At 41.5% G+C, this 67,500-nt stretch overlaps 1 protein-coding gene across 1 annotated transcript; it reads right to left on the minus strand.

The window, feature by feature from the left end:
• Positions 1–30,959: 30,959 nt before the first annotated feature.
• LOC123753244 (uncharacterized) lies at positions 30,960–48,641 on the minus strand. The gene is made up of 8 exons (XM_045735233.2): positions 48,503–48,641; positions 46,220–46,301; positions 44,757–44,854; positions 41,628–41,763; positions 40,244–40,442; positions 36,747–36,886; positions 33,604–33,701; positions 30,960–31,397 (listed from the first exon to the last, which is right to left on the minus strand). The coding sequence occupies exons 3-8, from the start codon at positions 44,848–44,850 to the stop codon at positions 31,078–31,080; spliced, it is 987 nt and encodes a 328-aa protein (XP_045591189.2). The 5' UTR covers positions 44,851–44,854; positions 46,220–46,301; positions 48,503–48,641; the 3' UTR covers positions 30,960–31,077.
• Positions 48,642–67,500: the final 18,859 nt, after the last annotated feature.

The following is a 67,500-nucleotide window of genomic DNA, read 5'->3' on the forward strand; positions in this document are numbered from 1 at the left end:
CAATCAACTTGGTCACCTGTACTCAACTCATTAATCAGCTTGGTCACCTGTACTCAACTCATCAATCAGCTTGGTCACCTGTACTCAACTCATTAATCAGCTTGGTCACCTGTACTCAACTCATCAATCAGCTTGGTCACCTGTACTCAACACAACAATCAGCTTGGTCACCTGTACTCAACTCATTAATCAGCTTGGTCACCTGTACTCAACTCATTAATCAGCTTGGTCACCTATACTCAACTCATCAATCAGCTTGGTCACCTGTACTCAACTCATCAATCAGCTTGGTCACCTGTACTCAACTCATTAATCAGCTTGGTCACCTGTACTCAACTCATCAATCAGCTTGGTCACCTGTACTCAACTCATTAATCAGCTTGGTCACCTGTACTCAACTCATCAATCAGCTTGGTCACCTGTACTCAACTCATTAATCAGCTTGGTCACCTGTACTCAACTCATCAATCAGCTTGGTCACCTGTACTCAACTCATTAATCAGCTTGTTCACCTGTACTCAACTCATCAATCAGCATGGTCACCTGTACTCAACTCATCAATCAGCTTGGTCACCTGTACTCAACTCATCAATCAGCTTGGTCACCTGTACTCAACTCATTAATCAGCTTGTTCACCTGTACTCAACTCATCAACTTGGTCACCTGTACTCAACTCATCAATCAGCTTGGTCACCTGTACTCAACTCATCAATCAGCTTGGTCACCTGTACTCAACTCATCAATCAGCTTGTTCACCTGTACTCAACTCATCAATCAGCTTGGTCACCTGTACTCAACTCATCAATCAGCTTGTTCACCTGTACTCAACTCAACAATCAACTTATTCACCTGTACTCAACTCATCAATCAGCTTGTTCACCTGTACTCAACTCATCAACTTATTCACCTGTACTCAACTCAACAATCAGCTTGTTCACCTGTACTCAACCATCAACTTGTTCACCTGTACTCAACCATCAACTTGTTCACCTGTACTCAACCATCAACTTGTTCACCTGTACTCAACCGTCAACTTGTTCACCTGTACTCAACACAACAATCAACTTGGTCACAATTGCAATTGAGTTTCTTTGTTAAGGGTCACGATAACTATCATTGATCTACAGTCAGTAATGTCGCCGTTCCCAAGGCTCGTTACGCTGGCTATTAATTAACGTCGGCACGAATGGCTGGTTAACTACTCGCCAAGGCAATTTAACCTCCAGCGGCACTGAGCAAAATAGTCACAAACTGACAATTAAAATTTGCTGTCCACGCCATCTGTTGTCCTTTGATGAATAGTTATGCAAAATAGTTCATATGATTAATCAGACTATGAAATCGAATTATTAACTAAAAAAAAAATGAGTTCGTTGAAATGTTTCGTTTTCAACAGTTCTTCATATGATTATAACGTCCCAATTTACAACGTAAACGCAACGTTATTTAACTACGTTGTTGCAACGTTGCATCAATTAACAATTACAAAATTGTGATGTTGTTATGTTGTGAGTTTGATGTATAGTTTGTTCTGAGAGAGAGGGAGAGAGACAGAGAGAGAGAGAGAGAGAGAGAGAGAGAGAGAGAGAGAGAGAGAGAGAGAGAGAGAGAGAGAGAGAGAGAGAGAGAGAGAGAGAGAGAGAGAGAGAGAGAGAGAGAGAGAGAATGTTTGTTGAAAGGGTGAAGAAAGGTGGGAAGGGTGGAAATAGGGGAAAGGGGTGAACGAGACCCGAGCACTGCCGGGTACCTCAGATCTAGTGTTATATAATTTATGCTTGCACCACTGCTAATATTAATATTTTCAGCAATGTATTTTATAGTACCATTAAAAGTGCTGTTATTTCTACAATTACTACTAATAATAATATTACAATAACACTGAATAATACTGAATATGATATTAAAAATATATTTTCCTCAGAGATCTTTTCTTCAATATTCCAAAGAAGTGAAAATAGTTCCTCCATATTCACTTCTCACCCTTCATGTCTCCTTCCTCTTCTTCTCCTCTACTTGGTGTTGTCTTCCATCACCTCTGTGGTCTGTTTCTCCTCTCCTTCTCCCTCACGCTACTCCCTCTATTCTCCCCCCCCCCCCCCTCTCACTATCATCTTCCCTCTGGCATAGTCAACCCATCTTGGGCTCCGATATCACAGATCATAACACGAACTGTTGACAATCCCAACTCTGGCCTCATATCTGAGCGTTTCAGTAACTCCATGAACACACACACACAGATATGATAGAGCCCAATAGGCTCAGGAACCTGTACACCTGTTGATTGACGGTTGAGAGGCGGGACCAAAGAGCCAGAGCTCAACCCCCACAAGCACAACTAGGTGAGTACAACTAGGTGAGTACACACACACACACACACACACACACACACACACACACACACACACACACACACACACACACACACACACACACACACACACACATACACACACACACACACACACACACACACACACACACACACAGGCGAGGAGTAGGATTCCCATCACATACGTCAGACATGTACGGGACAATGGTATCAGGACACAAATGGAAACTAAACACTCACACGAGCCAGACAGGTACTGGACGAGATTCCTTCACTTGTGTGCAAGTTTAAAGTATCAAGAGAGGAGGTAAAGGAAGCTCACAACAATTCATCAATATAAATGACAAATCCCACAAGTTTACGAAGTTGTCACTCCACCCGAGTGATGGTCAGGAGGCGTGGCCAAGGAGCTGCAGCTTGCTTTCCACTAACACAACTAGGTAAGTACACGCAAACATGCATATAAATACATATATAGACACACACACACACACACACACACATACACACACACACACACACACACACACACACACACACACATACACACTACCACACACACACACACACACACACACACACACACACACACACAGAATAGGAGATGAAGTACTTAATGAAACAGACAGAGAGAAAGATCTAGGAGTTGATATCACACCAAACCTGTCTCCTGAAGCCCACATAAAGAGAATAACGTCTGCGGCATATGCGAGGCTGGCTAACATCAGAACGGCGTTCAGGAACCTGTGTAAGGAATCATTCAGAATCTTGTACACCACATATGTAAGACCAATCCTGGAGTATGCGGCCCCAGCATGGAGCCCGTACCTTGTCAAGCACAAGACGAAGCTGGAAAAAGTCCAAAGGTATGCTACTAGACTAGTCCCAGAACTAAGAGGCATGAGTTATGAGGAAAGGCTGCGGGAAATGCACCTCACGACACTGGAAGACAGAAGAGTAAGGGGGGACATGATCACAACCTACAAAATCCTCAGGGGAATCGACCGGGTAAACAAGGACGAACTTTTCAACACTGGTGGGACGCGAACAAGGGGACACAGGTGGAAGCTGAGTACCCAAATGAGCCACAGAGACGTTAGAAAGAACTTTTTCAGTGTCAGAGTAGTTAGCAAATGGAATGCATTAGGAAGTGATGTGGTGGAGGCTGACTCCATTCACAGTTTCAAATGTAGATATGATAGAGCCCAGTAGGCTCAGGAATCTGTACACCAGTTGATTGACGGTTGAGAGGCGGGACCAAAGAGCCAGAGCTCAACCCCCGCAAGCACAATTAGGTAAGTACAATTAGGTAAGTACACACACACACACACACACACACACACACACACACACACACACACACACACACACACACACACACACACACACACACACACACACACACACACACACACACACACACACACACACACACACACACACACACACACACACACACACACACACACACATACACACTACCACACACACACACACACACACACATACACACACACACACACACACACACACACACACACACACACACACACACACACACACATACACACTACCACACACACACACACACACACACACACACACACACACACACACACACACACACACACACACACACACACACACACACACACACACACACACAAAGCAGCAGTGAATGAAGTACTAAAGGCACTAGACATGGAAGGGGCCGAGCATAGCATTGAGAAGGTTTTCAGGCTAGGCCGGTACAACAAAGACCGAGACCGAATGATAAAGATAGTGTTTGCAAACGAGAACACAAAGGAGAGAATCCTATCAAGGAAGAGCTCCCTGAAAAACGTGGGAAAATTAAAAAATGTATTCCTCCAGCGAGACATGACAAGGGAGGAGAGAGCCGTGGCGGCAGAAGCAAGGAAGAGGCGCAGGGCGAGAGGGGAAAACCAGGAAGTCACAGCTCCCAACACAACACCCCCAGAGGCGAGGGGGGAACCCACAACCAGCTACCCAGTAACACCAGAAGGGAGGACAACCCCGCCTCCCTCCTCTGCATAGAAAACCCCCCTACCCCAAACCCTCCCTGCCCCCACTCAAAAGTTCAGCCAAATCTCCCTCCCCCCACACCCAATCCCCACCCTTCTACCCCTCCCCTCCTCCCGAGTCCTCCCTCCCCCCCTTTCCTTCCCGTCCTCCCTCCCCTTTCACCCCATACCCTCCCTGTCCCTCCCCCTTCACTGGATCCCCCGCCCCTCATTCCAGTATCCTCTGAGATCCTGTTACCCACCTCACAGGTCCTCACACCCATGGAACAGCCTCCCCCACCAGCAGAACACTCACCAAGGAGGCGATTTGAGAAGGGACAGAAGAAAGTGAGCCTCAAAGCGATGTACACTAACATAGATGGAATTACAAATAAAGCAAATGAGCTTGGAGAACTGGTACTAGAGGAAAACCCAGACATAATAGCCCTCACAGAAACAAAGATCACGAAAACAATAACAAATGCAGTGTTTCCACAGGACTATTATGTTATGCGGAAAGAGAGGGAAGGAAGAGGTGGGGGTGGTGTAGCTCTGCTGGTAAGAAAAGGCTGGGATTTTGAGGAGATGGATATTCAGGGCTGTGAAGGTTTCAGTGACTACATAGCAGGTACTGTAACAAATGGAGGGAAAAAAATTATATTCGCAGTCATATATAATCCACCACCAAATGACAGAAGACCTAGACAGGAATATGATAGAAACAACATGGCCACCATTAACATAATAGAAAGAGCAGCTTCTGTTGCTAGCAGGAATGGATCTGGACTACTAATTATGGGAGACTTCAACCATGGGAAGATAGATTGGAAGAACAGAGACCCGCATGGAGGACCAGAAACATGGAGAGCTAAGCTGCTGGACGTGGCAACAAGAAACTTTCTAAGCCAGCATACCAAAGAGCCAACAAGAATGAGAGGAGAAGATGAACCAGCAATGCTTTATTTTAATATTTACCCTAAATGAATGGGATATAAGGGAAGTTAAGATGGAAGCGCCCTTGGGAATGAGTGACCACAGTGTATTGAACTTTGAGTACCTGGTAGAGCTAGGACTTATCTCCCCCCAAAAAGAACTAGGAATCAAAAGGCTGGCATACCGAAAGGGGAATTATGAACAGATGAGAAGTTTCCTAAGTGAAATACCTTGGGACACAGACCTCAGAGACAAGTCTGTACAGGGTATGATGGACTATGTTACCCAAAAGTGTCAGGAGGCAGTAAACAGGTTCATCCCGGCCCAAAGGGAAAAATCCGAGAAGCAACAGAAGAATCCATGGTATAATAGGGCATGTATGGAAGCGAAGAAACTGAACAAAAAGGCGTGGAGGAACTTCCGGAATAACAGAACACCAGAAAGCAGGGAGAGATACCAGAGAACCAGGAATGAGTACGTCAGGGTGAGAAGAGAAGCAGAGAAAAATTTTGAAAATGATATAGCAAACAAAGCCAAGACCGAACCAAAGCTACTCCACAGTCACATCAGAAGGAAAACAACAGTGAAAGAACAGGTATTGAAACTCAGAACAGGCGAGGACAGGTATACAGAGAATGACAGAGAGGTGTGTGAGGAACTCAACAAGAGGTTCCAGGAGGTCTTCACAATAGAACAGGGTGAGGTCACTGTGCTAGGAGAAAGGGAGGTAAACCAGGCGGCCTTGGAGGAGTTCGCAATTACGAGAGAGGAGGTCAAGAGACACCTGCTGGATCTGGATGTTAGAAAGGCGGTTGGTCCAGATGGGATCTCACCATGGGTACTGAAAGAGTGTGCAGAGGCACTTTGCTTGCCACTCTCCATAGTGTATAGTAAATCACTAGAGACGGGAGACCTACCAGAAATATGGAAGACGGCGAATGTGGTCCCAATATACAAAAAGGGCGACAGACAAGAGGCACTGAACTACAGGCCAGTGTCCTTGACTTGTATACCATGCAAGGTGATGGAGAAGATCGTGAGAAAAAACCTGGTAACACATCTGGAGAGAAGGGACTTCGTGACAAATCGCCAACATGGATTCAGGGAGGGTAAATCTTGCCTTACAGGCTTGATAGAATTCTACGATCAGGTGACACAGATTAAGCAAGAAAGAGAGGGCTGGGCGGACTGCATTTTCTTGGATTGTCGGAAAGCCTTTGACACAGTACCGCATAAGAGGCTGGTACATTAGCTGGAGAGACAGGCAGGTGTAGATGGTAAGGTGCTCCAGTGGATAAGGGAGTATCTAAGCAATAGGAAGCAGAGAGTTACGGTGAGGGGTGAGACCTCCGATTGGCGTGAAGTCACCAGTGGAGTCCCACAGGGCTCTGTACTCGGTCCTATCTTGTTTCTGATATATGTAAATGATCTCCCGGAGGGTATCGATTCATTTCTCTCAATGTTTGCGGACGATGCTAAAATTATGAGAAGGATTAAAACAGAAGAGGACTGTTTGAGGCTTCAAGAAGACCTAGACAAGCTGAAGGAATGGTCGAACAAATGGTTGTTAGAGTTTAACCCAACCAAATGTAATGTAATGAAGATAGGTGTAGGGAGCAGGAGGCCAGATACAAGGTATCATCTGGGAGAGGAAATTCTTCAGGAGTCAGAGAAGGAAAAAGACTTGGGGGTTGATATCACGCCAGACCTGTCTCCTGCAGCACATATCAAGCGGATAACATCAGCGGCATATGCCAGGCTGGCCAACATACGAACGGCATTCAGAAACTTGTGTAAAGAATCATTCAGAACTTTGTATACCACATATGTCAGGCCAATCCTGGAGTATGCAGCCCCAGCATGGAGTCCATATCTAGTCAAGGATAAGACTAAACTGGAAAAGGTTCAAAGGTTTGCCACCAGACTAGTACCCGAGCTGAGAGGTATGAGCTACGAGGAGAGACTACGGGAATTAAACCTCACTTCGCTGGAAGACAGAAGAGTTAGGGGGGACATGATCACCACATTCAAGATTCTGAAGGGGATTGATAGGGTAGATAAAGACAGTCTATTTAACACAAGGGGAACACGCACAAGGGGACACAGGTGGAAACTGAGTGCCCAAATGAGCCACAGAGATATTAGAAAGAACTTTTTTAGTGTCAGAGTGGTTGACAAATGGAATGCATTAGAGGGTGATGTGGTGGAGGCTCACTCCATACACAGTTTCAAGTGTAGATATGACAGAGCCCGATAGGCTCAGGAATCTGTACACCTGTTGATTGATGGTTGAGAGGCGGGACCAAAGAGCCAGAGCTCAACCCCCGCAAACACAACTAGGTGAGTACAACTAGGTGAGTACACACACACACACACACACACACACACACACACACACACATACTCACACACACACACACACACACACACACACACACACACACACACACACACACACACACACACACACACACACACACACACACACACACACATACACACTACCACACACACACACACACACACACACACACACACACACACACACACACACACACACACACACACACACACACACACACACACACACACACACACACACACACACACACATACGCCCAAATGAGCCACAGAGATAATAGAAAGAACTTTTTTAGTGTCAGAGTGGTTGACAAATGGAATGCATTAGGGGGTGATGTGGTGGAGGCTCACTCCATACACAGTTTCAAGTGTAGATATGACAGAGCCCGATAGGCTCAGGAATCTGTACATCTGTTGATTGACGGTTAAGAGGCGGGACCAAAGAGCCAGAGCTCAACCCCCGCAAACACAACTAGGTGAGTACAACTAGGTGAGTACATACACACTACCACACACACACACACACACACACACACACACACACACACACACACACACACACACACACACACACACACACACACACACACACACACACACACATACACACATACACACTACCACACACACACACACACACACACACACACACACACACACACACACACACACACACACACACACACACACACACACACACACACACACATACACACTACCACACACACACACACACACACACACACACACACACACACACACACACACACACACACACACACACACACACACACACACACACACACACACACACACACACACACACACACACACACACACACACACACACACACACACATACACACTACCACACACACACACACACACACACACACACACACACACACACACACACACACACACACACACATACACACACACACACACACACACACACGCACACACACACACATACACACACACACACACACACACACACACACACACACACACACACACACATACACACACACACACACACACACACACACACACACACACACACACACACACACACACACACACACACACACACACACACATACACACACACACACACACACACACACACACACACATACACACACACACACACACACACACACACACACACACAACCACACGTCAAACAGGAAAGAGAGATGAGTGGCTTGCCTGTGTATTACCAGCCTGCCACAAGGCCTTTGATAGTGACCCAAACTCTAGGGATGAGCTGGAGTACCTGGAAGAATATTTAAATAGGTAATGGAGCACAAAAGGGGAAGGAGGCGATATGAAAGGGGAGAGAGATGATGGGAAGGGATCCATCAGAAAGGAAGAGAGGGACCAGTGGAGTACCGCAATGTTCAGTACTAGGACCCATCCTGTTCCTTGTTTATGTCAAGGAACAGGAATATGCATCACCGGTATGGAAACTGTACCTAGTGAGGCATAAACCCAAAACTGAAACAAGTACAAAGGTTTGCAACAAGATTCGTGAGAGAATTAAGCTACAAACATAGGCTAATGGCACTAAATCTTACAACCCAAGGGGATAGAAGGAACAGAGGGAATATGACCACAGCATACAAGATTACGAGGAGAATAGATAAGGTGGACAAGGATAGCATCTTCAGCCAGAGAGAAAGCAGGATAAGAGGACACAGGTGGAAGCTGGAAACTCAAATGAGCCGAAGGGACATAAGGAGTTTTTTTTATCCTACCACAGACGTGGCCAGACATTTACAATGCTAACCAGCATATATACATTTTCTTCTGTCCTCCGTGGGCTGGGTTAGAGATCTGTTAAACATATATTCACTGATTTATTGAACAATCAACCACAAAAGGTGATTGTAGTGCTTTAAAATGCTAACCTAACTTACATATATAAATACACCGATTTACGTCTGTCCCACATAAACAGTGCTCAAGGTACGTGTTACACATAAGGTACTGTAATTAATAAAACGAAAGGAAGTACTCGTAGCCTTTACAGGCAGTTAACAAGTAGAATGCTTTACAAGAGGAACTTGAACAAGCCATCTCCAACCACAAATTTAAGGCCCGATTCGACAAAGAATTTCAAAATAAGAATAGTCAAGTTGAAACGCAGCAGCTATAACAAGGCCAGTAGACGAACTAGTAGGTACAACAAGGCCAGTAGACGAACTAGTAGGTACAACAAGGCCAGTAGACGAACTAGTAGGTACAACAAGGCCAGTAGACGAACTAGTAGGTACAACAAGGCCAGTAGACGAACTAGTAGGTATAACAAGTCCAGTAGACGAACTAGTAGGGACAACAAGTCCAGTAGACGAACTAGTAGGTACAACAAGGCCAGTAGACGAACTAGTAGGTATAACAAGTCCAGTAGACGAACTAGTAGGGACAACAAGTCCAGTAGACGAACTAGTAGGTATAACAAGTCCAGTAGACGAACTAGTAGGGACAACAAGTCCAGTAGACGAACTAGTAGGTACAACAAGTCCAGCAGACGAACTAGTAGGTACAACAAGGCCAGTAGACGAACTAGTAGGTACAACAAGGCCAGTAGACGAACTAGTAGGTACAACAAGGCCAGTAGACGAACTAGTAGGTACAACAAGGCCAGCAGACGAACTAGTAGGTACAACAAGTCCAGCAGACGAACTAGTAGGTACAACAAGGCCAGTAGACGAACTAGTAGGTACAACAAGGCCAGTAGACGAACTAGTAGGTACAACAAGGCCAGCAGACGAACTAGTAGGTACAACAAGTCCAGCAGACGAACTAGTAGGTACAACAAGGCCAGTAGACGAACTAGTAGGTACAACAAGGCCAGTAGACGAACTAGTAGGTACAACAAGGCCAGTAGACGAACTAGTAGGTACAACAATAAAGAGCTGTACCTCACTCCCTAGTAGACACTCAATAGGTAAGGTACACTGCCTATCTTCCTCTGGTGCCATATCGCGTGTCTCTTCATTTTCCGACCCGATGATAACTGGAGAACGAAGTCATTTACCCCCTGTGTCTGACATGACAAGCTGGCACCCCCTCCCCCTTCCCCCCACAACAGTCTCTCGTGTACGCCTCTGTAAACACAAGAGCCGTACCTCAGTCCTGTACAAGTACAACTAAGTACGAGATTTCTATTACATCTGCGTTTTTTTTTCTTATGGTATCAATTTTTATTTCACATTTTTTTGTTTATAAGATCCATAATTTTTTTTTTACAAGTTCTACATAGCATTTTGAATATTTTTAATTTTGGATTTTGTTGTGTTTTAGGGTGATAATTTAAACAATGTAACCGGTGTTCATCGCTTGATCAGTTATGTCATGGAATGATTGATGTGGCCACACGCTGGATAGGTGGCCGAAGATAGGTCAGCCAGGGTAGACGGTCAGCCAGGGTAGACAGTCAGCCAAGGTAGATAGGTCAACCAGGGTAGATGGTCAGCCAGGGTAGACGGTCAGCCTGGGTAGACGGTCAGCCAGGGTAGATGGTCAGCCAAGGTAGACGGTCAGCCTGGGTAGATGGTCAGCCAAGGTAGACGGTCAGCCCCAAGGTAGACGGTCAGCCAGGGTAGATGGTCAGCCAAGGTAGACGGTCAGCCCCAAGGTAGACGGTCAGCCCGGGTAGACGGTCAGCCCGGGTAGATGGTCAGCCAAGGTAGACGGTCAGCCCCAAGGTAGACGGTCAGCCCGGGTAGACGGTCAGCCAGGGTAGATGGTCAGCCAAGGTAGACGGTCAGCCTGGGTAGACGGTCAGCCAGGGTAGATGGTCAGCCAAGGTAGACGGTCAGCCCCAAGGTAGACGGTCAGCCAGGGTAGATGGTCAGCCAAGGTAGACGGTCAGCCCCAAGGTAGACGGTCAGCCCGGGTAGACGGTCAGCCAGGGTAGATGGTCAGCCAAGGTAGACGGTCAGCCCCAAGGTAGACGGTCAGCCCCAAGGTAGACGGTCAGCCAGGGTAGACCACAGGGTCATATCATATACGTATATGATACAGGCGTCAGTAGCTATAGCTAGTCTCTGCCACCTATACATACATACATACCATTGTTTGAGCTTCAATTCACAATTCTGTTACTAACAGTTTAGTATGGCAATAGGCTCTCCAATTGCTGCTATACCATTTTTGACCCAAATTCAGGGATTTTCTTGAAGCAGGATTGCTCCCCCAAAATCATTTGTTAAATGGCTTTGTTATGTTGAAGATGTCTTTAATTTACCTGAGGGCTACCATCTCTAGTGGCCTCGACATGGTCAAAAATACTCCATTTATTCTTGAGGATTTTTCCAGTTTCATTTTGATCTGTAATGTTTTAGTGGTTGCATCTTCGGTATAACCACTAAACCACTAAATGGTTACAAGTCAATGGTTTAACCACTAAATGGTTATAAGTCAATGGTTACAAGTCAATGGTTCTAAGTTTTTATTACCTTCTTATGTGAGTTAGAAGTGAGGGTTTTAAAGAAATTGTCGGGATTAACGTCTATCAATTTGTTAAGTGTTTTAAAGATCTCGGTGAGATCAGCCCTGTCGTGTCTGGTTTGTGGCGTTGTTAGTGGTATGTCCTTCAACAGTTCCTGGTATGAGAGATGACTCTGGGATGCCTTTTGCTGCTGAGCTGAATCTTTTCCAAAGTAGTTATGTCATTTTTAGAGTTAAGTCTCACGCTTGGATACAATAATTCAGACGAAGGCGCATCAGGAAGTTGTACCGCTGTCTACCCATATTCTTTTCCTTTAAGTCAAAAGTTCATTTGATTCTTCCTAAAGTTCGCTTTTTTCACAGTAACAACTTGCCGCGTCAATAACCGGTGGATCATATAAAAATCCTCTATTTTTGCAACCTGCTGCAGGTCAACGGTGTTTAATATACAACATTCTTCATTACGAATTGTTACATGTAACGAGGTGTCTCCTGACCATCACCAGATACACTGACAAGGAGAGACGATAACTCAAGTTTAACGTCTTCAGGATATCAACCTGTGAAAATAGCCTCGTCTCATGTTGCTATCGCCACAAGAATGAAGTGAAAATGGCACAATAATTGGATTATTTCCCAGATCCTTGAGGATGTGCAGTTTCTTGAAAAAAGTGTCGTACATCACCTACTTCCTAAAGCTGAAATACTTGCCATATTTCATCTGGAAAAACAGGAAACGAACAAGGTGGAAGTTTGGAAATATCACAAAGATGGGAGGAGAACAAGGGCACCGTGTCCACACAGGACAAACACAAACATCTCCGACATTGCAACAGAGATAATAATGGAGTTGTGTATAAAACACCAACCACTTGGGCTGGACGGTAGAGCGACTTGATGAGAAATCAAGGCGTTCAATCCCCGACCGTCCACAAGTGGTTGGGCACCATTCCTTACCCCCCGTCCCATCCCACATCCTTATCCTGACCCATTCCCAGATGCTATATAGTCGCAATGGCTTGGCGTTTCCTCTGCTATTATTTTTTGTGTATAAAACACACACAATAGTCACTCGGCATATTCTTCACAGGCAGAAATAACAGCAGTGAGATTATAGCGGAGGATTATACAATGCCTTGCAGCAGTTGTGGCCAAGTATACATAACAGAAATAACAGTTTACAATGGAAGAATTACAAAGTATACATAAAACGAATATCCAGAAACTTAGAGAAACGAGTGTAACGATAATGTCTCTCCAGCCTCCAAGACTCCAGACGCTATCGTCGGTAGACATCAGTCATCCTCCCCGCTGGCCGAGGTTCAAGCCCTTGTGAGACGATTGAGTAACCCGTTGTACAAATGTAGATTGACTACCATCCAAGCGTAACACATAACCAGTCCTCACAGCGAGCATCGACAGCTGAGGTGAACTGACATTCTTTCCCACTCTTGTGGGAAAGAATGCGAGGTGCGATGAGGTGCAAGATGCGAAGTGCATCAATGTAAGCCTCCACCTTCTCAAACCTCCGTGCCGCCATACTCAAGATGTAACACAATGCAAGCCTTAAAAAGGTAATACACGAAACGCTATGCGTGCTAGTGGCTTTACAAGAATGTAAAAACTCATGTATATATTCTGAATTTCATCTTTAAAAAAAAAAATATTGATGACCATGAAAGATGGCTAGTGGAATCCATAGACTTTAATTATATTATATTTAATTATTAGGGAAGGGGTACCACCTCTGGTGCAAGTGTAGGGACCCATAGCCTCGGAGAAGAAAATAAAGGGTACTCAGAGAAGACCTTGTGGATCCTCACTGAACACTTTGATATTTTCTTCTCCTACCACCCCTATTCTTTTGGTATGTGTGTATATTTATCTAATTATAATTAATTATAACTATTTATGCTTTCATTATATAATTTACTACATAATTCGTTATATAATTCATTATATATTTCATTATATAATTCATTATATAATTCATTGCATAATTCATTATATATTTCATTGTTTAATTCGTTATATATTTCATTGTATAATTCGTCATAATAAATTATAATTATATTTCCTGCCCGAAACGCTGCGCGTACTAGTGGCTTTACAAGATTGTAATTACCATATTATGTAGCCTCACAATCTCAATGTACCTTCTTGTATATGCATAAATAAATAAAATAAATAAATAAATAAATAAATAAATAATTCATTACAGTTTCACCCTCATCTTAACCATATTGGTTTACAGAACTATTTTTAAAATATGAATTTGCTCATTGAATATACACGTTTGATCGATTAACTCTGCATCATCTGAGTCAATATATTCCTCATCAAGTCATGTTTGCTAAGTGTAAATAATTCCTGGTTCGTCCTCCGCCTTCTTGGTCTTCAGGAGTTTTGTTTGGCATATGAATTTTTCCTTTTATTTAATTAATTAGGAGTCACAGGGAGCGCCTTAATCCAAGCCTCATTATTATTGTAACTAAATTATTATTTACTAATTCAGTGTCATAGGCTACTCTAGTATTTGGGTTGTTTTGATTTGGTTTAGTTGTATGATGGCGTTTTAAGTTATTTTCACAATAACATAAAAATGTTATTTTAACATTATAAAAGAAAAATAATAATGATGATAATAATAAGAATGAAAATAAGAAAGCGTGTAGAACCACGGCTGGTAACAGTGATGTAGCAAACCATAATTGGGGAAAAGGATCACAATATTGATTGAAAGAAATGGGAAATAATCTATAGAAGTAATAATGTTAAAACTAGAAGGGTAGTGGAAGCGGGTTCTAATACTCTCAATACTTTCGCTGGTAACAAGAACTTTACTTCGGATTGCTAAATTGGTAAAATCTTTACTAAAGGATTGCTTTACTAGGAAAATGATTTCCAGTGAATTAAAATTAGATCTCAATAAATGGATGAAAGTAGTGCCATTAGCCGCGTTCCTTGTGGTGTATGGAGAGGATTACGAGTGATAACATCCAGTTGTTATTATTGTAGATTTAGCTACTGAGAACGAAGTGTCCATGTAGCACGGGCTATGGTGATCCCGTAGGGTAACATCCAGATGAACACCTCTATTAATAACAACTCCAGTTCCCAGGACAGCAGCGTTACGAGAGGTCACGTGACCATATTACCGTAGAAGACATTACCGCGGGGACATTGCCACCCCCATACAGCCCCGCTCCTGGGCCAGAGAAGTCCACTACGGGCTCACCATAGCCCGTGCTACTTCGAACTTTTTGTTCCTAGTAGCGAATCTTAAACAACATATACATTGCCAGGCCGGAATAGTGGTGACCTGGTCAGGAGGTCACAGAGGACTGGACCCCAGGATAACAGCCTTACGGGCTCACCATAGCCCGTGCTACATGAACATTTCGTTCTGAGTAGCTAAATGTAAAACAAAGGATAACAGCCTCATTGTTACGTTGAGATATGAGTTTCGTCCTCATCACACACTCAGACCTTGACAAAGCACTCAGGAGAGTGCGAAAGTCTTGGTGCAAATTCTTGGTTCAAGACTTTATTAATTGGTCAGTAAGCTCCTACTGTGGCCTTAATAACCTTCCCAACGTTCAAAGACCCTGAGGCCACTACCAAACCAAGCTGTTATCTAAAGATATCAATACATTCAAAGCCGAACTATCTGCACTAACAACCCCCCCCCCCCCCCTACTTCAGCTTGTTAGAAGAGGTGGATACATTGTTATTTATAATAAGGGAAGTTGTACGAGGGTTGTAAGAGACAGGACGAATAAGGGTGTTTTCCCTGCAAGGTTTGCAACTCATGTCATTATATCCGTATTAGGGAGAGGATTACGGCCACTCCTGGGTCTCTCTCACCCTGTCTACTCCCTCTCTCATCTATTTCCCTATCCTCCCTCTTCTCCCTTTTCCATCTATTTTACCCAAAGATCCCCCTTCTCTCCCCCATCTCTCAATGTCCCTCTCCAACTTTCTCCCCCTCACTCTCCCCATAGACTTCTCTCTCTCTCATTCTCACACCTCTCCTTCCTTCTGTCAATCTCTCTCTCTCTTTCTATGTCTCAGAAAATACTGGATGTTTATCGTTCTCCAGTTAACAATTCTTGGGACTTAACCGGCCACTTTTCGCCAATTACGTGGGAAAGGGAAGGGGAAGGGGGTCTCAAACTGACCCGACCCCCTACCGGCCTGTGTCCGTCCTATTCCCCAGACCATTCACGCTGCAAAGTTGGGTGAAGGTGGGTCCCAAGCGGCTGGCCTTGGACAGAGAGACACACAGACAAACTCATATATACTATTGTTTCATCTTTCTTATAAGTTTGAGTAAATTAACTCTCATTGATATTACTGAGGAAACCAATGGGAGCAATCCATGAGACTCGAACCTTCGTACTGGGTGCCACAACAAAGACACCACAAAATCAATTTATACCATGTCGTGGTCCAGAGGTAAGGTGCACGGCTTCGGAGTACTCAGGTCCAGGGTTCAAATCCCAGCATTGCTCAATTTAATTTTATCATTGATATATCACGTTAGGGCGATATCCCTGTGTACTGTAATTGTTATTAAAAAAATTCTACATTGGAGTTGAGAGTGAATTATATTAGGTACGAAAGCCTACAGCTACAGTGTTGCCGCCACTTATCTTGTGTGTGTCACAACATTCACTCTTACTGCTCCTACATTTTTTTTTTTTTAAATATATACAAAAATTCTTACATTCTTGTACAGCCTCTAGTACGCGTAGCGTTTCGGGCAAGTTAAACTTACTTTTAAAAGAAGCATCACGGGCCCTCAGCATACTTCTCACATTAAACTTGATCGAATAAATTGCAAAGGGAGATTTGCAAATGTATTATCAATTTACAAGAAAAGATATATAGAAAAAATCACTTAATTACGGACCATGTCACTGACAAACCCTGCCAAGTACTCGAAAGAATATTAATAATAAGCCTAGTTAACCACCTAGAGAAAATTAGATATGTAAACAAACATTAACATGGCTTTAAGGAAGGAAAATCATGCATAACAATCCCACTGATTTTCTACGACAAAGTAACAAAAATAAGACAGGACAATGAAGGTTAGGTTGATTGTGTGTTTCTGGACCGCCAAAAAAATGGTATTTGACACAATACCTCACAAGAGATTACTACATAAGCTTGAGAGACAGATGGGAGTAACTGGAAATTGAAATTGAAATAAGTTTATTGAGGTAAAATACACACAAAGGGATGAGGTAGCTCAAGCTATAGCACCAACACGCGTATGGAAATACTTAAAAGACGGGAGTCAGAGAGTCACAGTGAGAGATGCGAAATCAGGGTGACGGAGGGAAATAAAGTACCTCGAGGATTGGTTCTGAGATCCATGCTATTTCTCATGTATGTTAATAGCCAATCGGTTTATTGGAGTGGAGTCCGATAATAGCCTATCGGAGTAGTCTGATATGTCGATGTTTACAGTCGATGCAGAAAATTAGAATTAATGAGAAAAGTTGAGATTATCTTGAGTTGATTTCGGGGCTTTAGTGTCCCCGCGGCCCGGTCCTCGACCAGGCCTCCACCCCCAGGAAGCAGCCCGTGACAGCTGACTAACACCCAGGTACCTATTTACTGCTAGGTAACAGGGGCATTCAGGGTGAAAGAAACTTTGCCCATTTGTTTCTGCCTCGTGCGGGAATCGAACCCGCGCCACAGAATTACGAGTACTGCGCGCTATCCACCAGGCTACGTGGCCCCGTGGAGATATATGAGGATTGTAAGAGAGACAAGCTGTAGAGTTTATCCAAGAAACAGACTCTGGATTTTAACATCAACAAAAGTACAATAATGAAAATAGGAATAAATGAGCTGTTGTAAAGGCAAAATTCCATGCATAATTTAAAAAATATACATGACAGGGAAATAGATTAGGAATCTTAGAAACCAGCAGCTAGAAAAAGTAGGTTCAAGAGCTCATGCTCGATCCTGCAGGCACAAATAGGTGAGAATACACAGTCTTGTCGTATCTGTACGTGAGACAAGGAAGACAAGAGACAAGCCTAGTGATAACAACTTTGAGGTGACAGCCTAGCGTCGCAGGCGTCGTGGCCGCCGAAGGTATCGTCTGCAGGGAAAATACTGAAGCATGAATACAGCTTTATTTATTTTCTGCTTCATTAGTTATTTTCTGCTTCATTTGTTCTTTTTTGTTTCATTGGTTATTTTTTGCTTCATTAGTTAATTTCTGTATTATTTATGTTCTCTGCTTCGTTATTATCCATTTTGTATTTATTGAGTGTATTACTGATTTTATTCATATTTATTCTAATTATATATATGTATATTATATATATATATATATATATATATATATATATATATATATATATATATATATATATATATATATATATATATATATATATATGTCGTACCTAGTAGCCAGAACGCACTTTTCAGCCTACTATGCAATGCCCGATTTGCCTAATAAGCCAAGTTTTCATGAATTAATATATTTTCTCAAATTTTTTTCTTATGAAATGATAAAGCTACCCATTTCATTATGTATGACGTCAATTTTTTTTTATTGGAGTTAAAATTAACGTAGATATATGACTGAACCTAACCAACCCTACCTAACCTAACCTAACCTATCTCTATAGGTTAGGTTAGGTTAGGTAGCCAAAAAAGTTAGGTTAGGTTAGGTTAGGTAGGTTAGGTAGTCTAAAAACAATTAACTCATGAAAACTTGGCTTATTAGGCAAATCGGGCCTTGCATAGTAGGCTGAGAAGTGCGTTCTGGCTACTAGGTACGACATATATATATATATATATATATATATATATATATATATATATATATATATATATATATATATATATATATATATATATATATATATATACACACACATATAATAATCTTGTACAACCACTAACTAGCACGCATAGCATTTTGGGCAAGTACTTAATCCTAATTTTTACACATACACACACACCCAGGAAGAAGCCCGTAGCAACAGTCTAACTCCCAGGTACCTATTATCTGCTAGGTGTGCTCACCCATCACCCATCAGGGTGAAAGAAACTTTGTTTGCCCATTTGTTTCCACCTCCCCGGCGAAGGCGGAGCTTATTGGAACTTATTGCTTTCTTTAACTTATTGGAACTTCGTTCCAATAAGATTCGAGACCCTTGGTTCGTGGAGAGTGCAAAGAGGTTTCTTAAGGATCTTGGTTCCAGGCTTATCGAAACTAAAGGAGACCCTAGAAAGGCGAGTTTTCTCTTCTAGCGCCTGAAGTGTGGCGATCCAAAGGGGTAGGGAGGGATCTGATGTGTTTCGACTATTTAAAAAACTTAATTTTTTTATTAAAAATTTTACCATTGGTTTTATTAGCGTCTCAGAAAGAACTTTTCTAATTTATTCCCATCGAACTGAGATTGTCCGGTTTTCTATGGGCATTCTTCCTAATTAGTGCTTGATCCAGAGGAGGAATGCCCGCTGCGTCCTCGGTTCCTGCCCGGCGTCGGAGGAGTTCGAAGAAATCTACAGCCTCTAGGAAACAAATTTATCTTTATTTGATCTGAATGTTCACATTTTGTAACCAATCAGCTATGTAGCTGTGAAACCTTGTATAATAAAGTGTACAATATAAATAATAAAATGGGTGGTAGAAAAAACGAATACTCATACATATTTAGAGTCAAACGGCAAATTTTTATCTAAATGATCTGAATTATATTTTCTCTGAATTGCCAAAAGTGTTAAATTGTAAAATCCAACTGGAAAAGAACACCAAGGCGAATGTGGGACCTCTGACAAGCCACTGGCATCCTGCCCTCGTCGAGGCCACTAGTGTTATTGGCCCTTCAGGTAAATTCCCTTCTCCGAGGCTTTGACTTCCTACAATAGAGATAGATAGATAGAGATAGATATACACTAGTTACTTTCTACATTTTTTGACAAAAATCCTTTTTTCTGTCTTTTAGCTAAATTTTGCTAAAATTTAGCATTCAAGCTCTCGAATACTTTGCGAGGTTTTCTCCAAACGCAAAAAATTATTTCGCTTACTCTAGCAGGATGAAAAAAAAAAAGCGAAGTTGAGGCTTTTAACGTTTTTCTTCCCACTTAAAAGACGTCATATCGCAATTAATTTCAATTTTAATTTAATTATATTTTCTATTTAAAAATTTCCTTGTTCAGTTTCATATTTTTTGGCTTACTCATAATCAATATTTTATATTACACCGTCGGTATGTTTAGCGAACATCAAAGGAACTTGCTGAGCGTCAGAATAAAACTGTTAATGGTTTTCATGGTTTCCGAAGTTCTCCATTAAATCTGACATTAAAGAATTTCTGGAGTTAATGGTTGGTAGCGCTGGTGGTGTGTTGGTGGTAGGTATTGTGGTGGTCATTGCTGTGGTGATGGTGGTGGTGGGTATTGTGATTGTGGTAGAAGCTATGGTAGTGGTCATAGCTGTGGTGGATGAGATGGTGGTGATGGTAGTACTTTTGCTTAGATAACAGTGCTAACCTAACACTGCTAATGCTGCTGCTAGCAGCAGCTAACCCAGCAACTAACACTGCTAACCTGCTAATGCTAACAGTGGCTACGGAGAAGTAAGATATATAAGCCAATGAAAGGAGAAAGAAAATAGGAAACCAAAAAAATGTCCCCTTAGTGTTCCCTAGGAAGGGAAGTTCTAGAACGGTCTTCCCTAAAAAGGAAAGCATGTTAAGAGACTGCCCTAAGGATGTCCCTTAACATGCTAAGCAGACTCTCACTCCACACATTCTCATGTGCTATTTACATGTACAAAACCTTATTCCTAAAATGCTAATCTTGATCTGAAACTTTTGCTTGATAGATGTTTTTTATTATTATTATTATTATTTTCTACCACAGACGTGGCCACACATTTACAATGCTAACTAGCATATATACATTTTCTTCTGTCCTCCATGGATAGGGTGAAAGATTTGTCAAACATACAGTTCAGAGATTTATTGAACAACCACAGAAGGTGATCCTAGTGCATTTAAAATGTTAGGCTAAGCTACATACGTAAATACCTTGATAGATGTAATAGAACCGATAAGCACCACACCAGACATAAATATCTCTTTGATATCCCTAGAGTCAGACTAAATCTGTGCAAATACTCCATGCTAATAAAAGAGCCCCAGTCTTTGGAACTCATACTCCCAGATGAGTGAAGATTACTGTCCCATCAGCTTGACCTCAACACATCTGAAGGCTAATGGAGAGAATCCTAAGGGAGGACTCATCCAACATCTCACTGTACACAGTCTTGTAAAATCAACACAACATTGGTTTGTTAAAAATTAGATCCTGCCTTACAAACCTGCCCACATTTTTGGCAACGTTAACCAACTACTCAGACAAAGGACTTCTGGTGGATGTTGTATACATGGATTTTGCTAAATGTTTAGAATTGGTACTACATGAAAGATTAGCAAGGAAACAAAAGAAACGTGGAGTAACTTATAGGATACTAGAATGGATAAAACAAAGATATCTAAGATATCTACATGAGATACAAAGATATCTACATGATCTCCGCAAATGGTCAGAACACTGGCAAATGCTTTTTAATATCGCAAAAATGCAAGACCTTGCATATGGAGCATAACAATTAACATCACAACTAGCAAATTAACATTTCCGTTCAGCAGAGAGTTGAAGACAAGGAAGACAAGGGGCCAGATTCACGAAGCAGTTACGCAAACACTTACGAGCCTATACATCTTTTCTCAATCTTTGGCGGCTTTGTTTCCAATTATTAAACAGTTAATGAGCTCCGAAGCACCAGGAGGCTGTTTATAACAATAACAACAGCTAATTGGGTAGTTTTCATGCTTGTAAACTGTTTCATAAATGTAACCGAAGCCGTCAAAGATTGAGAAAAGATGTTCACGTTCGTAAGTACCTGCGTAACTGCTTCGTGAATCTGGCCCAAGGACCTTGGAGTAAGTAACCATCATTCAATGAAAGTTGCACAAGTGGGAGCGGCACTAAAAAAAAATCGAATCAGGCCTTAACTTATCCAATTTATACCCATTGTTTCGTGTTTTGTCTTGTGTTGTTACTTTTAATAACCTATTAATATCCCCTTTGTTATGCCCATTCATCCACTTGTAATTAAAGTTGTGGGTCACGGGGTCACAGACGGAAATTGACCATATATATGTAATATATGTAAAGCCATGGAACCACTTACTTAAGCCGAAGCCGTAAATGCGAGAACAGTGATAAATTTTAAGATCCAGCTTGACAAAATCATCAAGTCAAATGGAGGGGGTCTCTGACAAGCCGCCGGCTTCCTGTCCTCGTCGAGGCCACTAGAGAGACAGTGATCCTTAAGTAAATACCAACCGATTGAATGTTGAGAAGCGGGGACCCATGAGCTAAAGTTCAACAGCAGGTTAGAACAATTTGATAGGAGTTACATACGAATTAAATGATTCATAGAAATGTTCAGATTTCAACGTTATAAAAATACTAACGTTCCACAGAGCTCAAAGTGAACCACAAATACGCACAAGCCCGACCTGTCCTGATCCTGCCGCTCCTCCTGCATGCTCGCTCGCTCACTTTCTCTCTCTCTCTCTCTCTCCTCTCTCTCGAGAGAGAAAGGGAGCGAGTCCTGTGTGAGGTAGTGTTACGTCATCGTCTCACAATCAAGGATTGCGGGTTCGATTCCCTTGGCAGGACGGAAGCAAATGAGCACGTTTCCTGTCACATGATGCCTCTGTTCACTTAACAGTAAATATGTATAAGAAACTAAGGCAGTTGTTATAGGAATCCTGTGGATTCCTTCCCATATTGGTCTCTTAATGCATGATAGAACTGATGAGTTAGCCAAAACGTTTGCTCATAAAGAGGGAATTGATTACCATCTTGGACTGCCTTTGAACAGTCTGAGGCCGAGGACAGCAATATTCCGGGAACATCAACAAAATCTCGTAAACTTGAGGCAAAGTGAAATTCACACCACTTCCTGCATCTATCATCATTCTATTATGTAGGAAGAACCGCACGTCTATGGGTCATCCAATAATGTTAGCAGACTTCTAAATGTTACCACTGCTAGGCTTAGGCTCGGCTACAAGTACCTCTGGGGGTTTGTAACATCTGTTGATTTATATCTGACTAAATGTAATCTCTGTCAGCAGAACTATTCGCATACTTTGTGTCATTATATAATTGTGAAAAAATCGCGGAATTCAGAGAAAACACCATCAATGGACTTCAAGAAATCTGTAAGTACTTCATTAATAATGATGTACTGCCGGGAATCTTAGCGAAGTATCCACAATTTGCTTACTGTAGGTACAGCCTGCACATGACTGTAAAGATGCCGCCCAGTTGGGTGGGTGTGGAGCAAGACTAGTAACTGTGTGACTCACCATAGATGTAAAGTGCCTTGTATAGTGACTGTTGTGAGCCTCTTGTTGAATCACTTGTGATGTAAAAAGATTATTGATATGTATATGTATTTGTGTAAAGGATTGTATATATATGAACATGTGTGCGAAGAAGCTTGAATGGTCCCCCAAGCCAAATATGTACATGTGTATGTAACATTAACAATAGTGTAACTAGCTTCAAAAGATTGTCACTTGCTTAGCTTAATGAACTCTGGAGCTCAGTTCCTGAACACTTATGTGCCTCTGTAACCCTTTCCACCACCACCCACAGGATGGGTATGGGGTTCATAAAAAAAAAAATTGAATTGTGTAACTAATCGATTCCGGTCCACTCGTGGACAACACCTAACTTAAGACTGTTAAAAACGAGTCACTACCACGGCATGCTTGGCGATGCCGGTGTGCCAAGGGACACAAGAGTTCCAAACAGGATACTCTGGCAATAATAATGCACGATAATTATATCACACAATAACTAAATGTGTGGTGTATGTGAAGCTTAAATTCACTGACGGGTGTAATACCACACAGATAAACACGTACTCACCTAGTTGTGCTTGCGGGGGTTGAACTTTGTCTCTTTGGTCCCGCCTCTCAACCGTCAATCAACTGGTGTACAGATTCCTGAGCCTATTGGGCTCTATCATATCTACATTTGAAACTGTGTACGAAGTCAGCCTCCACCACATCTCTTCCTAATACATTCCATTTATTAACTACTCTGACACTGAGAAAATTCTTTCTAACGTCTCTGTGGCTCATCTGAGATATATTGAATATATCCCAAATTTATCGATATATCGATGATTTCTACTGGCTAAGATTCCACCTGTGTCCCCTTGTTCGTGTTCCACCCACCGTCAACCCGTTCTCGCAAATTTAATAAGTCAATATTGACTTATTAGTTGCGTGCATAGGTGACATACTTAACATAATAGTTTCCCTTGAAAAGCTTCATAGAAAACACCGACCTTACCTAACCTACTTAGTATGTTAAGATAAGCATCTTATTGCTTCGTAATTACAATCATTACCTAACCTATACCTATAATAGGTTAAGTAACAATTGTAATTACGAAGCTATAAGATGCTTATTTTAACATACTATGTAGGTTAGGTAAGGTCGGTGTTTTCTATGAAGCTTTTCAAGGGAAACTATTATGTTAAGTATGTCACCTATGCACATATTTAATAAGTCAATACTGACTTATTAAATTTGCGAGAACGGGTTGCCACCGTCGGCTGTGTCTCGCTCTTCACCTATACAAGTTTCAGGTGTGGAGAAGGTGAGAACTTTTTAACAATAAAACAAGTTCTTGTACTTACAGGCTGGCCCTCACCATTGACTCACTGTCATTCATGCAAGCAGCCTCTTTAAGCACTCCGAACAGTGTGTGTCGTCGGCGGCAGCTAACCGATGTTACTCCTGGCAGGTATCCTGAGGTAAAGTCACACAGAGTACCTAAGAGGCGGCACTTTCCTTACTTCACTCATGGTCTTTGTCACCAAATGTAAACTGATACCAGTCTATTTCGTTCTGGTAATTTACGGATCTTAGTCACTCTCGAATGCTTAAATTGTAAGCGACTCTTTATGATCCTAAATTGCTCTCAATTCTTTAAGACATAACTGTAACATGCTCGTGTGTGAAGCTAGACATAAACACAACAAAATTATTCATGATGATAACAGAGTCCGTTTCATATGAACTCCATCTCATGTTAGTCTCTGAATGCATGATAGATTTTTTAGTTTTAGATTAGATTTAGATTTTTTTATTCAGGTAAAGGTTCATTCATTGAGTTACATACATAATGTTAGATTTAAAGATAGAGATAGTACATACAATACCTAAAGCCACTAGTACGCATAGCGTTTTGGCTAATTCATCAGCTCTATCATACATTCGGAGGCCAACATGAGATGAAGTCCACATGAAATGAATTCTGTTACCATCATTAATAATTTTGTTGTATTTGTTTAACTTCAGACACAAGCATGTTACAGTTAACATGCTGTTTATTTAAAACAGGAATTTTCTCAAACATAAATTAATATTATTATATATTAGCATACTGAGAATATTTATGCATTGTTAATGTTAGATGTTAAGGTTCTGTTGACGATTATTTGTATTTGTAGTATGCGGATGAAGTATTTACAGCATTGTGGTTCGAACAAAAGTCGTCAGCAAAGCACTTCTTCGAGAAGTGTTTTTCATTCATAAACAGGGCGTTTGGCGGGTGCATGTAATGGACTTTGGATCTTTGTTTAGAGGATGGGCTGCTTGTTCAAACCACAATGCTGTAAATGAAGCCCGTCCTCCAAACAAAGACCCAAAAGTGAACAAATCCACAAAGGCCGTAACGAGGATTCGAACCTACGTCTACACCCAAAAGTGATTTCATGCACCCACCAAACACCGTTTATGAATGAAAAACGGTTTACACAGGATTCACAACTGATTTTGTTTGAACACTTTCAGAACAAGTGCTTCACTGACGAATTTTGTTTGAACCACAAAGCTATAAATGCTTCACCCACGTACTACAAATACAAATAATCGCCAACTGTTACGGTATCGACATCATCGTCGGAGTGTGGAGTGGCGATTTTGGAGCCATCTATGGGTCTGCTCTCCAACTTCCCTAATACTGTGGGCTACGTAGACAACGCCATCTGTTGGTGGTAACCTGGTATCAATCAGAAAGAGGGGTCAATGTGGATTACCTCTGGTGGGTGGCATATCAAGATCAGCACCATCTAGGTTGTGGCTACAATGCATAATGTCAATTTTCCGGTGAATGGGTGTTAGCCCAGAGTTACCCAGTGTACTGTCCATCTAATTAAAGACGTATTTATGTCCACAGAGGTGACATATGGAGGCAATTGCGTCGAAGAGGGCAGTCTACGAACCCTTAGCTTGGTCCTGCAAGAAGACAAAGAAGCCGCCATCAATCCGAGCAATGTGTGCTAGCTGCTGGTATGTGTGCAGTGTTGTTGAAGATCGGCATACCCGGGATTGGCTAATAGGTGTTAAGGAAGACAGTGATGTGTCTATTTGTCAAGTGCTGCAAGCAAGCTGCTAGAAGCTTCTGCTAGGGGCGTTCGCTACCCCTGTGCATGATTGTTTGAGACCCCTGTCAGCGTGTTGCTGAAGCCCTCTGCCAGTATCTGGAGAGCGAAGGGTGTAGACACATCGTGATACTGTGAGTGTGGACTGGCCCATGTAGACGGTGAACTCGCCAGTGTTTGCCAGTGGACGTGTACCCAGGGATGTGAGTTCACTTGGGCTTCATGAACACTGTAGTTGTGTTGTGCCCCGAGTGAAAGAGGCCTTTTTGTACATACGTGTAGTAATATAAATATATATATTATATATATATAAAATATATATATATATATATATATATATATATATATATATATATATAATATTGTGTGTAAATCACGAAAAATAAACGTGATTAAAAATGTGACATTGTCAGACCAAAGAGAAAAATTGAAACAGGAATTTCCTTAAGTACTTTCGCATATTAATATTGACTCCTTCTGAAGATGTATTAATATACGAAAGTACTTAAGGAAATTCCCGTTTCAATTTTCCTCCGTGGTCTGACATTGTCATATATAATATTATTAGTGGTGAAGGGAACTGTCTTGCTTATCCCCCCCCCTCTTATTTATGCATTGCACTACTGCTAGATATAGCCAGTTTCTTGAAACCTTACTACCGACTTGGGGTCGGATATAGTGAAAGGTCATAACCTGGTTACTAGCTCATAAGTGTCCATAACACCAACAGAACCTAAACAACAACCTATGTCTATACATGCACAATATGCTAATATATTATAATATTCATTTATATTTGAGAAAATTCCCACTTTGAATGAACAGCATGTATGACTGTGTCTGTGGGGTCGACCATTGGATGTAATGGACTTAAGTCGAGAACGGGTTGTGAACAAGTCATCGGCAAAGCACTTGTTCGAGAAGTGTTCGAACGTCATCAGTTGCGAGTCAACCCATTCTCGCATACAAAGATCCAAGCTGTTAATCCATCCGCCTAACCCCCTGTATATGAATGAAAAGCGGTTTACACATGACTCACAACTGATGATCGAACACTTTAGGAACAAGTGCTTTGCTCACATCCGGCGTTCGAACCACAATTCTATAAATGCTTCACCCTCGCTCTTCAAATACAAATAATTGCCAACTAAACCTAATCACCTAACCTACCCTAACCTACGCCTAACTATACATCGAACTTTTATGTATAATATTAATTTATATATGAGAACAAACCAATTTTTAATACACAGTATGTTAAAATTGATGAATGCATCTGGGGAAGATGGCCGCTGCTGTAAACAGCCTAGTGTGAGAACGGGTTGTGTGCGACCCGTTCTGTATGTGGATGTGGGCCAGGCCAGACTTAGCAAGACTTGCTAAGCGACTTGACTGCCTGGTGACTCCTTATGTGCTTTGTGCTTTTAGCCTCAAGTCTCCAAAGGAATTTGTTGACTTACTGCAGGGAGCACGGGCCACAGGGATAAGTCTCTTTGGATGTGGAGTTGCTGTTTACCAACGTGCCTGTGGATGAAACAATCAGGATGATGGACAGAGTTTATCCCTCTTGACATGTATAAGTAAGTAGATGGGGTTGCCATGGGTTCTCCCCTAGATGTCCTGTTTGCAAACTTTTACATGGGTACCATAGAGCAGAGGGTCGTAGCTGACATGGACTTGAAACCCTCCATATACTGCAGGTACATTCATGACATTTTTATGCAGGTACCTGATGTCAGACGTTTGCAGCAGCTGAAGGACGCATTCGAGCAAAATTCAGTGTTAAGTTTCACTTACGAGATGGAGAGTGATGGGAGGCTGCCCTTTCTAGATTTCACAATCACAGAGAGGTATGGTGGCTTCCACAATGCAGTCTACACTAAGGAAACGAACATAGGAATGTGCCTTAATGCCAACAGTGACTGCCCAGACAGGTACAAGAGGAGTGTTGTCAATGCTTACATCGACCGAGCTCTCGCTCACAGCTCTGGTTGGAAGCAGGTCGACGAAGAACTCTATAGAGTAAGGCAGGTCCTAGTCAATAATGGCTTCTCTAACAGTTATGTTGAAGACGTCATCAAAAGAAAAGTGAAATGCCATGCAACCTCTGAAAAGTCAACTAACACAACACTTGTACCTCCTATTAGACTGTTTTACAGGAGCTTCTTTTCAATGGCTCACAAAACGGAGGAAAGTGTCTTGAAAGATATTATTAATAGGAACATTATCCCCACAAACAAATCAGAACATACAAATAACAATTTACTACAAAAACAAGAAAACGGCCAACCTACTCATAACTCTCCAGACACCAAACAGAACGCCTTGAAGGAAACCAACATTGTCTATGCCTTCACATGCCCCCTTGGAGACTGTCAGCCTCAAAGATCTCCGTATACAGGCAAGGCAACAACGTCTCTTTCTAGGCGATTAACAATGCATAAACAATAGGGTTCCATCAAGGAGCAAATAATCTCTACACACAACCAGACCATCACCAGAGACATCTTGACAAGCAACACAGTAATTATCGACAGATACAACGATAACAGGAGACTCGACATCAGTGAGGCCCTACACATCATAAAGTCAAAACCAGCAATCAACAGCCAATTAACACACAATTACATTCTACCCACTTCAAGACCCCGAACCAGCACAGAAGCAAGAAGATAGAATGTATACCCATAGTTATATGTCAATTGTATATATGAATTGTTTCATGTTTTGTCTTTTATTTCCTGTCACCTCACCCAAAAAATTTGTATCCCATCACCTCACCCATAAACGAATATAAGCACAATCTGAGTAAGTTAAAAAAATTGTCTTTGAAATTGTAAGAAATGTTCTTGCAAAACGCTTCTAGGCATCAGACCATAAATAAGAAGTGAAAATAAACTTTGGCGAGTTAATTTTTCAACTACCCCAACAGTGAAGACAAACATAAGAAATATCGAGATTTGTATTAGAATCATTAATCTTACCCTTTCGGTCATATTCAGCAACATATGTTTACAATATAGACATACTAAAATATATATATGTTGTACCTAGTAGCCAGAATGTCGTACTCGGCCTACTATGCAAGGCCTGATTTGCCTAATAAGCCAAGTTTTCCTGAATATATATATTTTTCTAATTTTTTTCTTATGAAATGATAAAGCTATCCATTTCATTATGTATGAGTTAATTTGTTTAAATTTGAGTTAAAACTAATGTAGATATATGACCAAACCTAACCAACCCTACCTAACCTAACCTATCTTAACCTAACCTGAACTAACTCAACTAAGTCAATAATTTATGTTCCTAATATAATATAGTAACAATATTTCAAATAAACTAACTGCATACAATTTATTGAAAATAAAGAAAATCACTCTGCCTATTAGGCAAATCGGGCCTTGCATAGTAGGCAGAGAAGTGCGTTCCGGCTACTAGATACGACATATATATATATATGTGTATCAACACAGAGTGTGACATGTTGGCAGCTTATGTTCTTCTTGCTGCTTCCATTCCTGTTGCAGGGGTCATTCGGTCCAGCTTCTGCACTGGCCTGGGGTCTTGAAGTGGGTAGAGTGTAATTTTGTCTTAACTGTTGATTGCTGGTCTAGATTTCTTGATAAGCAGCGCTTCACTGGTATCTAATCAATCAATCTTCTACTGTCATTGAATCTATCAATTATTTCGGTGATCGTCTCGTTGTGTATGGCAATTATATGTTCCTTGATGGAGCCCTGTTGTTTGTGCATTGTTAATTGCCTAGAGAGCGACGTTGTCTTGCCTATATGCCGAGTTCGTTGGGGCTGATGACACATGACACTGCCCGACTTAGAGCTGTAGCAGCTCCCCATGCAGGTGACTTCCTATTAGCAACTTGGGCACTTCCCATGCCCAAGTGGGCATGGGAAGGCGCCAATGAAGATAACCTCCAAGTGGGCATGTGAAGAAATTGAGATTGTAACCCGAAAAACTGGAAGGGTCATTCGGTCATCAACCGAGGTTCTACTGTAGTTGCTTTTAATACTTTTATACTTTTATATAGTTGCACAGATCATGGGTTCAAGTGAGTTTACTGTATAGATGAATACTCACATTCCCATATGCACGAAAATGTCACAGTTGTTTAGCTCACATTCTGATTATACTGATCAGTATAACAAAAATAACCATTGCCTGCAAGTCATCAACAGCATCATTACATCATAAAAAAGCAAAGAATTGGAAAGAACAAAACTTAATAAATTTGATAAAAGACAAAATGCCACCTACAAATAGTCTACTCTCACCTTGGTACTTCTCTACATACAAAAATAAACAAAGTAATTGAAATATTGCATTATAGGATTTATTTAGCCAAATAATGTACAGATTTTATCAGCAAAGAGTAAAAACACTAAAATGCACACAAGGAATAGACAAATTTACAACAAAAATAAGATGACTACAGCTTTTTCGTCTTCATGAATTCACTGAAGGTCAGCATCTCTTCCCTTTTTTTGACTTTTGTAAAACGTTTACGTATATTATCCGCTGGGTATGCAACGTGAGAGTATGTGCCATCATAAGTGGGTGTTGCTGGAGTAATTTCTCTTATATCATGGCACCGGGAAGGGGAGGATGGGCTTGGGTCGTGTGGTTCCTGGTACACTTTATGTAGCTCTGACACCTGTGATTCATAATCTTTTATTATGCTAGAAAATGAGCCACCCTTCATCTTCTTCACCTTTGGAAGTTTGTTTTTGAGCTTACGAGCCTCAGCAACTGAAAGTCAAAAACTATTGTAAGGACCTAATACTCTTCAAGAGATTTTTCATTTCTCTGAAATTAATAAAATACTCTAAATAATAAATCTATATAAAAAGCACAGGTAAAATACAACCTGTTATCCAAAATGAGAGTTCTTGAGGATGGTACTACAAAATATGGACATCACATCCAAAATAAAGTCAATGTTTTTTACTATAAAACTTGTGTAAAGGGCACGTGAAAGAAATCGACAACTAAATCAAGCTTCTCCTAGGCATAGTATAACACATATGTACTAAATTAGGCCTAAACATATGTATGTTTATGCTTAGAACAGGTAAGGTCAAGTTTCTGGTTTGAATTTGTTTATGCCCTTTAAAATTCTAATACCCAATAGTACAAAATGTGAACTTTTTTTGTATACAACAATCTATACTTTGCACATTCCAGCCACAGTAACTATAGGTTTTTATCATATTTAAGAGGATTGTTATGATTACCTTGAGGTTACCTTGAGGTGCTTCCGGGGCTTAGCGTCCCCGCGGCCCGGTCGTCGACCAGGCCTCCTGGTTGCTGGACTGATCAACCAGGCTGTTGGACGCGGCTGCTCGCAGCCTGACGTATGAGTCACAGCCTGGTTGATCACCAGATATGATAGTAAGAAATATAGAGGACACAGCAAACCTCAAAACTTATGGACTACTTTTTCCCAGCATTGAAGACGCACCACCCTACCAGCACCATTTTGAGTTATTGAATTTTGAAAAAAAAAAAAAAAATTGGAACTCTGCTGGGCCTAACATATAAAATATATTACAAATGTTGTTTTACTTATTGTAACTCATTATTTGTTTGTTTACTTTAATATTTTATTATTCTATGATAAGATTAATCATATGGTCAAAGCTGAATCGTATACGTTCATAGTCTGTCTGTTTATAGTTTGCAACTGGGGACTAGCCATGTTCTCGACTCTTAACAAATACAACATCACAATAGGAAAAGGTTAAAAAATACAGTTTTCGGAATAAATTTGATTGCACCTAAAAACGAAGATTACAAATTTGGATTTTTTTTTTTTTGCAGATGCATAATATGGGTAGTGTCTGGCAGTGACATAATGGGGAGTGACTTTTGTCTGGCGGCGACGCAGTTTGCGTCCATAAATAATCTCACAGATGTCCGGCGGAGACGCTTTTTGTGTCCAAAAATTAAAATTCTTTTAAAAATTCCATTTATTGTTCAATTATTATGAGACTAGTTCTCAAATGTGCACCTGTAAATTGCAAACACTTTGATACCATAATGAATGGCACAGCACGACAATTGAGGTCACAACACTGGAAAGATTATAAATACTTGTGTGGTGATGAGCGTCCGGAATTAAAATATTTGTTAAAATTACATTTATTGTTCTATTATTATGATACTAGTTCTAAAATCCGCACCTTTATATTGTGAACAATTTGATACTAACCTGAACGACGTAACATGAAAATTGATCTTAACAAACTGAAAAGAGTAGACACATTTGTGTGCCAGGTGTTGCAAGTATGCCAATGGGCTATACTATAGGCTATAGTATATACTATATACACTGCCATATACTATAGGCTATACTATATGCTATAGTATATAGCCTATAGTATAGGCTACTATAGGCTCAGGAATCTGTGCACCAGTTGATTAACAGGTGAGAGGCGGGACCAAAGTGCCAAAGCTCAACCCCCGCAAGCACAATTAGGTGAGTAATGGGTGCTGTCTGACAGGGTAACTCTTGGCTGACTTTCGGCATTTCTGGGGGAGAGGGGGGCTACTGGACCTTATATACATATACCCCTGTAGGGAATTCTATTGTGAACAAATTTTGAACAGCCAAAGTAAGTGGAATTTGGTATTTATTTTTACATAGACATGATCAGGGAAGGGAATTTATCATTTTACAAACAAAAACAAGAATTTTTGGGAAATATTCAATTTCATGTGCACAGGGGGAATGTCACAATAAACTTGGCGCATCACAGTGGTTAAAGACGAAAGTGGAAGAAAATGTAATAATAAGATCTTGGAGGGTTTAAAATGAGCACAATTCGATTAAGAACATGGGAAACTTGAATAAATTGATAACTGCTTTAGATAAGAGTTTCTTAGGGAGAATCAAGCAACAGAAACAAAGATATACAGTAGTAGAAATAAAAAATGTAGATTAATTTGAACTTACCGTGAGGCTTCTCATCACTATGAAACTCAAGTGACTCTAATGTGGAAAGCATCTCATCTACACCAATAGTAGGCTCAAGTTGAGTGCCCTTGTTGCTCCTGAAATATTAAATAAAAATCAATAAAACCAGCATTGAATGTAATGAAACGCCATTTTCTGGGTGAGCCCCGGAGGCTCCCTACAGCTATTGGACTGATATATGCAATATTAGTCTGGGGCTCCAGTCACTGGAGTTCTGCCTACCGGGGACCACCGCCAGAACCTGGCCCCCTCAGAGAGGCGCAGGGAGCAATGGCCCAAGGAAAACCCCCATATATTTTAGGGGTATCCCACATGTGTCATCAACCAGTGTTAGGCACCCAGAGAGGTAGGCATTTAAAAAACAAACTCCACTTGGTAGGAAATTGCAAAACACCCAAGACCAAACAGAGAAACATAACTCCCCATAAGAAAACAAGGAAACAAGCAAACGTCATCCACTGTCGTCGTGCCACTTGTCCACGTAGCTCTTCCCCCTCTTTTCTGGCTGTTTTAGCTGGGGGTTTTGTCAGGTTCATGTCTTGCCCTGCCTTTTCGTTTTTTTTTCTGGTTGCCTATTGAAGTTTTTCATTTCCGTGGTGCATTTTCCGCCGGCAAATGTGGTGGTTAGGGCTCCCACCCCCCCCCCCACGGGTTCATTTCCGGGTTCCTTTGGGTTCTTTGGTTTTGTTCCGGAGGTTTTCTTCCTCTCTGGTTTCCTCTTTGGAGGTTCGGGTTGGTTGTTACCTCCTGTGCAATCCGGAATTTACCTCTATTATGGCCTGGCCTCTTTTGCGTTCCAGTCCTTGTTTCCATATTGGGTGCGTTCTGGGGTTCCTGGGTTTTCCTGGCTTGCACACTGCTCTTCTTCTTGGGGCTTGGCACGGGTTTTGTGGTCTTGCTGAGGTTCCTGCTTCTGCTAGTCGAGGTAGGGCTTTGGTGAGGTCATAGAAGTTGAGGTCGTAGAGACGAGCCCTACCCTTCGTGGGAGTGGCTCTTGCGGCATGCAAAAGGTCGGTGATCCACTCGACTCATCTTGAAACATGGACCAAGGAGTCTAACATGTGTGCGAGTCAGCTGCACTAAACCGAGAAGCGTAATGAAAGTGACACAGGTTTGGCTATCGCCTCGTGTGGCAGCCAGACTAGGGGCCGATCCCTCACTGGTTGCCCTCGCCTCTCTCCCGTGTCTCAGTAAGCCAGGTGAGCTATTTTCCCCGGCCAATGCTGTGGGACTCGGGGGAGGCGGGGTGCAATGTTGTCTATAAGAAAGAGCCTGCTGTCGCAAAGGGGTGCAGGCCCGTGACTTGCTGGGATGCCGTGAGACTGTCACTTTGCTGTGAGGCTCCAGGGCCGATCAGCGGGTCATGCGTGCAGTTGCCAATTACCATGAGCAGACATGTTGCGACCCCGAAAGATGTTGAACTATGCCTAGCCAGCATGAAGCCAGAGGAAACTCTGGTGGAGGTCCGTAGCGGTTCTGAGGTACAAACTGATCATCGGAGCTGGGTGTAGGGGCGAAAGACTAATTCCCTCCTAAGTTTCCCTCAAGATAGCTGGAACTCATGGGATGAATTTCATCTGGTAAAGTGAATGATTAGAGGCCTTAGGGATGAAATGTCCTCAACCTATTCTCAAACTTTAAATGGGTGAGATGCCGAGCTTGCTTAAATGCTGAAGCTTTGGCGACTAATCTGAGTATCTAGTGGGCCATTTTTGTAAACAAAACTGGAACTGTGGGATGAACCAAATGTCGAATTAAGGGGCCTAAATGAATGCTCATTCAGATCCCATTGAAAGGTGTTGGTTGCTATAGACAGCAGGACATTGGCCATGATAGTTGGAATCCGCTAAGGAGTGAATAACAACTCACCTGCCGAAACAACAAGCCTTAAAATGGTATAACACTCAAGCATTCTCCAGACACTCAACCGCCAGAGCATTAGCGGGCCAGCGACAAAGAGCGCAGGTCTCAAAGCCCCCGGCGAGTATGAGGGACACAGTTGTGAGCACTGAAGGGATCCGGCATGAGCCAGCCTGGAGCCGCCACCGGTGCAGATCTTGGTGGTAGTAGCAAATACTCGAGAGAGACTCCCTTGAAGACCGAAGTGGGGAAGGGTTCCATGTGAACATCAGTTGGACATGGGTTAGTTGCTCCTAAGCCCAAGGCTAAGGCCTGATTCCAACGCTAGCGGCAACGGCCAATGCAAGCCAAACTCACACATATGAGGAAATTGGAGGACGACGACGACCACAGCCGATTGTGCCTGCCCCTCCTCCTATTGCACCACCACAACTGCAAGAAGCCAAGATACGCCATGAGCAGACAAACAAATAGAAGTTGCCTGGGGATCAGTGGCAAAAGGGAATATGGTACTTATTCCATAACCAGGATCCGGATATAGCTGGCAGGCAGTGCCAAAATAAGTCATGGGGGATCAGTACGTGACTGTGCCACACTGTTCCCTCTTGAATTTTGGCAACCAGCAATCCCAACAAGTCTATGTCCATTCCGTACCCCTAGACCAATTTCCCCTTGCAAAGCTGGGTGAGGATAACCACAAACATCTGGCATTCAACCTTGGAAAGACAGAGACATTCCCTCTTATAGATCAAGATAGATCCTTGATTTAAACAACTTTCTCTTGTGGAACGTTTTGATTAATGGAATTGCTGATCAACAGAAAAAAAAGAGAGGACAGTTTGATAAGTTGTCTTTCAGGCTTCAATAAAACATTATTGAGTAAAGTACAGCAAGCAGCACATGAAGCGGAATCTCCCACTTTATGCTTCAAATTTTATCTTGATTTGATTTATATATAATCAGGAAGCTGATGATTACCACTAAACAATTACAGTTTCACAGTAGATATTTCATACACATGGTCATAATCATGGTCTAAATTGGATACAGGAAAGATTCAAGAACAGTATTTTACTGATAACTAATGTCAGAATTTAGCTAATTGACTGGTGAAAGGCAGCTGTTTTTCCCATTCAATTCAGTAATTACAAAGTCCTGTATTTTCTTTACTCTTAAATCATGGTGGGCAAGTCTTTAAACAAAATAAAGAAATGCATGACTAAGACTGTAAATTAAAGAGAAGAACAGGACCAGATACTAACGTGATATTAAGTGTCTGTTGTAAGAGCGTAGCGCTACCCAGTTTGCCTTTCATGTGCCGCTTCCAGCGAGCAGCAACTGCACGGTCGTGTCTCTGTACATCAGCTTCGCTCTTCATCGTCCACTTTGCCTTTAATAATTTCTGGAAAAAAAATATTTTACTTGTATATGATCTGATATCTAGAAAGTGTAGCTTGATTCAGTTTTCCACAATCATATAACTTTTACAGCAGAGCAATGCAACACTTGTCAAAAATATCTACATTACAAGGTTAATAATAACTGATGTGGAGTTTACCAAAGGTAAACTCCATACAACTCCTAAGCATCTCTTATAGGCACAATAGCCTGATCAACCAGGCTGTGACTCATACGTCAGGCTGCGAGCAGCCGCGTCCAACAGCCTGGTTGACCAGTCCAGCAACGAGGCGGCCTGGTCGATGACCGGGCCGCGGGGTCGCTGAGCCCCGGAATCACCTCAAGGTAACCTCAAGGTAAGGTAACCATAAGAGCAAGCTGCATGCATGCACCAACATGAATCGGCTAATACTGATTCTCATGCATGAATGAGAATAATTATTATTAGTAAGATGACCAACCATACATCAAAAGATGGAGAAACAACTACGTTTCAGTCCGTACTGAACCATTATCAAGTCCTGTGCGGACTTCGTAATCAGTATTAGTAATATTAATTATTACTATTAAATATACCTTAGCTTAGTATTAGGGTGTTAATTAGAATTACAAGTAATAAGCACAGTATATTATTACTAAATTAATACTGAAATTAAGCCAATGTTCCAATAAACTCTCGGTTGAGTACTGTATAGAGAAGGAGACACCATTCTTTTCAATGTTGTGTTGCTACTCTCACCACAATGGATGTCTACAGAACTTCAACTCCCAGAGTTACAGATCTTTACATGCTTTGCAAGTCTACAACTGTTAAATAGTTGTTATAAGGTTACTTAATTACACCTAGGAGTTTAAGAAGTGTTGGATAAGCATCATAAACACTATTATAGACAAATAAGTGATACAAAAGGAATCGACTGGTAGCGGTCTAAGACGCCACAAGTTGCACACGGCTACATCATGCATCCATCCCTACAGATGAACAACTGATTCAACTAGAGGCACAACTGACTTGGGCATCTGGACTCTCTTGATGTCTTGTCCACATCCTCCACAAGCCAGTTCGAAGACAGCTCCAGCAGAGAAATGAGGTGCAAGACCGAAGCCAAATGCCCACAGGTGCACAAATCCTCAGCAACCAGGGATGCCGAAAGGGAGGGAACCTGCACGTGAAGCTGCACCTGGCCGACATTGGGAGGAAGCACAGGGGCGAACAAGAACACACATTGAGGTGCTCCAACTCACACCCCCCCCTCCCCAGGTAAACTTGAATGACCTGGGTAAACTCTTGCCATGCAAGCATGCAGGTCCGACAGAATGCATGCCACGTCCCCAATGAAAAGAAAGGGCAGTCTGCCAGCCAGGAATAATCCAGTACCTCGTAATGCACCCAGTTAGGAAAAAGTAGCCAAACTCAAAAGACGAAGGATCCATTATCGAGGCGTAATCCGGGTCGTGCAGGAGGTAAGCTGCAATGGACTCCCGGACCTCCCTAGGTGGGATGCGGGAAGCCGAACACCTTTGGAAAGATGGAACTGAGAAATCTAGGGGGGAACCCGAAACCGAACCTGGTGAGAAGCCAAACTCTCATCAAACTCGTACAGGGCTTGTTGTTACCCCCCCCCCCACCCCTGTAATAACAAGCCCTGTGCCAAGGATACCAACACCCAAGTGGGGTCAAATGGGGCCCAAGCCCCCCCAATTCAACTCCTCCCCAACCCCAGGATCCTCCACGTCAGGACCCGAGGCAGAGCCATCCTCCAAACCCTCTGCCTCTGGAGAAAAGGCAGAGTCCACCGGAAAAGCAGGGACGAAGGGAAAAGTTGCATGACTTGGAAGCCTTGGCAGGAGGAACAGGCTCGAAAGCCTCTCAGTCCGGAAGGGGCAGTGCCTGAAAGCACCCGAGTCTCACCACGAAGAAAGCCCTATCACAACTTCGAAACCCTCAGACATCTGGGAGCCAGGAGCATAATAAACTACAGCAGAGGAAGGACAAGGGGGTGCGGACAAAACCAAAGTCGTGGTGACTAACATCCCCAAATCCGGATCCCTACAACCAAAACGTGGCAGCCTCAGGGAATCCGGAAAGGCAACCAACCTAGCGCGTTGCAGCAATCTAAACCTCGCATGCAAGGCCAAAGCTGCCTGCACCTAAATATCACTAGCAGTGGACTAGGTGAACTGGAGTACAAGCAAGGAACATCACTCACAGGACTCCGGGTCAAAGGTGTCATTGACCCAACAGGCAGCATGGTTGAGTCAAAAATGGTGAGTGTCACCAGGAGACAAAGCAACTTTCAAACTCGCACAAAGCGAGATGGGACTCAGAAGGCGCATCCATTGGACCAATAAGCCCCAATGCGGGTTTCCATGGCCCTTAGGCTGACTGCTAAAGGAAGCCCAGGCAAATAACTGCTAACCGGCTATCCCAGAACTACCAAACAAACAAACAAGCAAGCTGAACCCCTGCAATGTGTGCAATCACAGGGACCTAGCGGAGGACCACCAAAATAATACAAGTGGTCCTACAGACACACCAGGCAGACCTCCACCAGGCAAAACAAAAAGAAAAGAAAAGAAACACCCTGAAAAAGCACAACATTTTATCCAATATACTACAGGTATATTGATGACATTTTTGGGATTATGACAACGGGCAAACAGCACCTACAATCCTTTTTCAAGTGGGCAAACACAGTTCACTCCAATTTGAAATTCACACTGGATCACGATGACTCTACTATAAATTTATTAGACACTAAAGTATATTTTAACCAACTTAGCAGAAGACTGCAAACAAAAGCGTACTACAAACCCACGAATCTGCACACCTACCCTAAGTTTGACTCCAATCGCCCACAAGCACTTAAGAAATCCCTGTCATACTCTCTCTGGGCCTCTGCCTAAAGAGAATTAACAGTACAGAAGACACTCTACACCCACAGCTACAAGACCTTTGGAAGATGTTCAGGGCTAGGGGGTGTATTCAGAGAACGTGCGACGCGACACCCAACTGAAACTGCGGAGTGACACGGCCCCAACTCCTTGAAAACAAAATAACAAAACTAATATGTAATCATTCTAATACTTAAAAATACAGTGGCGCCTCGATTAACGAGTTTAAGACGTTCCAGCACCGAGCTCGTCATGTGGAAAACTCGTCTTGCGAAACAACAATAAAAATGTCGTCGGAGGTGTTCAAGAACCAGCGGGAACGCTCGTTAATCGAGCGCAAGCTCGTCAGTCGAGACATATTTTCTGCAAGTGACTTGCTCGTTACTCGAAATGCTTGTAACTGGAGCCGCTCGTCACTCGAGGTTCCACTGTACTGTACTTAAATACGGTATAAAACCTGGTTTACCTGTGCACCAGCAGGAGAGATGGGAAAGGACAGTGAGAGCGCCTCGGGTGTCCACATGTCTGGATCAGACAAGTGCAAGTACCGCAACTGTTCCTTCATGGCCCATGTCAGCAAGTTCTCTTCTTTGGGCTCGTAGTCCCGAAAGTATTTTTGCTTAATTATTTGTCTTCTGATGTGTTTCTGATAATTCTTGGCATCACTGGAAATATATTTGTGTATAGAAATGCAACTTTATAATAATCAATAATAATAATTAATAACAATAATAAAAAATAATAATAATAATAATAAAAAAATAAATACTGTAATAATGAGTAATATGAAGAATTAATACTAATAATTAATAATTAATTAAATACTAACAATATTACAAATAATACTGTAATTATAATGCAATTTATCTCCCATATCAATTCACTGCCAGATAAGGATTCTTACAGTATTAAATGTCAAGACACAACACCATACAGGACAAACAAACAAACAAGCAACAACTATATGAACTCCACGAATGGTTAGATGACTGGCAAATGCTTTTTAACATCCACAAAACAATTTGTCCTGATGATGAAGATCAGATGTAACACACAAGGAGCAACGGTGTCAATCTTGACAAGCCTCAATGTACAACTGAGCACAGGAGATGTTTGTTCATCCAAAGGGTTATAAACCCTTGGAACAGCCTACCCGCCAAAGCCGTAAATGCCAAAACTCCGTTGGGTTTTCAAATCCACCTGGAAAAGATCACCAAGGCAAGACAGGGGACCTTTGACAAGCTGCCGGCTTCCTGTTCTCATCAAGGCTACTAGTGTTAGTGGCCTGGAGGTAAATCAGGTAAAAAAAACACACCATGGCAGATAGAGAACAGAAAAATATAAGAGTAAAGAAAACTGCTGAAGTGCTAATGGCCCATGCAAGGAAGCCCCCTCCCCCCAACTGATTCCTAAAAAAACTAGACGGAGTACCCAACGGTACCTGGGTCGGGTCTGTTTGTATCTGTATATCTATCTATATATATCAATATATCTATATATATATATCTATATCTTTCTATATATTTATTTTATCTACATCAATATATCTATCAATATCTATCTATAAATAAATAAATAAATGTATGTATGTATGTATGTGTGTGTGTGTGCGCATGCTCTTCCTGTGCACAACACCTTAGCGTGTGCATGTATCAGTTAACACACCTTAGCGTGTGCATGTATCAGTTAACACACCTTAGCGTGTGCATGTATCAGTTAACACACCTTAGCGTGTGCATGTATCAGTTAACACACCTTAGCGTGTGCATGTATCAGTTGTGCGTATATGCACACATTATACAAGTATAGGATATAAAGTAAGCTTGAAAATTATGATTAATTATACATACACTTCAATCTGTGATGCTTGGCCTTGCAGGGCCTCCATGTCTGAAGATGATATAGCTTCTAATTCATCGATACTAAGATCCCCAGTTTCCTCTTCACTCAGGTTGAGGCTGCGTAAAACTCGTCGAATACCTCGTGCTGTAAAATACCACATTCAATAACATTTGGGATTCATTTACAAATATCAGATGTAGTCAGCAAATCAGATGATACCCATGAGCTTTTAAAATTTTCAATGGAAGAATAGATTTTACTGACCAAAAAGTCTATCTTATAAACTGTTCAGTTTTTTGTTTGTCAGCACCTTCATATGCTGCCACAAGGGTGGTGCATGATTTAACCATACTGCACATACTTGTGCCTATGTAGCTTCCCTCCAGAAAAATCTGACAAATGTCATACAGGTATCATTAAATCACAATATTGATCCAACATGGATTATATGTTACTCGAGCATATTTTGCCTATTTGGATAAGTACCCTATGTGCTCTGCTTGATTATGCACTGATCCTGACACAGCACAGAGGATCATTCTACATTTGGAATAGTTGCATAATACAGATCAGATTGCCCAATATATATATCTTTCAAAATAATCTTTAACCTTTTAAATGCACACTAGCATGTACTGTAGATAAGTTAGTTTCACATTAGTGCAGTAACTTCTCTACAATCTCTACTACACTGGGACCGGAGAGAATAACAAGACAGGCACTGAAACAAATAATAGCAATCAAGAATAAACATCTGTAGTTTCAATAAATCATTGTACTGTAGTAACAAAAATATGTGAAAGATATAGTACAGAATCAACCTTACATTCCATTCACCTGGGCTCTAGGAGATTCAAACTGCAAACCCCATGCGTGTGAGGCCGAAGCTCTATCGACTGAGCTATTAAGTAGTCTTAATAAAGTATATTTCCAGAAGCAGCATCCTGTTGCTAAACTGGAATTTTCTACTTTCCCTGACTACTACTGAAGCTCAGAGGAATTAGTGATCCACGCCCATGTCATATAAATTGTCATCCACACTTCCGTGGAAATAAATATTCCAGTCACCTGAGCTCTAGGAGACTAGAGGAATCACTAATTCCTCTAGTCTAACTTTAAAAAAAAATAATTTGGCAGGACTGGTCGAGATGAGGGTTCCTGTCCCTCTTCCTCCCCCAGTCCAGCTGATACTCTGGGTTCTGGCTTGGTTGGATTCATATCAAGGGTGAGTGGACCTCCTGGCACCATGGTGGCTGGCCCAGCCTTGGTTTCAGGCGCTGCTTGCTCGGTGTCTGAACCCGGGTGGTTTTCTTGCAGCTCCGCCTCTTTCAGCAGGTTGGGTCAGTGAGGTATCTCGCTGATTCGCCTTACTGCTCTGCATTACGCGTCTGGTCTTTCTAACAAGTGTGTATCACCATTTATATGGTGATCAGGTGGCTTCTTTGATGGTGTCTCACCTGTGTTCTTCTTCCCAGCGACTGTATGAAGTTTCTTGGCAGCCTTTACGTCACTTTCTTTCTCTTACAAGGTTTTCGTCGATTTCAGACTAGGTTATTTTGCCCTTTCTCTCTTGGCTTTTTCTGGATCAGCATCCCATGCCTAATATTGTCGCTTCTTATCGTGCAGCGTTGGCGGAATCGCTCCAGCTTGCGTTCAGGGTGGATGTTGCTTCTGCTCCATTCTGCTAGCTTTCACATGCATTTTTTTCACCTCCAGCCTGCTCATGCGCCGCCTGAGCCTTCTTGGTCTTTAGACCACGTTCTTTTTTTTTGTTTCCTCTCCTCGCTTTGTGGCCCATTCGGTTAGGGATTGCTTTTGGATGGCCTTGTTTTTATTGGCATTGGCCTCTGGGGGGTCGGGTTGAGGAGCTTCATGCTCTCCTCCGACGCCAGGGGTTCTGTTCATTTGGTCTAGGTGGTCATTTTGTCTGTTTGCAGACTTCTCCTTTTCTGGCGAAGAATGAGACAGTGGGTTTCTGGAGGGGTTCGTTGTTTGTGGATGCTTGGTTGGTTAGGTCAGGGGGTGCATCATGTGCTATGTCCAGTGGTAGCTTTATGCTGCTACCTGCCACTGGTTCTATGACAGTGGATGTTCTTTGGGTGAATACGGTTTCCCTGGATCCCTGTTCCAGGGCTCATGTGTCTCAGGTTGTCTGCAGTGTCATAAAGTCCAGCCAGCCAGCGGTCTACTCTCATGCCCATGACATTCGAAAGTATGCTGCTCTCACAGAGGTTTTTGGCAACATGTCTTGGGTAGACATTCGGGCATGGGGGTTTTGGAGGTCGAACAGGGTACTGGCAGCCAGGTATCCAGTGAACGTTCTGGTTTCTGGCCATGTGTGGCTTTGGTGAGCCAATCGCGGCCATCTGTTTCTTCTTCGTCTTGAGACCTGCTGTGCTTCCGCCTCCCGGGTAAGTCCCTCCTGTTACTTATATTTGGGTAGTTATCTTCAGACTGGGTTTTTCTAATAATGCTGCTGTTGCAGTTAAGATACTGTGATCTATTTTTGATAGGTTATTTAATGACTGTTTTGTTGGTAATACAGTGTATTTAAAACTTTTGTTTCCTTTAGTGTTTTCCTTTTTTACCAGATGAGAGCCTCCTCAACACCAAATGAAAGTGGGAATGAGATAATAATGATGATTAAGGATGAACAAGAGCATGTCTTTGAGATGTTATATACAAGTGAATAAAACATACATAACTGAGCTATTCATATTTTGAATAAGCTTTTATAGTTACTGCATGACAACAGTATATAACATACCAAATATAGATAAATGGATTTATAACAAAGACAACAATAATAATAATACAGAAATAATAATAATAATAATATTAATGTTTATTCAAAAGAAAATATATACAAAAAACATAACAGTAATGTACAATGAGAAAATCCACTAAGGCGATGAAGTGGATGCAAACCTACGATGTCGGCATTGCCAGTCGCGTACTGAATATCAATATTCATTGATATATATCATGTTAATGTTATTTCTATGTAATTCTGTAGTAATGTACAATTGTAGGATTAGGAGTTACACATACAGTACTAATAAAGTCACTATTACACACAGCATTTCAGGCAAGAAACGAATTTAGAGAGGTTATGCAAGTTTTCTGACCTCACTGACCTGAAAGTGGTGCAGAAGTGCTAACACATCTATGCAGCATGAAAGGTGTCCATACCTTTCCCACTCCTGTTATAAATGTTGCCATGTTTTTCATAAATCTGAAAATAGCAAATTTTTCAATTAGACTGTAGTTAATAAGACCAATTTAATTAAACACAGCACAATGTTACTCTAAGGTGATTCAGAGGCCTCAGTGTCCATGCAACCCAGTCTTTGACCAAGCATCCTAGTTGACATGTCAACCAGGTTGTCAGATGTAGCTGAAGAGTCTGACAAAGGAACCACAGCCTGAATGATCAAGTACTCTTTGGAGTTTACCAAGTTGCCTCTTGAATGTCAAAAAAGGTTAGCTTGTTATGCCCTTTACATTTAGAGGGAGTGTTAAAAAGTCTCAGGCCCTTAATGTTTATAGAATCGTTTCTTAACAGGGCATTTTTTGTACACTTTACCAAGCCTTCTACTACTTCCCTGGACCTCTACTTGTACATCCATGAAAATACTCTGGTATTCTATTACATAAACTGTAGAAACATGAAACATAAGATAGATGACCTTTGAGCACTCATGTGTGTACAGAGAAGATTAACCTAGTAATGCTAACCGAGACATGGTTAAATATAGATCTTCAGGACAAGTTTACCTGAATTTACCTGAGGGGCCACGATTTGTTTAGTGACCTTGATGAGGGCAGGAAGCCAGTAGCTTGTCAGAGTACCCCTCATTTGTCCTGATGATTTTCTCAAGCTGGATTTTGATATTCAGAAGTTTTGGGCATTTACAGCTTCAGCAGGTAGGTAGTTCCATTGATTTATAAGCTATGGGTGAAAAAGCATCTTCTGTTTTTTGTCCTACATTGTGGCTTGAGCTTGAAATAGTTACCTCATAAAATATTTGTGTTACATCTGACGTTTTGAAGAACATACAAGATCAAGAATATATGGATCAATATCCTCAAAATTGTTCAGTACAGTATTTTAAAAGTTTCGGTGAAATACGGGACTACTGGTACTAACTTTTTCACATACATAGAACAGACAAAAAGAGATGGATGAGTGGTGTTATATATGAGGCAGGATCTCAAAGGAAATGCAGCCATAATCAGGAGAGAAAGACTGAAGACCAAGCTGAAACTGTTTTTTTTTTTTCAGAATTTGCTGAGGGCAGTGAAAAGTAGTGGTAAGCACAGTCGAGTTACAATCAGGTTTTAGATTAAATTCCTATGGCAGGGCAGAACCATTTGGGGAATGTTTTTCTTTCACCTGACATCTCTATTCATCTAGTACTAGGTGAATAGGTACATCTAGTACTAGGTGAGTAACTTAGTACTAATACTAGGTTACCCCAAAAGTTTGACAATAATTGTGGGTTGCATCCTAGGGAAGGTCAGTAGTTGGCTAAGGGAGACCTCTATAAACTTATTAGGGCTGGATGTTTCTTTACCATAAAAAAAACAAGTCTTTTACCTGTCTGTAACCTGTTGGAAGATAAACAGCCAGAAGTCATTGGTGGTCCAGTGGTGGCTGGATGTTGCTGCTTTTGTTGATGCTTGAAATAAGGGAGATGAAAGAATTACTAGTATGTACCCTATCAAACCAGTCCCTTGAGTAGAAACCAAGAGTCAATATTAAAAAAAAAGAAATCTGCAAAACTAATCTTTATTTCTGCATGACATACCTAGCTCCTATGCCATGACAGGTGTAGCCACCTACACTACACACTGGGTAGAGCAAGAGTCAGACATCCCCAATGTCCAGAGGACACACAGGAGCGGATACAAGTCAAAATGTACATAAGATTGTTTGTGAATGTATTTTAAAACTTACCAAAGCTTGTATGCTTTGGTAAGTTGGGTTGTATGCTAAACCCAACTTAAACCAATCAAACACAGCAAAACCTAACATGGTCAAACCTAACACAGCCTAACTAAACACCACCTAACCAAACAGTCTAACCTAATATATAAAGTCAAACCAAACACAGCCTAACATGAAATAACTTAACACAGTCTAACCTAATACTGTATAGCCTAACCTAACAGCCTATCACTGTCTAACCTAACACAGTCTAATGATATACAGCATACAGATTTGACAATTATAAAACAGTTTTGTTAAAATATCTGTGTACTGATTGATCATACCCCTACAGGAGCCTCCAGGACCCTCAGACGCTAAGCATTGCTCTGCCAAAGTAGACTCCAGGAATGATGCCCTATAATTAAGCCTGACAAATCCAAAACCAACAAGTAATCTATACACTTCCTTGTGATCACAGGCAATATGTTTGTACTTGTGGGTGATGAACTACTTCTCTTGGGTCATCACCTCTTGACTCCATAATTAACTGGTAGGCCAGAGAATTACTGTAATTAGGTTTCCATAATTAGGTTCCAGAGCATATTAGGTTTGCCCGAAATGCTGTGCGTATTAGTGGCTTTAGGTATTGCATGTACTAGCTTTATCTATAAATCCAACATTATGTTTGTAACTCATCTTCTATGTATGTATGTACTTTTACCTGAATAAACATTTGAATTTGAAATGAATTTGAATACTGGGCTTGCATATCTACATTTAATGCTGTGAAGGAGTTTATGCACCAGACATCATACCAATCATGGTTGTTGAACAAGCCAAGTTACGACAAAAACATACCCCCTAAAGGTAATTAAACCAAATTCTATGAATAGTCAAACAAAATTTTGCCTTCAAGAAAAAAAAGGTAAGTCATACAACTGTACAAATCTTTGGTGTGCTCCCACTTGGAATAGGGTCCGTCTAATTACCCTAAGCTACTCAATGCTTCCTTACAAGCTACCCAAAGCTTCCTAACATTACATTAGTAATGAATAAATATGATATATTTATTCATTATAATGCTGGTGCTGAATGTATAACATGGAAAAACATATTTTTCTCTAAAAAATATAATTTCATAACAAAATTAGACGAAAATAAGCTGCTGGTGATGCCAAAGCAAGTCGACAGTCCAAGCAACAATGACGTGAAGCGACTTATCCAAGACACACACATTGTTGCTTGGAGAATGTTTGCTGGCATATCAGCCTTCTGTACCAACCTAACCTAACCAACCTAGATAACCTAACTAAACCTAACCTATCTAAACCTAACTTAATATAACCTGAAGGCAACAATATATCTTTGATAAGTCGCTCCACAACATTGTCGCTTGGATCGTCGACTTCCTATGGCCTCTCATGCCACTTAGTTTCATCTAATTTCGTTATATTATTTTAGAGTAAAAATATGTTTTTTCATGTTCTATATTCAGCACCAACGTTATAGTGATTAAATATATAATATTTCTTCATTACTTACATAATACTAGGAAGCTTTGAGTAGATTTGGGTAGCTTTGGGTTATTAGACGGACTGCTTGGAATATTGTATTCAAGCATAGACACCACATCTTCAGAAAGACATAACTTCTTTGGAGAAAGTTCAACACCGGGCAACAAACATCATTCCAGAACTAAGTCGACTCTCATACCAGGAAGGGTTGAGGGCCACAGGGCTAACAGCAATGCAAACCTGACATGCCAAGGCGGAGCTCATCTCAAACTTTTGAATTACTAAACAATTTGGATGATGTTGCTCCAGACCCGACTTCTTGAAAATGAAACGCGAACACGGAGCAATGGTTTAATGCTCAACAAGCAGGGCACATTGATCTTCCTGTCATCGTCCTGTCCTAGAGCGGCCCTAATGTGAACTCGCGTGTAATTACCTTTTTCAACAACCTACAGGCGGAGCAGAAATTGAATGTTGTTGTTATAGACGATGATTAAGTGATCAGATGCGCCCCGGCTGCCTGTTACCGGGAGAGGGAGAGGTTATGGGCTCCGTTCTGGCGGTGGAAACCCAATGTTATGGTGAGGAAGAGCGATCGCTTCTGCTGCTGGAACAATGTTCACGTTTTCTATGGTTGGTAATCTGAATTGTCTGGTTCTCTTTGTTTAATCAAACTGTGTCAACAAAATTATTCGCACACCCTCCGTTACTCTATGTGATGGAGTGCGAAAAGATACGCGAATTTAGAGACAATTCTATAACCAATGTTCCAGCGATGTGTAAATATTTCATTCAAAATGATCTGCTACCAGAAATTTTAGCCAAATATCCCCAGTTTGCTAACTGTAGGTAGTAACTAAGTGATTGTAACCTATCCACCGCTGCCCACTGGATGGGGGGCTGTGTGCAGGACAAACATATCAATTTTGACACTAGCTCTCCACATATGTCAGTTGCTTAATTTAGAACCTGTACTTGAGGTCGATCTCGAACCCATTGTTGAGGTGACGACTTATATTGAATTTTGTAATTAGCTCATCAAGATTGTAACTTGCTTAGCTAAATGAATTGTGGGGTTCAGTCCCTGAGCCCATTATGTGCCTCTGTAACCCTTTCCACTACCGCCCACAAGATGGGTATGGGGTGCATAATAAATGAACTAAACTAATTAACTAACTCTTTGTTTAATCTACTGTTTGGCTTTGATTCGGTTACAAGTATCTATTTATTTATTTATTTATTTATTTATTTATTTATTTATTTATTTATTTATTTATTTATTATTTATTTATTTATATACAAGAAGGTACATTGGGTTTGTGAGAATACATAGCATAGTATTTACAATCTTGTAAAGCCACTAGTACGCGCAGCGTTTCGGGCAGGTCAAATTCCAGATTCCAGATCCATTCCATTCCAGATCTCTTGGAATTTTCATAGTCAGCTAATGTAGACTTCACCAAATGTAAACTGTGTCAACATAATTATTCGCACACGAATAATTAATAATTGCGAAAATATACGAGAAATCACAGACAACTCGATAACAAATGTTCAAGAGATGAGTAAATATTTCATTCAAAATTATCTGCTGCCAGAAGTCTTGGCCAAATATCCCCAGTTTGCTAACTGTAGGTAATACCTGAGTGACTGTAACCTATCCACCGCTGCCCACTGGATGGAGGGCGGTGTGCAGGACAAACATTCAATTGTGACAATAGCTCTCCACATATGTCAGTTGCTTAAATCAGAAACTGTACTTGTGGTCGGTCTCGCGCCTAGTGTTGATGTGACGATGTGCATTGAATTTTGTAATTAACTCAAGATTGTAACTTACTTCGATATATGGATTGTGGGGTTCAGTCCCTGAGCCCATTATGTACCTCTGCAACCCTTTCCACTACCACCCTTATAGTATCACTTGGATACGACTCTTGAAGTAACATATGCAGGCATGGAGACCTCATACTCAGAAAGACAGCTGTTCTGGAGAAAGTTCAACACTAGGCAACAAAAATTATTACAGAATTAAGTCAAATCTACCTATATTATCAAGAATATTTGAAAAAAAAAAAACATATTTACAAACATCTCTACTCCTACCTCGTAAAATTCAACATACTAAGTCCCCTGTCAGTTTGGCTACCGCCCCCAAAAGAGTACCAGTGATGCAATTGTTAGTTTGCGTGATACAATCTACTCAGCCCTTGACAAAAATGAGTTTCCGATTGGACTTTTCATTGACCTGAGAAAGGCCTTTGATACTGTTAACCATAACTACCTCTTACTTAAACTCCACCATTATGGAATCCGAGGCTTTGCCCTGAACTATATCCGATCCTATCTTAGTGACAGACACCAATATGCAGTCATCAATGATATAACCTCTCCTACTCTACCATTAACCGTAGGGGTGCCACAGGGCAGCATCCTAGGTCCTCTCCTATTTCTTATATATATATATATATATATATATATATATATATATATATATATATATATATATATATATATATATATATATATATATATATATATATATATATATATATATATATATATATATATATATATATATATATATATATATATATATATTAGTATATTTTGGTAGCAGTCTTTCCTGTAGACATATATTATTAAATATGACCGAAAAAGTAAGATTAATAATTCTAACACGAATTTTCTCAATCTTTCGTACATTACGCTTCACTGTTGGAGGTAAATCAAAAATCACTTCTCCAAAATTCATTTTTATTTCTAGTCTGACGCGACACGGGCGCGTTTCGTAAAACTTATTACATTTTCAAAGACTTCACAAATACACAACTGATTAGAACTCACGTATCTCTGATTTTATATCTACATTTGAGTGAGGTGGGAGGGGTGATGTGGCATTAACACAAGACAGAACAAGAGGGGACATTAATAGGGTATTAAAAGTATCAACACAAGACAGAACAGAAACAATGGGTATTGAATAGAAGTGTTTGTAGAAAGCCTATTGGTCCATATTTCTTGATGCTTCTATATTGGAGCGGAGTCTTGAGGTGGGTAGAATATAGTTGTGCAATAATTGGCTGTTGATTGCTGGTGTTGACTTCTTGATGTGTAGTGCCTCGCAAACGTCAAGCCGCCTGCTATCGCTGTATCTATCGATGATTTCTGTGTTGTTTACTAGGATTTCTCTGGCGATGGTTTGGTTATGGGAAGAGATTATATGTTCCTTAATGGAGCCCTGTTGCTTATGCATCGTTAAACGCCTAGAAAGAGATGTTGTTGTCTTGCCTATATACTGGGTTTTTTGGAGCTTACAGTCCCCAAGTGGGCATTTGAAAGCATAGACGACGTTAGTCTCTTTTAAAGCGTTCTGTTTTGTGTCTGGAGAGTTTCTCATGAGTAGGCTGGCCGTTTTTCTGGTTTTATAGTAAATCGTCAGTTGTATCCTCTGATTTTTGTCTGTAGGGATAACGTTTCTATTAACAATATCTTTCAGGACCCTTTCCTCCGTTTTATGAGCTGTGGAAAAGAAGTTCCTGTAAAATAGTCTAATAGGGGGTATAGGTGTTGTGTTAGTTGTCTCTTCAGAGGTTGCATGGCTTTTCACTTTCCTTCTTATGATGTCTTCGATGAAACCATTGGAGAAGCCGTTATTGACTAGGACCTGCCTTACCCTACAGAGCTCTTCGTCGACTTGCTTCCATTCTGAGCTGTGGCTGAGAGCACGGTCGACGTATGCGTTAACAACACTCCTCTTGTACCTGTCAGGGCAGTCGCTGTTGGCATTTAGGCACATTCCTATGTTTGTTTCCTTAGTGTAGACTGCAGTGTGGAAACCTCCGCCCTTTTCCATGACTGTTACATCTAGAAAAGGCAGCTTCCCATCCTTTTCCGTCTCGTAAGTGAAACGCAGCACGGAACTCTGCTCAAATGCCTCCTTCAGCTCCTGCAGATGTCTGACATCAGGTACCTGTGTAAAAATGTCGTCAACATACCTGCAGTATATGGCCGGTTTCAAGTTCATGTCGACTAAGACTTTTTGCTCGATGGTACCCATGTAGAAGTTTGCAAACAGGACACCTAGGGGAGAACCCATGGCGACCCCATCTACTTGCTTATACATGTGCCCATCCGGGCTCAAGAAGGGTGCCTCTTTAGTACAAGCTTGGAGTAGTTTCCTCAGAATACTTTCTGGCATGTCAAGAGGAGTACAGGCTGGATCACGATACACTCTGTCGGCTATCATTCCGATTGTCTCGTCCACAGGTACGTTGGTAAACAGCGATTCTACGTCCAACGAGGCTCTTATCCCTGTGGCCCGTGTGCCCCGCAGTAAGTCCACAAATTCCTTTGGAGACTTCAGGCTGAAGGTGCAAGGAACATAAGGAGTCAGCAGGCCGTTGAGTCGCTTCGCCAGTCTGTACGTGGGTGTGGGTATCTGGCTAATGATTGGCCGAAGTGGGTTTCCAGGCTTGTGCGTCTTGACATTTCCATACGCATATCCAGGTTTATATTCCCCAATGATCTTTGGCAGGTGGAGTCCGGATTTCTTGGCGTTCACAGTTTCGATCAGTTTGTTGACCTTTGCTTTTAATTCGGCTGTAGTGTCCTTCGTTACGCTTTGGAACTTAGTTTGGTCAGAGAGTATGATGTTCATTTTCGCCAGATATTCGTCTTTTTTAAGAATGACATATATTGGCGACTTGTCACCTCTCCTGACAACTATCTCCTTGTTCTCACGAAGGCTTTTAGCTGCCGCTTTAAGCTCAGGGGACAGTATGGTGCTTCTGTAGTTGCCTCGATTCTTTCCTCCTTCTGCAATAAGTTCTGCTTGTAAGGTATCTTTGGTAGTAACCTTCTTTTGTGTCTCGAGGTCGAATATGTCGTCCAACAGAATTTCCAACTCTACTTTCCGGGCCATTTCACTCGGTCTGGACATAACATGACAGTTTATGCCCAGATTTAGGAGAGTGACTTGGTCCTCAGTGAGGTTAATTCCTGCAAGGTTCAGGAAGCCATCTCTTGGTCGTGGAATTGCCATAGGTCCTCCATATAATGTTGTTAGTTTCTTGATAATCCTTGTTTCAGTGCTGAGGTGATGTTGGTCTGTGAGGATGTCGAGGTGTTGTTCAATGCGGGTACGGATACTATGGTCGATGTTGCTATTTCTCCACTCGTTTGTAGCATGAAGTAGTTGCGTTTTGCTGTCTTTGATTTCATTCTCTGCCTTGTATATCTGATCACGAATCAGATCCTGGCGATATTTTATCGTGAAGGCTTGATTCCTTGCTGCTGGGTCGTGCACTTTAATATTAGTATATTTTGGTAGCAGTCTTTCCTGTAGACATATATTATTAAATATGACCGAAAAAGTAAGATTAATAATTCTAACACGAATTTTCTCAATCTTTCGTACATTACGCTTCACTGTTGGAGGTAAATCAAAAATCACTTCTCCAAAATTCATTTTTATTTCTAGTCTGACGCGACACGGGCGCGTTTCGTAAAACTTATTACATTTTCAAAGACTTCACAAATACACAACTGATTAGAACTTACGTATCTCTGATTTTATATCTACATTTGAGTGAGGTGGGAGGGGTGATGTGGCATTAACACAAGACAGAACAAGAGGGGACATTAATAGGGTATAAAATATATTAATAGATATAAAATCAGAGATACGTAAGTTCTAATCAGTTGTGTATTTGTGAAGTCTTTGAAAATGTAATAAGTTTTACGAAACGCGCCCGTGTCGCGTCAGACTAGAAATAAAAATGAATTTTGGAGAAGTGATTTTTGATTTACCTCCAACAGTGAAGCGTAATGTACGAAAGATTGAGAAAATTCGTGTTAGAATTATTAATCTTACTTTTTCGGTCATTTTTAATAATATATATATATATATATATATATATATATATATATATATATATATATATATATATATATATATATATATATATATATATATATATATATATATATATATATATATATATATATATATATATATATATATATATATATATATATATATATCAATGATCTGCCTAATGTCTTTAACATTCTTACACCAATATTGTTTGCTGATGATACTACCCTCATCTACTCAGACCCCAGTTACCTTGGAGTTTTTCCAGGGCTTAGCGTCCCCACGGCCCGGTCGTCGACCAGGCCTCCTCGTTGCTCAACGCGTCAACTAGGCTGTTTGATACGGCTGCTCGCAGCCTGACGTATGAATCACAGCCTGGTTGATCAGGTATCCTTTGGAGGTGCTTATCCAGTTCTCTCTTGAACTCTGTGAGTGGTCGGCTAGTTATACCACAACCCACACATATTAAATAATGTTGTAAATAATGAACTAAAGAAAAGTCCACTTATGGATGTCAGCCAACAAACTCACACTAAACATGGAAAAGACCTACTTCATTTTATTTGGATGCAATTCAGCTTCAGATAGACAATGTTAACATCAGCAATAGAAATGATGGAAAGTTCCTTGGCCTATACCTAGACAAGAGACTCAACTTCAGCACCCACATACAACATATAACTAAGAAAGCCTCAAAAATGGTTGGTATACTCTCTGAAATCAGATATTATGTTCCAAACTCTGCTCTCATCTCACTATACTATGAACTAATCTATCCCTATCTTACGTATGGTATCTGTGCTTGGGGGTTCAACCACTGCAAACTACCTCAAGCCCATCATCACCCAGCAAAAATCTGCTATCAGAACAATAACAAACTCTGTTTCCAGACAACACTCAGCCCCTCTGTTTAAATCCCTAAACATGCTAAACATTAACTCACTCCACACATTCTTTTGTGCCATTTACGCGTTCAAATCCTTGTTCTTAAATGCAAACCCTGTTCTGAGACCCTTCCTGAATAGGACCCATAATCACCACACCAGAAATAAATATCTCTTTGATATCCCCAGAGTCAAACTTAATCTGTGTAAACTCTCTATGCAAATAAAGGGACGTAGTCTATGGAACTCACTCCCTAATGAATTGAAAAACTGTCCAACCTTGACCTAATTCAAAAATAAAACCTAAAAGTACCTAATTTCATCTTCATAGTTTCCTGCCTAGTGCTTTAAACTCGCACTGTATCTAGTGCTGCCCAATCCCCCAATATATGCACCTAAGCCATACAACTATTGTAATCATTGTTATCACCTCATATCATGGTTGTTATAATGAACGCATAGCTTTCTGCATTATACCTTGAAATAATCCTAAATATATACTACAGTGTACCTGTTGATAATCCTTAAATTTACTTTAATGTATCTACTAATCTTGTCAAATTTTTATACAATGTATTTTTCTTATACTTTCTTACAATGTATTTTTTATACCTTCTTACAATGTACCTGTAAAAAAAAATTAAATTTTGCTAGAAATTGCTTACTAAAAATTATCTGTTAGACTAAGAATCTGCCCGAAACGTTATGCATGTTACTGGCTTTACAAGAATGTAAAACATCAATGCTGTGTACTCTCATAAACCCAATGGACCTTACCTGGTTGATGGGGTTCTACTCCCCAAGCCCGGCCCGAGGCCAGGCTTGACTTGTGAGAGTTTGGTCCACTAGGCTGTTGCTTGGAGCGGCCCAATATATTTATTTATTTATTTAAATAAATAAATAAATAAATAGAAACAATGTTCAAATTAAGAAACAGCAGAACGAGAGGAGATAATTGGAAACTGGAAACACAGATGAGTCACAGGGATGTCAGAATGAACTTTTTCAGTCTGTGTCGTAAATAAGTGGAGCGGACTGGACGAGGAAGTCGTCGAAACTAATTCAATTCATAAATTTTAAATAATAATTTATTGTGTCGGGGGACAGGCAGCCATTATATACATACAGTACATGACACACAGAGATCACACTAACGTGATGCATCAAATGAACAGATCCACAAGGGCCGTGACGAGGATTCGAACCTGCGTCCGGGAGCATCTCAGACATTGCCTTAATCGACTGAGCTACGACAGGGTAAAAGGGTTGAAACCGAAGTTCTACTGAACTTAGAACTTTTCAACTCTTTTTAACCCTGTCGTAACTCAGTCAATTAAGGCAGTGTCTGGGATGCTCCCGGACGCAGGTTCGAATCCTCGTCACGGCCCTTGTGGATTTGTTCATACAGTACATGTTAGGCTTATATCGAGGTCAAGGGTCACATTACTGACCTTCCTCGGGTCAGCAACCCCACAACAAACTGACAATACTGCTACGGGCTCACCATAGCCCGTGCTATGCTACTTGGAACTTTTTGTTCCAAGTAGCGAATCTTAAACAACAACAAACTGACTAACCTGACCTGGGTAGCTATTAATTGCTAGGTGGACAGGAGCATTAGGTAATAGGAGACGCGCCCAACCGTTTCTGTCCCGCCCGGGATTCGAACTCGGAATTATCGACTGTCGGTCGAGAAGGAACCCCACTGTACTACCGGGACCCTAAATGTAATGTAAATTTAATGTAAAATGTAAATATGATAAGAAAAACGAGGGAAATGAGTCAGTGCATTGAACTAATGAGTATCAGAAGGCGGGACTTAATAGCTGATGTTTGACCCAGCAAGGCGATGAGTCACAATAACGTGGCTAAAGTATGTTGACCAGACCACACACTAGAAGGTGAAGGGACGACGACGTTTCGGTCCGTCCTGGACCATTCTCAAGTCGATTGTATATATATGTGGTCTGGTCACAATCGACTTGAGAATGGTCCAGGACGGACCGAAACGTCGTCGTCCCTTCACCTTCTAGTGTGTGGTCTGGTCATCATTGACCCTGCAAGCACAAGTAGGTGAATACGACCAGGTGAGTACACACACACACACACATCACTCTCTCTCCCTCACCATAACTCTACATTATTCTTTGGGACTCCCGTCCCTCCCTCCCTTCAAGCTCCTTCACTTAAGGAGAGCAGATGGACGCTTTCTTGTCATCGCCTCTCACGTTGAAAGCCTTCCCAGTTCTCATGAACCAATCACCCATTCACCATCCTCTTCCCTCCATCCTCCATCCCTCTCTTACCCACAAACCATTCCTCCACCACACCCCACCCCCATCCACAAAGCCCTGGCTATTGAACTTCAAACGACTAAAGGTACAATCTTTAATGAACCGGGCTACCGACCATCAAGATGGTCCGGCCTTCCCAAGGCCGATGTCTTGACTCACAAGCAGGAACCGACCTTCCTGGGAGATCTGACTGCGGAACACAGAGCCGTGGGGGCCTGGGGGGTAAACAATCAGACTGAAGCATGTCGTGGTTCAGGGGGTTAAGGCGCGCGCGTCTGAGGGTCACAGAGGACAATGGCGACATGTCCATCCTGCTCCAAACATATTCTGGTATTGACTAACCTTCCAGTAACTGCATGCAGTCTCCGTGGTGTAGTGGTAAGACACTCGCCTGGCGTTCCGCGAGCGCTATGTCATGGGTTCGTATCCTGGCCGGGGAGGATTTACTGGGCGCAATTCCTTAACTGTAGCCTCTGTTTAACGCAACAGTAAAATGTGTACTTGGTTGTAACAACGATTCTTCGTGGCAGGGGATCGTATTCCAGGGACCATAGGATTAAGGACCTGCCCGAAACGCTACGCGTACTAGTGGCTGTACAAGAATGTAACAACTCTTGTATATATCTCAAAAAAAAAAAAAAAAAATCCACCAGTATACACCAATATTAAATGCAGCTCTTGCATCTAGACCAATCCCTATATACTTTTTGAAATGCCACTATGAGATTAATTCCTAAGACGGGAAAAGCTCCAATTCAGAAAATTACTGACCAAACGTTTGTCATTTTATGTACGGACAGTTGCTAATATGTTCCTAATATATTATAATAATAATAATTCCAATAAACTAATTGGAAACAATTGAACAATTGATTGAAAATTAAGAAAATCACTCGGCCTATTATTTGAATTTGAAAGATGGACAACCCGCCTGCTATCATAATTTACTTTAAATTATCCACATTTAAAAAAAAATTCTTCATCTTCTTTCCCTCCCCTCCCCCGCCCCCCCCCCCATCTCTACCTTTCCGCGTGAGGAAATTCAGCTTTCCACCTGGCCGTCTGTCTTAGCTATCGCGCCCATCCATTCCGGGTCCTCCCCGCCTGGCTCCCACTGCTGCTAGGGCCAGATTCACGAAAGCACTTACGCAAGCACTTACGAACCTGTACATCTTTTCTCAATCTTTGGCGGCTTTGTTTACAATTATTAAACAGTTAATGAGCTCCGAAGCACCAGGAGGCTGTTTATAACAATACCAACAATTGATTGGCAAGTTTTCATGCTTGTAAACTGTTTAATAAATGTAACCAAAGTTGTCAAAGATTGATGAAAGATGTACACGTTCGTAAGTACTTGCGTAACTGCTTCGTGAATCCGGTCCCTAGTCTGTGCCACACACTATACAATATGGTATACAGAAAGGAAAATGATCCTGATAATTGTTTCTCTATTTCACTCATGTCTCCTAAGCTCCCACGCCTCTCCCTGTTGTTGTTTAAGATTCAGCTACTGGGAATTAAAAGTTCCAAGTAGCACGGGCTATGGTGAGCCCGTGATGGACTTACCTGGTACAGGAGCGGGGCTGTAACTGCACGCTTCTCCCTATTCCCACTTATATCTATCTCATCCCTCTCTCCTCTCCCAAATTCCTGGCATCTACCTGTACTTCCCTTGGACGTTGTCCAGTTTCCATAGAAGCGATGGACTAGCTTGCCCGAACCTAACCTAATCGAAGACCCACGCAGAGAAAACGTAATAGCCCGTCAATTTTGTGAGCCGCTGTGATTTACAGTACACCATATTCTGACGTTGGGGCGAGTACGTCAAAATGCGATGTAATATTCGAAACGACGGGTTAACTTTCCTTTCTACTGAAAGTTGTTCATATGAATGTGTAGGATTACAGTGTTTTATAGCGAAGACGTGTATAGTCTGTGTTTCAGGAGGCCTGGTCGAGGACCGGGCCGCGGGGACGCTGAGCCCTGAAACCATCGCAAGGTAGCCTAATGTCACATATGTATTGACTTAAGAGTATTGGCGTGAGGCGCTAGCACAAGGCGCTAGGATTTTATCTCCTCTGGAAGTGTCAAGTAGTCACCTGGGCAGTGGCAGGTAGATATGAGGAGAAAGCACTAAGCCAGGACGACTACATCACATATGGAAGGAATGTGAGGACAAGGAGCTGGGGTAGGACGGAGGGAACCACTTATAGACCGTCGGGGATCGAACGCCGGTGTTGCAACAAGATTGTCACTGTAGTGAGAGGAAACCCATTTGACATGGGTTGTTATTGTTTCTCAAGCTCTCATCTATTCCCATTCCCCGTGACCCAGTTCCATTCATTTCTCACCTATTTTTGCTAACTTTGCTCCATCCTCTCTGTCTCTCTCTCACCCTATTCTCTCTCCTCTGTTCCTCCTCTCCTCACCCCATTCCCTTGCTCCATCCTCTCTCTCCCTCACCCTATTCTCTCTCCCCTATTCCTCGTCTCTTCACCCCATTCCCACCTGCGTGTAAAACTCATCCCATCAGGGCACACGGGCCACGACATCCAACGCCACACATTACCTGTTCATTTTAATCCCGCGTTCGATCCCCCTTTACTGACTATGTCTTTCTCTACAGTATTCGCACCGAAAACTAAACAGTATATAAATTCTCAGAGTTATATAACAAATCGAGCATTTTGTTTGTTGATGTTAACGAAGAATCATTTTTGTTTCGTTGAATAACTCGAGAAGAATAAGGGAAATGTTTTGTTTGAATTATCAGTGATTCGAATCCACGTTGACGGTTGCGGACACTGCAGGCGGTTGACTAGGCGGCTCATGTCAGCCTCGGGCGGGTCGCGTAAATCAGTTGAGATATACAGCTATGATCGTTTGCTCCCTCTACCCCCCTTTTGGGGGGGGGATTATATAGTTCAGTTTTGGTCACCGTACTAGAGAATGTATGTAACTTTTACCCAAATATGTATGGAGAAGGAGGGCAAATTAATCCAAGGAATTATCACCCATTTTTGTTTTGGATTTAAGGAGTCCCCCGTGGCGCAGTGGTATAACACTCGCGAACGCTTTGGTCTGGGTTCATATCCTGGCCGGGGAGGATTGACGGAATGCCAATCCTTTATTGTAGCCTCTGTTCACCCAGCAGTGATTGGGTACCTGGTTGTTAAACGATTTGGCAGGTCGTATTTCGGGGGAAAATTAGGATTAAGGACCTGAAATGTAAGAGGACAGACAGGCTGATGCGTGCTAATGGCTTTACAAGAATGGAAGAACTCTTGAATATATAAATAAATACAAAAATAATAAATTTAGGGGAATGTGGAATGTATTACTGAATATCATTAAGTTCTATCATATATATTTTTTAATATATGTGGCCTCCACTACTTCATTTCTTCTTACATTTCATTTGCTCACTACTCTGACAATGTCTAACACGGACAAAATTATTTCTAATGAGTGTATGGGTCATCTGGGAGTTAAGTTGGTACCCGCATGAACCACCAAGGGTCCAAAGGACCTGTCTCTGAGGCCCTATCAAACTTCATGAGGATTTTGTATATGGTAATCATGTATCATCTAACCCTTCATTCCTGACAAGAGGCTTAATTCTATTAATGTGTGTGTGTGTGTGTGTATACTCACCTAATTGTGAGTACAATTAGGTGAGTACACACACACACACACACACATTAATAGAATTAAGCCTCTTGTCATTGGACGACAAGAGGTCAGTGTGTCAGTGAGGAGGTCACACACACACTAACCAAGAGGTCAGTGTGTGTGTGTGTGTGTGTGTGTGTGTGTGTGTGTGTGTGTGTGTGTGTGTGTGTGTGTGTGTGTGTGTGTGTGTGTGTGTGTGTGTGTGTGTGTTTACAAAAGCTGCATTTAATCTCATTTACAAAACTGGATAATAGTTCCCATTCCTGCAACCATTTGCTTGACATGTGATTGAGCCGACATCACACCACCCAGTTGATATAATTGTTTGCCCTCGTGAAAGTTATGCTTTTGTTTAATCATTAAGTGAAAACATTTCAAATGTGGGTCCCAGCTCTCGTAATCTATTGGCGGAGAGGAAAGATTAGGCTGTTCGGGGGCGTAATAGCCAATCAGCGGAGAGCAACAGAGCCAACAGCGTCGACCAATCACAGAAGACTAATGAAGGCCCCTCCAAGCAGACACCAACATTAATGTTGGGAGGGATTTCTCTCTCTCTCTCTTTCCCTTCCTCTTCCTTCTTGTTCCCTCTCCCTCCTTTCTTCTCCCTCTTTATCCCTTTCTCTTCCCCCTCTCTGTAGTTAACCTTTCCTTCGTGTTTCCTCTCTCCCTCCCTCCCTTTCTTATTCCAATTCTCCCTTCCCTTTTATCTCTTTCACTTCCATTACCGTTTTACGGAGGGAATGAAAACCGTAAACAGCAACAAGAGAGATATTAAACAGAAAATGTGATGACAAAGTAGGAGAGAGGGGAAACTCTTGTAAAAAAGAGAGAAAACGGAATTGAAGAAATAGGAATGGATAACAGCAGGGAACCAGCATGTCCTGAGACCAGATATTGGCCAAGGGTCTTAGTAACAGGCAAGGAACCAGGGACGGTCAAAGTGCACCTCCAGTAGTTAACAAGTGCATTATCTACCCGACCTTAATTGCCGGCAGGGAAGAGGGTCGGTAAGTACGAGAGAGAGAGAGAGAGAGAGAGAGAGAGAGAGAGAGAGAGAGAGAGAGAGAGAGAGAGAGAGAGAGAGAGAGAGAGAGAGAGAGAGAGAGAGAGAGAGAGAGAGAGTCACCCAGGGCCACGCACTACAGAGGGCCCCTCTACAACACCTCCCACAGGGGCCCACGTGTACCCACCCCTGAAGAAATCTGTATAATGTTCCGGGGTGGCGACCCTGGGTCCTTGAGCGCCTCCTGACGAAGAGACGGGCTGGAGGGAGAGGGAGGAGGCCTGCCTGCAGGTGTGGGTGGAGGGTGTGGAGTGATGGGGAGTGGAGCAGGTGGAGTGGTGGTGGTGACCCCGACCCACCCATGTTGGTCACCAGCCCCTCAATACTCACCTTGCAAAGTTGGGTGAGGCTAGCACCGAGCGTCTGGTCTCAAACCAAGGACGGACAAACATTTTCTTCTATATCTATATACATATAATGCATCATTTTAAAGACCAGTACTAGGCTAAATATTGAAAATATAAAGATTTTTGTATTGAATTATGTAATTGACATTTTGTGAAATGAGTCATAAATGCACATCAATTCAGGAATACAGTTTTTGGTTGAATTATTGTAGCTCTTGTATCAAAGGTGTTGTTGTTGTAACAGTTCTAGAAGGGGTGACGGCAATAGAATTAATAACAACATAAAAATTTAACAATAATTGAAAATAAAAAAATAGTACAATTTTAACAATAATACAATTTTTAACAAAATACAATTTTAACAACACTAACAATCAACACGTGCCATGAGAAACCCAACTCCCACATTTCAAATAAGGGCCCTGATGACATTTGGTCCGTCGTGGACCATATTCAAGTTGTGTAATGAGAGAGTGATAGATGATTGATGAAGATTAAGCTACCCAAGAGGTGGCACGGGCATGAATAGCCCGTAAGAGACAGAGTGATGGAGAAAGGCAATAAATACCGTTGGAGAGTGAGGTAGCAAGGTGAGAAGATTGGCGTATAACAACAAACTAAATTAGAGGAAATAATACCCAATAGGCGAGTGGGAAGAGGAAAAGAAATGGAAAAGAGAGAGAGAGAGAATGAAGAGAAGAGTTGTTTTGTGATGGTGTGTGTTTGTTGCTGGGCTGTGGTGGAGTGTGTTTGTTGCTGGGCTGTGGTGGAGTGTGTTTGTTGCTGGGCTGTGGTGGACTGTGTTTGTTGCTGGGCTGTGGTGGAGTGTGTTTGTTGCTGGGCTGTGGTGGAGTGTGTTTGTTGCTGGGCTGTGGTGGAGTGTGTTTGTTGCTGGGCTGTGGTGGAGTGTGTTTGTTGCTGGGCTGTGGTGGAGTGTGTTTGTTGCTGGGCTGTGGTGGAGTGTGTTTGTTGCTGGGCTGTGGTGGAGTGTGTTTGTTGCTGGGCTGTGGTGGAGTGTGCTTGTTGCTGGGCTGTGGTGGAGTGTGTTTGTAGCTGGGCTGTGGTGGAGTGTGTTTGTAGCTGGGCTGTGGTGGAGTGTGTTTGTTGCTGGGCTGTGGTGGAGAGTGTTTGTTGCTGGGCTGTGGCGGAGTGTGTTTGTTGCTGGGCTGTGGTGGAGTGTGTTTGTTGCTGGGCTGTGGTGGAGTGTTTGTAGCTAGGCTGTGATGGAGTGTGTTTGTAGCTAGGCTGTGGTGGTGTTTGTAGCTAGGCTGTGGTGGTGTGTTTGTAGCTAGGCTGTGGTGATGTGTTTGTAGCTAGGCTGTGGTGGTGTGTTTGTAGCTAGGCTGTGGTGGAATGTTTGTAACTAGGCTGTGGTGGAGTGTCATATTTTCAGCCAAGTTATTGTAACTTATTGTCTACAATAATAGCAGTGTTACTAATATAAATAATAACAAAACATTATTATTTAAGGATTTCAAATAATAATTAGAAAGGTATATTAATAATTCTAATAATGCAAAATACAAACATTACATAAATGACAACACCGATACGTAACTCAAATCTAATGTTGATACGTGTGATGTAAATAATAATACAAAAATAAAAGCAATACAGCAATACATGACACTTAACAAATTTTTTGTTTGTTAATATATGAGATTAAAGTTTATATTACTGGGAAGTGGTAGTTAGCTGTATATTTGACCTTATATACGTCTTCGAGGATTAGGCTTCGTTCCTGGTCCAATTTCATGTCGTTTAAATCCGAACTACAAAACATAAGTCTATGCTAAAATTTTGCTAGATATTTAACCATTGAAAATTTAAAATGAAATATAATGAATTATTTTCATTATTATGGACTCTATAAGGCCATATAAAAATGTGTAGTTAGCGAACGCATAATTTTGTCTCCACCAAAACACCTGCCGCATTTAAATTAATGACATCTTGCGAAAGACGTATATCTATCTATATATATATATATAACCATTATGATTTCCGAGACTCATAAATGTTATTTTCGGTTGCAGTTGCAACCTTCAATATTATATCTTGTCATGAATTTAAATACAAATTAATATATTTATATATATTATTGTGTGTTTACCGAAGCAACGCTCAAATTGATAAGGTGTTACCCCCGCCGGGGGTCAGAGACCACAACAAAGGCGTCGGAGTACCACGTGCTCCTGAATGGTGCTCAAACAGTGCTCTTAAATGGTGTTCAACCACCAGCGTGTACGGTGCTCTCATACTTCGCGCGGGGGACTCTGAAAACAATATTTATACAGGACATATAAGCGCCTAGCGCAAACTGGCGCGTTATATACGAGCCAATGACAGTGCCACAATTACATTGACGATGGTTAACTCTGATCCAAGAACGATGGTTTCCAGCTGAGATTAACTAACTAACTAACTAAGACGGTGCTGTGAACGACTAAGGAAGGGGGGGGGGGGGAAGAAAGACCACTCCCTTTAGCTCCTTCTTGACGTAAGTAAATGATTTTTTTGTACAAATTTACAACCCCCAAATCACACACGTTTATGTAAACGCGTCGACGAATTCCGGCGAAGATATATTGGTTTATTTGTATTTTTTTTTTGGATTTAAGTGATTTATCCGGTGTTTGGATAGTGGTGTTTATCTCGTTTGACTTGTTATCTTATTGTACTGGACCGTGGCAGCAGAATTAAGCGGTGAACTAATGTAAAAAGGGGGCTAATTGGCTCTTAAATAATTCAAGTGTTGGATGTGGTTCACCTCTGATGATATCGGCAGTGTGTAGAGGTAAACCAGTGATGGTTTATTGGAGAGGGTACACTTTAGTGGCAGCGTGTATTATGAAGCGAGAAGAACAGTTATAACTGCAGTTGTGTGTGTGAGGTAACCTTTAGCAGTTAACACGGCTGAGGTGTTCAACTTTGGGGGGTAATTAGCGTATGGTAACGTTGGTTATCACTTTTTCTCCACCTAGCTGGGAGGTGCCTAGCTCCTAGCTGGGAGGTGCCTAGCTCCTAGCTGGGAGGTGCCTAGCTCCTAGCTGGGAAGTGCCTAGCTCCTAGCTGGGAGGTGCCTAGCTCGTAGCTGGGAGGTGCCTAGCTCCTAGCTGGGAGGTGCCTAGCTCCTAGCTGGGAGGTGCCTAGCTCCTAGCTGATGGGTGCCACCTAGCTGGTAGGCTGCTGTTAGTTCTGCACCAAATTAGTGACCGGTTACCTTATAAGATGAATAGTTTGCATAATGGATTGATAATTCCGTTAACATATTCGAAATTTGATTGATAATTTGACTTTATTTTTTTTTTGGTAATACTTTACTAAGTACTTGGTTTATTAGTTAACGTATTGTTAATTTGGTTGAGTTGTAATTTTACTAATTGATTCACAGAGTTGATTAATTTTTCGCTAATTTTTTTTTTTAATGAAATACTGAATATATGAATTGATCATCAGTCGATTCGATATCTGATTGGTTATATAATGGTCTGGCGCAATAATTGATACAGCAAAGTAACTGATTGTTGTATTGATTAATTGATTTAGTAACCAATTAAGTATTTAGTAACCAATTAAGTAGTTATTTAGTAACCCATTAAGTAACTTATTTAATTAGTAACCCATTAAGTAACTTATTTATTGAGTAACCCATTAAGTAACTTATTTATTTAGTAACCCATTAAGTAACTTATTTAATTAGTAACCCATTAAGTAACTTATTTAATTAGTAACCCATTAAGTAACTTATTTATTTAGTAACCCATTAAAGTATTTAATAACCCATTAAGTAACTTATTTATTTAGTAACATTAACTTTTTTAGTGCATTATAATATATTTTTTACAATTGGTCAGTGCAAAGGCAAAAATGCCCACTGATTACTGAAGAATCTTAGCAAAGGAAAACAAATCTTTTGTTTTCCTTTGCAAAGATTCTTTGTCTTCCTTTGCAAAGATTCTTTGTTTTTCTTTGCAAAACAAATCCTTTCCTTAGCAGAGGAAAACCTCCTCAGACTGTTCCCTAGAGTTGGCAAGCGTCAAATAATAAAATAAAATAAAAGTGGTTGAGCCAAAGTAAAATAGAATCGTATGGTAACGATTCAGGCAATGAATCGTTATTGCCTGAATCGGCAATGTTGATTCAGGCAACAAGAATCCAGGCAATGCATCCAACCTAACGAGGCTTGTGCTCATTAATCCGAAGACGTATGACACTAAAGGTGGTTTAAATTCTTCTAAACCAACAATGTTCTGACGCTGTGGTCAATAGCATTGAGTTGACCAGACCACACACTAGAAAGTGAAGGGACGACGACGTTGCGGTCCGTCCTGGACCATTCTCACAATCGGCTTGAGTCCAGGACGGACCGAAACGTCGTCGTCCCTTCACTTTCTAGTGTGTGGTCTGGTCAACATATTTCAGCCACGTTATTGCGACTCCTCGTCTGCAATAGTATTAAGTGTGAGGACAGGGGGCTCTTAAATAAGATCAAAGAAGTCAGAGAAACCATCGGATGGAAGTTCACTCCACGAGATAATATGACACTGATATACCAGATAGCTTAGCACTGAGGTCTTGGATAAGGGATAAACACTAACTGTGAGAGGAAGCTACAGTGAGCTTATCATGGCACCATATTACGAGTTTGAGCACACAGTTCACAAATTTTTGAAAACAAGAGACTTATAAATAGCAATAAACTTTTTTTTTCAGGGTCTTGCGCGGGCCCTAAACCTCTGGCTGGCCCACTGTTACTCATTTCTGTATGAATTTGGCGGTGTAAGAGTATTTATGACTCGTATGTTTACTTCAGTGAGTCAGCTGTTGACGAGAGAATGAGTTACAAGCAACTTTATTGTGGGACTAATTGCTCAAGCTTATGAGTGTGGTTAGATGAACCGACCAGCCTAAATGCTTTTCACTAAATTGCAGATTGTTGGATTGAATAATTGACTCGATAACTGATTGCATGTTTATATGGTAACGAAAGTGATGTATGGTTTCATCAATATATTGGGTTTAAGAGTGATAACGCTGTAGGGTTCTAAAGTAAGTGGATATTCCAATAACTTGTCGTTTCTATCTCTGTATATTGTGCCTCTGAGCTTCCTATTTATACACGGTAACATTAAGACGAAATGTTTGGATTCTATAGCTACAAGACGAGATATTGCAGCCCATTGTCCTGTGTTGGTAGTACTCTCTCTCTCTCTCTCTCCTCTCTCCCCTCTCTCCCCTCTCTCCCCTCTCTCCCCTCTCTCCCCTCTCTCCCCTCTCTCCCCTCTCTCCCCTCTCT

Source organism: Procambarus clarkii, chromosome 22, assembly GCF_040958095.1.
Source record: "Procambarus clarkii isolate CNS0578487 chromosome 22, FALCON_Pclarkii_2.0, whole genome shotgun sequence".
In the NCBI taxonomy this organism is placed as follows: domain Eukaryota; kingdom Metazoa; phylum Arthropoda; class Malacostraca; order Decapoda; family Cambaridae; genus Procambarus; species Procambarus clarkii.

Bases quoted from the DNA above. Each gene is read 5' to 3' on its own strand.
- LOC123753244 (XM_045735233.2), bottom strand. From the start codon at position 44,850: ATGAAAAACATGGCAACATTTATAACAGGAGTGGGAAAGGTATGGACA. The intron at 40,443-41,627 runs GTATGTATAATT...ATATATTTCCAG, and splicing joins CAAGCATCACAGATTGAAGT to TGATGCCAAGAATTATCAGA. The intron at 36,887-40,243 runs GTAAACCAGGTT...TTTTTTTTCCAG, and splicing joins TCTCTCCTGCTGGTGCACAG to AAATTATTAAAGGCAAAGTG.